The sequence below is a fragment of the Cupressus sempervirens genome, chromosome 10, assembly GCF_028749045.1.
Source record: "Cupressus sempervirens isolate cs-2001-9-10 chromosome 10, ASM2874904v1, whole genome shotgun sequence".
NCBI lineage: Eukaryota > Viridiplantae > Streptophyta > Pinopsida > Cupressales > Cupressaceae > Cupressus > Cupressus sempervirens.
In genome coordinates this window covers 662,985,419-663,057,507 of record NC_143127.1, presented here as the reverse complement: position 1 = coordinate 663,057,507, position 72,089 = coordinate 662,985,419, and the positions used below count along the sequence as shown (strand labels likewise).

Here is a 72,089-nt window from a genome sequence, read left to right as displayed (position 1 = left end):
CCTTTTTGACATGTAGCCCCTGTTGACATTTCAGCCTCAGTGCGCCGAAAAGGGTTCATGGTTGTCAGAGCTAGTGAGAACTTTTGTAGGTTTGTTAGTACTTTTCATTCACATTCTAGATTTCTTGCAATATCATTGGTTGAGTTACTAACAAAGATATGCCTTTATCACCAAGAAGCATCAACCATTGATTTCATTTGAATCAAGGGCTAGCACTTTCCCACAAGAAGGAGATGCTCATGAATTAAATAATGTGGGGAAGTGAAAATGGGACAAGTGGCATAGTCTGACAAGATGGGCCTACCATTCTCAAAGATAATGATGAGATGTCTTCCATGGCAAATGTCAGATGAGTCAGAATGGATGGAGATATTTTATTTGTCACTATAGCCAATGTGGTATTTAAAATGTCTAATTGTATAACCGTTGATCTGTCAAAGATCAAAGGCTAGTGCATGCCCACATTTTGAAGTTGCAAGAAAGATAAATAATGTGGGAAAGCGGTTCTTTGACATGTGGCAAAGTGGGGTCAAGAAATTTTAACTGTATGTTGTGGTGTGACACACTATAAAGTGATCACTGACATGTACTGCCAGATGTGCTACTGAAGAAGTTTGTCTGCCAGATGGAAGTGAAGCCTCATCAACTGTAGATCTTTCAAAGATTGAGGGTTAGTGCAATCCCACATTATGAAGCTGCTAGTCAAATAAGGAATGTGGGTATGCACCTTTGTGACACGTGTCATAGTGGGGCCAAATTATGAAAGAATGTTGAGTTACGCCATGTGGTCTGCCACTTGTGCTTAGTTGGAATTACTTATGCTATGGGCATGAAAACCTCATAAATTAATGTAGTAGTTAGGTGGGTCAGAGCATGGGGGTTGAGTAGGGTCATTTCATTGGTCCAAGTGGATGGTTGACCATAAAGTGCCAAAAAATTTCACACTGTTGATCCTGTCTTGATCAACGAACGATGCTTTCTCGCATAAAGAACTTGAGGGAAGTTTAAACAAAGTCGAAATGTGCCATGTAGACACATGTCCATGGTAACATCACTTTTCTCATCTTTTAAGGTTTACAGATTTCTAGCATGACCACTGTTGATCTTTCAAAGATCGACGACTGGCACAAGCCCATAATTTGAAGATGCTTGTTAGATAAGAAAAGTGGAAATGCACCAGCTTGACATGTGGAAAGAGTGACGTCAAGAACATGCTCACTCATAAGAAGATATGGGACTCGTTGGCATGGAAGTTGTGAGAAGGCACTAACTCATATAAAGGTTTCCTATTGGTCAGAATAGCTGACTAGATTTGTTCAAATGTGAATTATCTGATCGTTGATCTTGTCTTGATCAACGAGCAGTGCTTCCTTGTAATTCTAAGGTGCAAGACATTTAAGAAATGAAAGCAAGTGGTATTGCAACATGTAGCCTTATTTTTAAAGCCATGAAGCTAGTTTCCTTTTAAATCAAAGCTATCTGATCTGGTGAAAATCTATGGCTAGGATTCAAATTTGGTTGCAATTTGGAGGTAATAGTTACTAAGAGTAAATATGATTCAGATTTCATTCATGCGATTTCAATGTATGAAAAGAACTCACGATGTCACCATTAATGAATCACCAAAGCATAGAAAGAACATCAGGGCATACAAAATTCTCAGAGCCAAGGCACAAATTTTTTTGGCTAGCGATCTAGTCAAATTTAGAAGAAATCACATAGTGTAGAAGTGTGAATTCTAGTGGGTAAGTACTCTATGACTCTTTAAGAAATTCAAGTATCTATTGTTATAAAATTTCTAGTGTTTTATTCAAAATGCCTCTCTGAAAAGAATTCACTTGACAAATAGATTATTTGAAAAGTTCTATGCACAATGATTTTCTTGAACAATTCCCCTTATTGGTACATGAAATAACTAAGGGGAGGGAACTCATTCCAAAACTCCATGGGGGGTCTGGAGTTGTTTAAAAAATGGTTTTCAGAGCTAAAACTAGACACTCCTATGAACAATGTATGGGAGTTTGACATTGGTAAATTAATAGTCCCCACAATTTTCTTTGATAGTGATTTATTGATGGATTTGGCAAAGAAATATGATCTGATTACAGGGTGGGTAAAAAACCATGCTGGAGTGAATCTCTTTAGGGTTTTTCAGTGAGGTTTTCAACCTCAATCCTAACCACTCTGTGCATGAAACTATTGATATGGATGACCTTCAAGCAAGGTATGATGTACAAAGGATTTACCTAAGAATAGGGCCATTGTAGGAGCATGCAATTAAAATTGGCACCTTGCCTGTGATTACAGCCAGTACCCTAGAGCCATTGTTGAGAAGGAATTTCAACCTTAGAGCTCAAGCATTATATTTTTCTCTTTGCAACATTTTTGGGATGGATGAAATTGATCAAATCCCAGGCTCTATTGTCCTTATCATGGCTCAAAATTTTCAATTTGGGATGAGCACTATCCTAGATTTTGCTACTTTCCTTGCAAAAGAAATTCACAATGGCCTAGTGGGGATAGCACGGGGAAAAGTGGACAAACCATTCTATTGGTATTCATTGCTCATGCATGTATGCTTGTACAAGGGATTTACCTTTTTCTCCAAGGGTATGGAGTTAGAAATGACTAGGGATGGAGAGAGGAATCTAGTGCAGCTGTGGAGTGTAGATATGACTGTAGAATCTACAGATGCCAGTTATGTGAGATTTGATAGATACTTTGCATCAAATCTTAGGCTACTTTTGAAAGGGGACAACCCTAAAATTCCACAAGCATTTTTAGAATTGGTCAGACCCAAGGACCATGCACAAGGACTATTGGTTAGTCATAACTGGGGGGATATAATCCCTTACAATGTCTCAATAGTAATAAGAGTATATGGCTTTTTGGGAAAGCCTCATGTTCTACCTTTCCATATGCCCTTGAAGATAGGGATAGCTAAGCTCCTATGGCAGATAGGCACTATAGATGACAGGGAATTGTCTAAGAAGGGTACCTTCTTTCCAATTATTACTGTAGTGCATGATTTTATTTTTGTCAGGAAAGGGTGGAAGCATCTTAATTTGTTTTTAGATAGATATAACATGACAGAATCTCATGCCAGATGTATTGATCCTAAAGGATTCTATGACCTCTTAAGAGAGAGGGTGAAAGCTTCTCACATGGTACAACAAGTTTATTATCCATAAGATATAATTAGAAATGTTTTCACTTTGCAAGAACATGAATTGAGGAAAGAAAAATGGATAGTATTCGGTAAAACTTTAGAATTCATTAATGCTTTTGACCCCTAGTATGACCCATTGAAAGATAAGAAATAATGGGGAGCTAAAATGCAAGCATTAATGAATAATTTTTCTATAATAATCCAAACCATGAATGAGAAGAAAGCCATATATGTTGAGACATATCTAGACAAGGCTACAGAGGTACAAAGAAGAATAAGCAGTAGAAATGTGGTAGCTCCTAGCTAGTATACTTTATAGAGAAGAGTAGGTTATGTAATGGTTCAAAGTGTGTAACAGGCACCCCTTCATTAGAGGCCAAGACTAGGAAGTCCATTTGTAGCCAGCTCTCCAAAAAGGCAAAAATTAGAACAGGGATCTTCTTCTTCTCAGGCAGAACAATACTCCCCAAGCCAATCCCCAATCTGGATCAATGATGAAGCATCTTTAAGGGAGAAGCTTTGAAAAATGGGTGGAGAAGGGGATGGAATTGTTACTTCTACAGACTTGGACATTGGAGAGCCACAAAAAACTCCTACACCTTCCTTGGACTTAACCATTATTGATTACCAAGGTAAGGAAATTGATCTAATAGTTGCCCAAGCTTCTGAAAGGTTTATTAATGATGAGAATTTTGTAAAGTCTAGGGATTTTGCTCAATTTTTGTGGAGATTAAACATGGGAAATTATGAGAAAACCTATGAGAGGATAAAAGCAGAATAGCCAGATAAACCTAATTTAGATATTAAGGAAGAGGTGAAATCTAAATTTTTGAATGATTTTGCTCAATTTACTCTTGAAGCTGGGAGGAAAATAGTTAGACAGTCAGGAGTCCTCCTTCTGCCGGAGTGGGATATAGAAAATGGGTTGTTTTTTATTCAGTAAGGAAATAGAGGGATGTTCAACTAAGGACTGCTAAAGAAATACTACAGGCTCATAGAGGAGTCAAATTTAGTGATGACAACCAAGCCCTTGTTATATGGTTTAGGGAAAAAAGGGGCAATACCAGAATGCATGAGATTCCCACTGTAGAGCATACTGGTGCATTGATAGTGTTCAGGGCTAGTGAGATAGGTAGTAAACAAATAATTGGGATGGCATTAGAGATGCTAAAATTTGGTAGCATGGTGTCTAACCAAGAGGAAGATAAATTTTCCCAACTCAATGCTAGGTTTGAAGAAGTTTTGAAAGCATATGAGGAGAGGGGTATGCAAATACAATCATTAGAAAATAAAGTAACTCAAATGGAGAAGATTCTTGGGAAAAGAAAAATAGGAGAGACTAGTAAACCTAGGATTGCATACCCCCCACAGCCACCTGTTGAGCCTTTTAAATCAACAACAATTATTGAGATACCTAATACTCCAGAAAGGCCTTAGTTCTATACTACAGAGGATTTTGAAGAGGAGAAAAAGAAGTTATATGCAATGCATGTAGAACTTAATAATCAATATGAAGAAAAATTGAGGTAAGCTATCATGTATTTAATAGACAGGATAGAATGGCCTACATTTTTTGATCAATTAGCAAGGATTTCAGCTATCAGGGATTAATTGAAGCAAAATGAAGCTATATTTAGACCCATTGTATCGATGTGGATAGAGAGAAATTTACATATCACTGCTATGTGTATATATATTATTCAACTGACATATCATCAGATAGAAGGAATTTTTGATTTACTAAATAAGTTGCAAGGTTTTTATGATAAGCAAGATTCTTTCTAGAGAAGATTAACTATTTGTTTTTCCAAGTATTTTGTGAAAAAAAATTTATTTATTCCCTTGTGCTCTAAAAACAATTGATAAAATAAAGGAAAAGGAAGAATGGAAGAGGGAGCTAGAAGAAGTCTTCTGTGAAAGAATGAATAAGGTTATAAATGAAACAAGCCATTTGTTATGGGCAATGACAAATGAGGAGTTGGTAAAAGTATAGATATTCTATAACTCCATCAGAAAAGATTTTGTTGATATAGAGTCAAATGCAAATTCTTTAGTAACTGTACAAAGAGAAGTTATAAATTTTGGCTGGCTAGAGGACACTACCTATAATAAGTGGAAGAAGAGTTTATGTTTACAGAATGGACAGAAGGAGATGATGAGGTGGAGAATGATGATGAAGAAGAGGGCATAAAAGTAGAAGCCACCTTTGCCACTGATGATAAAGACAAAGAGGATCCTCAGGTGGCAGGAGGTGACTCGTCACTGTCACATTTGATGGCCACCTATCCTGAGGAACCAGAACACTAAAGGAATCCAATCATAGTGTTTTTGTCTCCCCGAAGGGAATAATAGAAATGGACCCACAAAAGGATTTTCAGTGTACCAGTATTTCTTTTATTCACATTTTGTCATTTTTTGATAGGAGTATGTAAATATTTCTTGTAAAGGACACCTGTCAATTTCTCTTAGCCTAAAGATTGTTGCATCTCACACTATATAAGTGAGATTCTAGGGCTAGAGAAAAGATCAATTTTTTTAAAAAAAAAGCTTAAGTGATACTTAGTCTATTTTTGGTCCAATGTTTGGAGCAAGTTTATGATGTATTTTCTTTGTTAGTTCCTGAGAATACATGAATATAGAATGATCTCTATGTTTCTTCCTAAGGCCATTCTGAGTTTACTATAAATGTATACAATTTTTAGAGAAAATGAATAAAAATTATGAGTTGTCCCCATATCAGTTCTTTCTAAATTTTTTCTCCTTTTGATTACTTGGTTATCTTGATGTTGTATGAGTAAAGGCTTGTGCAAATGAATGCAATCTAGTTAGGTTGTATATATGTTCATCACTGCTATTAGTTCAATGGATTAAGTAAAAGCTTTGATGAATTTGATAAGGTTGCTACAGTAGTAAGAAGGATTTTTCAATGTTGAATTCTGATAAGAATTGCTAATAATATTTGTTGCAAGGAAACAAATTAGATCTAAGGATTTGTAGTAGAATCTGAGCCCTAATGGATTAGGCACTGGTTAAATTGATTCAGCTAGAAGAGAAATATGTCATAAATGGTTTTCAAATGCAAAATTATAATCAATTTTACTTTTATTTCCCATAGATCTTCAAAGTTGGCTAGTACTTGTTTGCATGGAATGTTTTAGCTTCAGTTAGCCACTATTGTTGAGAACACATGTAGATCTATAGAAGAATTTTGGCCAGATCTATTATATGGGATGTGTTTATCTAGTTGTCATGAATTATGCATGTATTTGAGGATTTGAGATGAGAATCAGAATGAAACTAAAATAATCCTCATACAATGTTTCCCAGTCTTGAATCATCCCTAGGTATACCCACCCTAGTTTTGCAGAGCCTAAAGAGTAGAAAACCACCCTTGGTTTTGTTGAAGTTGGGTCCAAATGGTTTGCACATATAATTGTTAATAGGAATTGGCTAGTCCTTAGATTGTGTGAGTGATGTCATTTTAGTATTGAGCATTTTGTTGCTTAGTAGTTTTTCAAAACACCAACATCCATGTTGACCTCACACATGGAAGTGTTGCATAAGGAACTATCCTATGTTGAGACATTGATCAAGAAAGATAATCAACTTTCAACTCATGATGGCTTAGTTGACCTTGTTGCCTAGCTAGATATTCAATATCAATCTCTAGAAGTAGCATGCAAAAAGTGGGATGCAATGTTGAAAATTATCATGGAGATCCATAAATCATTTTTGAATAAATACACTATTAGTGTACCACCCAAGACATAAGTGTCAAAAAAGGGTGAAATGAGTATAATGGGGAAATGGGAAATGAGAAAAATACAGTTTTAAGTAAGGGGGAGTAATAATGCAGAAACAAGGGAGAGAAAATCTACTCAGTAGGAGTATCAGATTCAAATACATAAAGGAAACATTTACTTAGGGGGAATAATGGAAAATAAGGTATCGCAGGCAGTTAGTCATAAGTTTTGCAATTTTGAAAATTTTGAAATTTTGTATGAGAGCCAAGTAATGTATACATATTGTCTGAGTTATGCTCATAATAAGGATTGTATATGCATGAAAAAGTGTTTTTACCTCTCATGTCAAAGGGGAAGATTATTAAATCTCATATTGGTTTTGATAAGGTAGTGACAAATGACTTAGTCATTTTCTAATAGTATTATAGTACAATTTAAGTGATCAGAGAAAGCTGATCAATTGATGTGATCCAAGTGATCAAAGCACGTTGAGCATTAGTTTCTAGACAATACATGCTGAGCAATATACCTTAGTTAATGTCGAGCACTAGTACATGTTGAGCATATAGTATGTGTTGAGTCACTCATGAGTCAAGAAGTCTATACATGTCAATTGATTCAAGTGTTGAGTAAATAGTGTATGCCGAGCCATTATCAAGTTGAGTTATAGAATTTAGAATGTACTGATAGTCAAGCATCAAAGCCTTCAGATGTCAAGTGAATAGTTTTGGACATAGTTGTTGTAATGGTACAAAATTCTATGTAAACTATTTTTGGGCCGACATAATGATTTTTTTATGATTCTAAAAGATAAGTATGAAGGTATATTATGCATCCCTATGGAGTACATGAAACCAATCAAATTAAGGGATGAATTAATTGGCAATATGGATCAACCATAGTCATTGATTCCTACCTAACCCATTCCACCTATGTTTATTTAACAATGCAAACCCTAAAGAGTTTGTGTGTGCATAAGGAGATAAATACTAAGTGCAAAGAGAGTATTCATGGTGGCTATGGGGGTTATGACAGTGTTCTGAATTGCAAAATAATTTAGAGAGAATTGAGGAAACTAGATATAGGATAGAAGAGACATATTTGATTAGAGGGATCAAGGATTTATCAGTAAAGAGAAGATTTGACATCTAGAAATAGTGTGCTAACCAAAGGATTAGGGTGCTTAATAATTTTAACAAGTGATGTAGAGAAAATATCCTAACAGAGTAGTCTTAACAAACTTTTGTAAATCTCTTAATTAAGTGCTTTCTTTATTGTAAGTTTAAGTCCTCTAACAAGGCATACTTTTAATAGGGTGTTGAAATCCTTTAACAACTTAAGACCTAATAGTCTTTGTAAGAATCTAATAGGGTAGACCCCTCACAGGGTAGATCATAGTTTATGGTCAAAATCAAGGTATCCATAATAGGAAACACTTTACAATTGCAATAGTGAAGATTTGTGGGTGTCATCCCCACCCTAGTTTTATCTTCTCATTGGAGAGTCTCTGGGTAACCAAATTTATTGTGTCATGTGTTATTTGTTTCAATTTATGGATGCAAATGTGTAGTTAGCTATTTTAGTTTATATGCTAAATTATGGGATGGATGTGTGGTGAATGTTTTATGGTTAAAGTTTTGAACTATTGATTCACTCCCCCCTCCCTTAGAGTTTACTTTCCCATTGCTATTTTCAATAGAGTAGCGACAAGTTTATGTAGTTGAGACCAATGGATCAACTGGAGATTGTGTCAATTCAACTCTCTCACAGAAGTTATGGCACATTATGTTCGATGAAGACTTGTTCAATTAAGAAGAATGTGTTCTACATTGATGTATTTCATTAATGATGTTTTTTAATCCTCATTTGTTGAAGGACCCTAGATTTAGGAAAGTTGGTTTTCCTTAGATGTTATAAATATGTTGTTGGTTCTGAGCCTCAAAAGTAGTAGAGGAGTGATTGTAATTCATAACAACATTTGAAATATAGTTTGCTATTTTTAGTTTGTATTGTTAATGGTTTTATATCAATGAAAATGACGTTGTTTTTTGTCAGTACTTTATCTTGAGTTCATATTCATTCACTCATCCAAGGGTCCCACTTGCTGAATGAACTTAGTTAGTAGGAGTAGTTTTTGTTGCATGTTCTAATGGATAGAACTTTGTTGATTGTGCACTAGTCATTAGTAACAAAACTATTGGTTGTTCCTTTAGAAAAGGAAAACATCATATATTCTTATTTTTAATTAAATTTCTTCAATATAGATTACTTTTCTTAAGTTCTACACTTAAATTTAGTACTTATATTAATGTTAATTCTAGTACTTTCATTCTCATAGAGTAGTAATGACAACTAGGAGAGTTTAAAGCATATACCTTGTAGATACCATTTCAAGTATACGTCTCTGGTTAATAAATTAAATGAGTTCAATGGGGTATTTGGAAACTTGGATACTACTTAGGATGTCCAATCCATGAGTGTAAAGCTCTAGTTTCAAGGCCAATCATTTGACCAATCATTTTTGGGGTCGTTGTTAGGGATGGTGTCAATCTAAACCTATCTTAAAGGTCATTTTTCCCAATGCAATAGGATAGAACTCCTTATTTTATTTACATTTTATGCATATAAGAAGAGGCCATCTTGGGAGATTCCTCCTTCAGAATGACCCCTTGGAAATAGAAGAAATTGTATACCTCAAGCAAGAAGATCCCCAAGTTGAGAAAGAAGAAGAAGACCAACCTATTGAAGAACCACCATTTGAAAATCCATTTGTTGACACCCAAGAAGATTTTCCTTCACCACCATCATCCTAAATCATTTCACTTGAAGGACCTATTTTGTAAACTTGAATATTAGGACAATCATCTAGCTCTTGTAATCTACCAACTAGGACAAGCAATACCACCTCCACCACCTAGGATGGCTCAACCAATTTTTCCCTTTCCTATACCTAACTTGCATGTTAATAATAACTTGAAGAACATTCCTTCTTCTGCATTGCCAAAGTTCTTAGGCCTTATTACTAAAGACCTTGAGACCTTCTTGTTTGAATTTGATATTCTATGTTGGATTTATGATTACACATTTGATTCTCACAAGCTAATGTTGTTTCCTTCCACTCTAAAAGAGGTAGCTTTAAGATGGTTTATGGGGTTGGGTGAAAATATTTTAGCAAATTGGAATGCAATGAAGGACTTGTTTCTTTCTAAATATAAGGAGTATTTTAGAGGTTCTAATATGAAAGGTGATGTAATTTATAAGATGTCACAAAAAGAGGATGAGACATTAGAAGATTATGTATCTAGGTTCATGTTTATCTTACAAAGGAAAACTCAACATTAGTTGAATGAAGAATCACATAAACATTTTGTTCTTAGAGATCTTAATGATGAAAGTATTGAAGCATTGGAACTTATGGAAGGGTGATATCACTCAGATAAGTTGGCAAGATATAAAGACAATATGTCTTAACTACTCAAGAGAAACTATGAAGAAAGGAAGAGGAGTCAAGACTACATATAGTAGAACTAACAGTTCTCGTGTTTCAAGTAGGATATTATAAATAATCTTCCTACACAACTGGACATGATGCAATAAAAATGGAAACATAATGAAGCTGAAGAAATGCTCATTTAGTTTTGTCCACACTATAGAGAAAAGAAGAAGAATTGCAAGTGTAAAATAGTGGCCAATTTGGAATCTCATCCATTTCCAACTAAATTCAAAGTCATACTTGATAATAGGGACATTCTTTATGTTTATCAATGTAGCTATTAGGCCTATAGAAAAGGTATGCCTCAAGACCCTTTGCATAATTCTAGTTATAATAGTAGTCAATGGAAAAACTAATACTTCTCTAATCTTGGACGTCAAGATCCTAATTGAAATAATAGTTGGTCTAGTCAGTCCCAACCTTAGTAGAATAACCAGTGGAAAAAACCCCCATCTAACCAATAATAGAAATCTAATTAAAAATGGTAGCAACCTTATCAAAACTAGAAAAATAACCAATGGCAACAACCTCAACAATCATGGTAGTAGTCTAATCAATGGCAGCCTCAACAAGGTAATTGGAAATAGTCACCTTAGTGGAAACCAACAATCCTAACCAACAAGCCATATTTCCAGTACGTAAGCAATAGGCTATATTGCCTCTTCCTCTTGTATCTAATACAAGTCACCCAAAGCAAACCCACTTGGCTTCTCACTCTTGTCCCAATCCTAATAGTAAGCAACACAATTAGAAATATAAATATTCCATTACTCTTAATGGTATATACTTACATTAGGAATGACTCTTCCTACACTGAAAGGTCTTGTCAATACTGAGGTTACTATCGATGATCCTTTTACTAAAAATGAGGATTTTCCTACTCCATTATCCACTCCTACACCAACTGCGTTGATAAAAAGACTCCACCTTTCCTCAAAGACTTTTTGTTCCTACTATTCCTATTGAGAATTCATCTATAGCAAACCTTCTCAATCAATAAAGGAAAATGAATGTCACAATTCTATTGATGGATGTTATTAAAGAGGTTCAAGCTTATATAAAGGTCATTAGAGAATATTGTGTTAAACAACTTGGTAGGAAGAAAAAGGATCTGAAAATAGTGCATGATATGGGCTAGTTGTCTAATTTAATGTTGGATAAGTTGTAAAATCCCAAATAGTCAGATTCTAGAAATCCAATGGTTATTGTCTTTATAAATGGGGTTCAAGTTTAAAATGCATTGGTTGACTTAGGAGCATCCATTAATGTCATGACAAGGGAATTTTTGTCTCAACTTAATATCATTAGCCTTAGAGAAACACCTATAATCCTTCAACTTGTTGATAGCTCTACTATGAGACTTGATTGAATGGTTGAAGATGTAATGGTTACATTAGATTCTTGGGAGTATATGGTGGAATTTTTCATTCTATCCCCTAAGGAGACCTTGGGTGGCTATCCTATTATCCTAGGAAGACCTTTTATTTCCACTATTAATGGCTTTATAGCCTTTCAGTTTGGAAAGATGACAATTTCCAATAGAGTGAACAAAAAGAAGTTAACTTTGTTAGAAAGTAAAGTCCACCAAGTTAACTTATCCAATAATCCCTTGGATTGCTTACTCAAATGTTCTAAATACTTGGCATATCACTTGCTCAATTCACACTTTATACATCAATCACACACTAAATCAAAATGAAAATAACCATTTTTTATACCATATCCTCAAAATGATTCCTTGAATCAGCCTTGAGGCTTTCTCAATTAATTATAATAGAACCCATTAAGATATTACAAAAGGTTACATCTTTTTATAATTACAAATTACTATCAGCTCACAGTCTTTACAACTTCTCGTGCATACCACCTTAGACCTTGTGCACTTGTTGATGTCATCATAAGGTTGTCTACTATCATTTTTTAACTATGTGTATCAAAATTTTGTCTTAGTAGAGAGATACAAATCAATCATCTAAAACCACTTATTAGGTAATTGTTTGCTAATTTTTTCCTCCCACCAAAATGGAGACATTTGAATTTAAACTCAGCAAATGGTCACATATATTAGAATAATTCAAACATGAGGGCATGCAAAATAATATTTTATGACCTTAGGTTATATCTTTTTCTAAGTAATTTCACATTTTAAACTTTTTGTGGGGCGATGTTTCATCTATCATTTGATGCAGATGGATTGAGGGTTGTCACTGTCAGAAATTGCAACCTTTTTGTCATAGTGACAAAGAGACATGTTGTCACATAGCACCATGGGCCCCTTTTCCTCTAGTCAATATTGTCATGGTCAGCTTTTGTCCATTGTTAGATCAAGATCATCCAAGGGTTGTCATTTTTTTGCATTTTGGAGTTGTGAGATGTTTTAACAATGTGAGAAAGTGAGTGATTGACATGTGGAAAGTGGGTCCTTTTCCTTTTGTGGGCTAAGGGTGAAGTGGACAAGGTGTTAAACAAGTTGGCATAGGGCCATGTTTCTATTGGTTGATGCACTAACACGTTTGGTGTATTTTTTGGAGCCATTAGATGGAGGTGGATCCATGGCCATTGCTTTGTCACCATGTAGAGTTGCCCAATCTTTAACTCATGTGACAAAGTGTTGGGTTGACACATATACAAAGTGGGCCTAGTTAAGGTAGTTAGCAATGCTAGTTAAGTCTATGGTTTCAAAAAACATTGTGGTTAAGTTTTAAGGGTGATGCAGTTAGTTGATTAAAGTGATCAAATATGTGAAGACTTCATAAGATGGAAAAAATAAATAATATTTTTGGTCCACATGGCTTATTTCTATCACCTAACCCAGGTTGACTACTAACCTTGCTGATTTATCAAGCTAGGAAAGAGAAAGATAGGGTCTCTTGCATGATCTGATCTTTCTAGTCAATTCCAACCACCCAAAGTTATTGTTGTGCTAGAAAAAATGTAGGGGCATTCCTTCCACTACTTAATTGTCCATTTTGAGGATTCTAGCATTGATTGGTGTAGTTTCTTTCACTTTAGGGTTTCTTTCATGTCAGGTTTACGTGATTTTCATGCCTCTACAAGTGTACCAAATCAAATCTATTGTTTAGATTGCCTTGATTATTCTCTGAGCACTTAATGATAGTGGTTGTGGAGTAACTTTTAGTTAGAAATATCTCAGTTATGCTTGAACTATAAAACAAAAGTTATAATCTTTTTTTTTGGTCAACTCTTCTCTATTTCTCTGATATTTCTCTACAAGTTCACTGTAAATCCTCTTTGCCTTTGGAACTAATGGCATTCTACCTTATCTCCTTCATCCATTAATGACTATGCAAGATATATTTTCCTCTCTTCAATGTTTTATGGCTATCTAAAATTTGCATGATTATATCTCTTTTAACCTATGAATGATATATAAGTGAACTCTCTTCTCCCTTGTGTTATTCATTTTGGTTGTCTGATCTGCATGAAATTATTGGGATTTAAATATGTCTAAATCTTTATATCTTTGATGCCATAATAGTTCAAACGTGCATGCATGGGAAGAGGTTGGTTTGAACACTCTATTTTGGTGCATCACCTCCTTAGAATAGATTAGTTTAATAATTCTATGCATGTCTGTTCTCATTTTCCTCTCCAAGCATAGTTAGGTGCATCTTGATAGAAAAGGAAGTTCGCCTTCTCTAGAGACTCAACCTCATAGTTCAAGTCCCACAACTTGGAGGTTTTTTCCATGTTTCACAAGGTTTTCCTTAGGTAAAAACTTTGAACAAGGGTACAAGATTTTGTGACAATGGTTTTTGGCACACTTGGTGGGACCATATTCAAAATATTTCAAGTCTATTGGTGACAAAGAAGAATTTCAAGATTAATGTTGAAAAAATAGTGCTGCTCTTAGTATTTTAGGCCGTTAAAAGGCTCATATCTAAGCACTTGGTGATTCTACTCTATTCTACATCTAGTTTCATACCAAAGTTTTTGTGATTCATGCCCAAATTTGAAACAAGGGCATCTTCTAGAGGTAAATTTCAATACCAAGAGCTTTCATTTTCTAATCTAAGAAGAAAGACTAGAATATCTTTATCACCAGTTAGGAGTGCAACATTAACACATACCCCTACAAGATCCATTTCCACTCCTCCTATTGTTATATCTCAACCCATAATACCATCTACTCATATCAATAGATCACTTGCTTATATAGCTAGAGCTCATGATTTTGCCACCTTCAATGGTGGAAGTCCTCTCCTGTTATCCCAAAGACATGAGATACCAGTATCAGCTCTTAAAAGTATACCCGAGTTTATTGGTGAAACTTCTATTTCCCCCTAAGAATATATTCAAGAGGTTACAAATATTTGTAATATACATGGAATATTTGAAGATGATGTAGCATTTAGGCTCTTAGCTTCATCCCTAAAAGGAAAAGCATTGAAATGGTATAGAGGGTTGCCTCACAATTTTATAATAGATTAGGATGGGTTAGGAGTGGCCTTGTGCAAATATTTTGAGGATAAGAGTGACCACCTTTCACTTTTAGAATAGTTGACTACTATAAAAAGAGCCCTCCATGAATACATGATTGATTTTAACTATAGATTTCAAAAGACATGGGATAGAATACCTAATGCAATGAAGCATACCCTTGGCAATGTCTTCTTACATTACCTCAGAGCTTTTAATAGTGATATTGTCACTACAATCCAAACCATGGGAGGAGATACATTACTTGATGCTTATAAAATAGAAATAAGGGTAGATAAAATATTAATACAAGGAGGTAAGTTAGCTCCAAGGCCTCTTATGCCCTTCTTCCCTGATATCCCAAATCACCAAACAACAATAGCCCCTATTCCCACATCTTCCACATCACAACCCCTTGGTCTATCCCCTCAAGCTTCCACATCTTCAAATAGAATGGATTAAATTAAGGAGATGATGCAATCTATGATGTTAAACATAGATAAGATATTGCAAGGTCAAGAGAAGAAGTTAGAAAATAGCTTCTCTATGATGTAGAAAGTGAGCAAAAAAGTGATGACTTTAGAGAGACAACAAGCTCAAGTTAATAAGGGTCCTCAACTATAGTATCTAACTCCAAACAATGGTAGACCTCCAAATTATAATCATGGGAATATTTCATTTGATCAGAGTAGGCAGAATTGTCATGCTTCTACTTCAAATGTAAATCAAAGTAGGGCCTTAGTCCCTCAAAATAATATGGAACAAGATCAAGATTTATCCCTCCTGAAATTACTGCTATTCCTATTGTATGTGTCAAAAGGTTGAATCCTATTTAGCTTTGACCACTCAAGAACCTACAACAAGGAAATCATACAAGGAGAGCCAATCTAAATATGCCTCACATTTGTAATGACAAGGTGATTTCTCCCTCATGAATCATCGAGTGGAGGAACAATGTATTATAAACAAGGATTCCATTGCTCACAACACTAGGAGCAAAAGAAGAGTAATTGAAGATGTTTCTCCTCCTCCTCCTAATTAGGCCTCAACATCATAGGAAATAACTCATGTACAAGCAATAAATGATCAATCCAATGCTCCTCAACAACAAAGATAAAATAGTAGTAGAGGAGATGTGAATGGCCCTCAAGTTATTCCATCTTTACCTCTTACACATGTAGCTCCCAAGGCTTCTAATAAAGCACCTAATGCCTCATTTAGTGTGGTAGAATAGATGAAGAAGAAAAAAATGTGAACATTTCTATGTGGGATGCTAGTGCTTCTATACCTATGCAAAAGAAGTTACTATAATGGGAGTTGGAGAGAATTAAACCAGAGGATCACCCATCAAGAGATGAAAGTGCCACAAGGCTAGTACAACCATCAAGGGAGGTAGAAACAAGTAAAAAGATTAGACCTCCTCCATTTTATGTTTCTTTGATTATAGAGGATAAGCTAGTCCACAGTTGTATGATTGATTCAAGGGATAGTAGTTCAGTGATGCCCAAGTGTGTAGCTAATATTCTAGAAATGAAATTTGAGCCCATTGTTAGGGATGTATTATAGTTGGATGGTGGTACTGTCAAGACTATAAGGATCCTTAGGAATGTTGAAATGGCCCTACATGCATTCCATGGTTGTACTGTAGTCCAAGATATATCAGTTGTTGAGTTCAAGCCACACTTTTCCATTTGTCTTTCAAGAGATTTCATCACCTAAATAGGTGGTTGCATATCCTCTGATTGGTCATATATATTTTTAGAACAAGATATGGAACCAAGGCTTCAATCAGAGTAGAGCCCTTAGCCATCAATCATATTGAGCCCTACACTCCTAATCTTATCAATATGAATTTCCATATCCTAGAGATAGATGAAAATGACATAGTAAATGAGCCTACTACTTCATTGGAAGAGGTTCCTAATTTTCTTTTGGATTAGTGGTCCAATGCTTATTAGTTTGATCCTATTTTAGAAACCCTAGAGATAGGCCTTGGCACTTATTGTATATTAGAGAATGATGCTCTTGTCCTTAACCTTATGAAGAACAAAGAGGATACAAGTAGGATATGGAGCATGCACTTTGATGGAGCAAGGAATAAGAATTGATCATGGGTTGGTGTAATGTTGGTTTCTCCTACATTAGAAAGGCAATACTTCTCATTTAGGCTTCAAATTAGTTGTACTAATAACATAGCAGAATATGAGGTATTAATTTAAGGTCTTCTACTTACTCAAAAAAGAAGAATTTAAGCCTTAAGTGTATATGGAGATAGTGAGTTGATTGTCCATCAAGTGAGAAATCTAAATGTCACCAAGAATGGTTTGTTCAAATCTTATAAACATAGAGTATGGGATTTGCTTAAAGGTTTCAATTCATTTAATATCCAGAGCATCCTTAGGAAAGAGAATAAACATGCTAATAGACTTGTAGTAGTTGGTGTATCTTATGATGTGCCAAAGAGCTGTGAAGATGAGAAGAAGAAGTAGATTAGAGTGGTGGTCATGCCTGCTATCCTTGATAATAATGTTAATTGGCAAGTGTTTGAATCTAATGCACAAATTGTGAGTTTCTTGTAGAGTGAGGGAAAATTCTCAAAGAGAAATTAATCAAGGTTACATGATTAGTATGGGGATTGGATCATCAGTCTTAGTTCCAACAAGTTACCTAAGGGTATCATTACCTTAGACAGTGTCTTCAATCCTGATGACCAAGCAAGAGATAGAGGCATGAATCAATCTACCAGCAAGGATGATCACATTCCAATTGCAGTTGTTGATGGAAAGACCTTAAACATGGGGAAGATATGTTCTAAAAGTAAGCCAAAAAATTTTGTTCATCTATGTCAAAAATTTAATAATGTATTTGCTTGGACATATGATGATTTAAAAGGTTTTGACCCAAGTTTATTTCACCATACCATATATTTAGTTGATAATGTCAAACTTGTTAGGAAAGAGCAGAGACTAGTGAATCCCAAGATTGAGCCATTAATGAGAAAGGAACTATCCAAGTTGATTGAGGCTAGTATAATTTTTCTTATCAAGAACTCATCATGGGTAGCTAACCTTGTCCTTGTTAGAAATAAGAGTGGAGAAATCAGATTGTGTGTAGACTTTAGGGATCTTAACCAAGCCTCCCTTAAGGATCATCATCACCTCCCTTCCATGGAACAAATATTGTCTAAGGATGGTCTGACCATTTATCTAGGGAGAACAAAGGCAATACTTGCTCTCTCTCTTCCTAGTCACAAGAAAGGGCTGAAAATTTTCCTTGGTAGGATAATTTTTGTGAGGAGATTCATTCCTAATTTATCTATCATGATGAAACCTCTTATAGCTATGCTTAAGAATAATATGGTCTTTGCATGGACCAAGGAAGGGAAAGAATTTTTTGAAGAGATCAAGGCAACCATAGCTTTAGCCCCTACTCTCATCAACCCAAATTTTGAAAAGGATTTCATTCTTTATACCTTAGGAGGTGAGTCAACCATTTCTACTATCTTGACTCAATCAACTGATAAGAATGAAGACAATAGCCTTCTTTAGTGAAGAGCTTAAAGAATATGAAGACAAGTAAAATTATGTAGAAAAGAAAGCCCTTGTAGTCATAAGTGCTTCAAAGAAGTTCAGGCACCTTCTATCACACAAAAAGATCCATTTTCTTTCTAGTGCCTCATGCCATTGTGAAGGATTTCCTTTTGAGTAAGGATATTAGTGAGAAAAGAGCAAGTTGGATCACTAAGGTGATGGAGTATGGTGTGGACATCCAGATTACCTTGTTGGTACGAGGGAAAGAATGGTGCAAGAAGATGATCTCATCTCAAGAATCAAATGAAGAAGTTTCCTTAGTATTGAAAAAATAGTAGGAGGTGAAAGATGAGAATCTACAGAATTGGATAGATGGCATGATGATGTTCTTTTCAGGCAATAGATATCCTTAAGGATTAGATAGGTAAAAAAGAAGACAGTTCAAATTGTAGTCCATTCCCTATGCCATTGTTGATGGTGTTCTTTGTAGGATAGAATTTAATAAAGGTTTTTTAAGGTGTATTGGTGTAGATCAAGCAAAGAGAATGATTAAGGAGCTTCATGATGGTCCTGATGGTGGCCACTTTTCAACAAGAACAACTACTATGAAGATAATGATGGTAGGATATTACTAGCCATCCTTGTTCCATGATTGCCATAGGTATGTTAGAAAATGTGAAAAATGTGCTTTCTTTTTAGGTAAGTAGAGGCTTGCCACCCTTCTACTTCATCCTATCCAAGTTGATCAACCTTTTTCTTAATAGGGGTTAGATTTCATAGGTCCTATCAATCTACCTTCTAGCATTGGTCGTAAATGGATTCTAACTACTACAGATTATTTCACCATGTGAATAGAGGCTATTGCATTAGAGGATGCTACTAAGAATTTAGTTGTTGAGTTCCTAGATGGATTCATGACAAGGTTTTGTACTCCTTCCACCATTATTTCAAATAATGCAAAATCATTTGTAGGAGCCCAAATTTATTCATAGGTAACTGATCATAGTATATACTTGAGCACTTCTTCTAATTACTATCCCCAAGGAAATGGATTAGATGAGTCCTCCAAAAAAAATTTGATCAGAATCATAAAAAGGACTATCAAAGATAACCAAAGGTGTTGGCATCAAAAATTAAGAACCATTTGGGATGACAAAATAGCACCTAAAAGGGCTATTAGAAACTTGTCTTTCATGTTGGTGTATGGCAGGGAAGTAAGGCCTCCTATCTTATTAGAGTTTCCATCCCTAAATTATCCCATCAATTAGAACTAATTGAAAATGATACTGTCTGTTAGAATAGCAGAATAGATGGAGCTAGATGAGAAAAGACATCAGGCCATGCAAACCTTGGAATCATACCAACAACAAATGAAGAAGACCTTTGATATAAAAAGGCTAAGTTTAGAATTTTCAGAGAGGGTGATCTTGTGTTACAGTGGTGTTGGAGTTTGAAAATGCTAGAGGGTTTTCAATTACCCCGATGAGAACAAAACATATCTAAGGGAAGCTAACTCCCATTTTTGACATATCTTTTTAGACATTAGGCCAACTATAAGGCTAGACCCTTCTTCTACTTTAGGCTTTGCAAGACCTAGGTGGGTGGACCTCAGATTCAATTGATACCGTACTAGTGCAAAAACATATCCCTAAATCCATTAAGTAGATGAAAACCCCTTATATCTCCTAAATCTTTATGCAGTAACAAAGAAGTGCAGTAGCTAATTACAACTCTATGAAATGCACAAGCTGAGTGAGGGTTAAAATTTGATAGCTCTTCAACATAAAAGGGTCAAACATGTTTGATTAATAATGTTGATTTCAGTAGACCCCTCGTATGCAGTAATAAGACCTAATGATCCTGTAATTGATCAGTGCTTTAACCATTGGGAAAATCCATGAATCACAAACATACATATGAGTATCTGAGACATATATGTATCTTCAGATATCTGATTTATCTATTCAACTTGTAAATAGACATCAATGTTCAATTTAAACCTCATTCTTACATGATATCCCCATCAGTAACCTCACAACGTTGTTGATTTCCTTGAAGCATTTATGTAACCCTTTGAGTCATAGGCAACAATGAAACCACATACAACCTTAAGGGATTGCAACTACAACCTAAGCTCTATGTCAAAGATTATAAAACATTGAAGATTACTGATAAAGAAGACAAGATTCAAGATGAAACTCAACCATCTATTGTTCTTTGTATTAATTTCCTTGAAACTATACATTCATATGTATGAAATGAAAACATAGAAAACACCTAATAGGTCTAAACTATCTGTATTATCCTTCCTAATGTTGTTCATACAAGAGAGAATATGCTAAAAGAAATGGTGTCTTAGTATTGGGAATGCATCAAGAACTAGATCCAAAACCCTAGTATCACAACAATGAGCAAATTTTCTCCAAAGAACTGGAACCATGAATGGTCTAATAGTGAAAAATTGGAACCCTACTAATATTACCCAGAGAAAACTGCCAACAACTACAATGAAAGAAAGATAGAAAGATATAGAAGAAGATGAATTCCTAAATATAATCTATGCCTAACATGTGTCCCATTGGAATTCAATCCCTTGAAACTGAATAACCTCTCTCTTCCTTCTTCTCATTTTGATCTGATTTGGTTTCATCATTACTCTATAACTAATTTAAAAATATCTTCTATTCAATGATGAAAACCCTTTTTCTTGCCAAAATCTAATCTACCTCATGAAAATGCTGGTGAAATTGAGTTTTTACTGAGTGAATCTGATCAGAACTTGACCTTAACTACATTTCCACTTCCTTTTAACCACATTTAGGTGATTACCATGTCAAAAATTAGTTATGAACTTCCTCACCTAAATACAATTGCAAAATAGGAATCTAGAAGCAAACCTCCTGTAGCTTGAATGAGTGGCATTATGTGCAAAAACTAACCTTAGAATCAAAAAATTTAGATTCTCCCAATTTTGACAATATATAATATTGCATATTTAGCCTACCGAAAATGCCTAGAAAGTCAGTTTGAAAATCACTCCCCTAGTAGAAAAACTTCAAGTCTTATAATATTTTTTTATTATCTTTCAAATTTCTCTTTACCCTCTGAATCTAGGGTCAACCTTTGTTTGACTGAGTGCCACATGACACTTTCTAATTGGTCTACCTAATTTGCATCATCTGCCACATCACTATCTACTCTGAGCTTGGTGCCACATGTCGTTTTCTCTCATTCCCAACCAATTTAACCGGCATGCATCTTTGTCTTGCGGGGACGCGCATGCCAGATGCGCATGCCATCTGATCTACCACATGGCAGCATCTTGTGCATCCATCTGAACTTGCTCTTACTTTCTACCAACTAGGACCCATCGCCACATGGCATGATCCCACATACTCACAATATTTAAACCTCAATCATTTTTCTTTTATGGGCATGCGCCCATTGTCGATCTTGCTATGTATTGAAATCTTGTGCCTTGCTACCACATCATCTCCTATGCAACTTCGATTAAAATTTGCATTAAGTGACATCATCATCTAATTGGAATCTTTCAATCTTGCTATGTATTGAAATCTTGTGCCTTGCTACCACATCATCTCCTATGCAACTTCGATTAAAATTTGCATTAAGTGACATCATCATCTAATTGGAATCTTTCAGGTCAGAATGAGGACCCCACCCAAGCTCATGCTTCCAAAAGCCTTTGGCTTAATACACAATGGATTTAATGTATGATAGTATTTAAACCATAAAAGCTCCCATCCATAAGCAATGTGGGATAAATGAAAAGGTCATGTTTTAGCGCAATTTTATCTTTCTTGGTAGCTCGCCGTTTACAGTGGCATCTTTTCTTTTAAAGGCATGATTGTTCTCCATGTTAATCAGTGGCTTCAGTTGATGCGTGATCTCCCTGTCTCAGCGTGGATTCCATTTATTAGTTTTGGCACTGGATCTCTGCCTCAGAAGTGGGTTTTATCTACAATCGATTCCTTGGTCATTGCTTTGGAATCAACTTCTTCTAAAGCCAACCTTTGCTATAGCTCACGCTGGCCTTTTTTGATGCCATGTAGGACTTATTTATTTATTTTTAGGTGTGAGCTTCCTTTTGTAGACGTGGATGTTCTACCTGGTTGATGTGTGAGCTGCTCCACATTTGGCATTGACTGTTCATCATTTACATGCGGCTTCTTTCCATTTTAAATGTGTGAGGTCTGTGTTTCATATACCACATCCCCTACCTTTTGGCGGTGATTTATCCTTTGCATGTGGACTTCTTTATATTGGAAACTTCACTCGACACTACCTTTGTTTCCTTTGCATTGGCATGTGACTCAAGATGGGATGGCTTTCCTCACTATTGGGCGGCCACTCTGTATCACTTTTTCTTTCTTTACCTGTAGCTCCATTTTAATTATGCCTCAAACTTTACAACCTTTCCTCCCCTACTACTTTGAATGCATGGTGCTCCTCTTTTTACTGTGTGAGCAGCTTTAAACTTGGCAGCTTCTTCTTTAGCGCGGGGAGCTCTTTTCTTCGATTCCAACCCATCTCAAATGCAAGTGGAGATGTAAATTGACTTCATTTGGTCATGCAAGAAATGGAAAATTGCCACCAATTTTTTATTGCCTTCCTCACACCAGGGTACCTATCACCCAATTGGTCCTTTAATACTTGAGGTATGGCACAATAATCATTTGTATCCATGATTGTGAGTGCAAAGTCTAGAAATAGTAATATGCCAATAGAAGCAATCATTGTGTTTAATATCAAACAAGATGCCAATTCTTCCCTTGAGAGGGTCTCAAGCTAATTAACTAAAAAGTCCACAAAGTCTAGAATAAATCATTCATAAGGTCCATAATGAACTCCTATTAGAATGTACTGCTTTAGCATAAAGCAAGGAGTTTAATCAAACAAAGGAAGACCAAGGCATTGCATCTCCAAAACGAAGAGTTTCCCAAAAAAAAAAATTAAGAGCACTACAAATTTTACTCGTCTTGGATGATACTGAACAAAATTTGTGCAAGAGAACCCCCAAATGAGGTGCCATATAGATGTACATGGTGAACATCAATATCATTTAAGAACTTTTTAAATGAATCAACCCATCCTTAATGGCTCCATATAGTGTATCATCATCTTTACCGGTCTAATGGAATCAGTCAGACCCCAAAGTGGGTCCGACTAAAAAAAAATTGTGTCTAAATAACTAAATTTTTAGACTGATCCATTGACCTTTTAATATTCACCGAAATTGATTTCAAGAACTAATTGATCATTAGAATCCCATTTTATCATTTTCTGTCAACTGTCAAATTTGCACCAGGAGGTCCTTTGAGTGGCCTTAAAAACTGATCCAAACCTTTAACCGAGCTCTGAAATTTGGCACACTGACTCTCTATTTTTCATGCTTTCACACTATCAAATATCATCTTATGATGAATTTGGGGTCAAAGATATTCGCTATTAAAGTTGACCTCTCAGAACTACCTACAAATAAACATGTCAGAAAACCATAAACTAGGTTCAGATTTGGCTTTGAAAACTGGGCAAACTGACACTAGGGGAGATGAAAACTAGGGCATTGGTTCTCTATCACGAGGAGAATATGGATCCACGATTTGGGCTCATGAAAAATAACAGGACACAAATGGCAATCAGTCAAAGTGAGCTACTTGGATTTTGCAGATTGAAAAAATGGCAGAAAAGTGGTTTTTGCAAATGGAATTGACTTGGAAAAGTGTACAAACAAATTTTTCATGAATTGCAAACTAGCACACTTGAAGTATTTTTGGAGGAAAAAATAGTGGTGTATCTCAAGTTATGATGTCACGAACAAGGGTACCAAACAATCTACAAATGCTGACACTAGTAAAACTTTAGAAATTGCGTTTGGAATCGTGCTTGAAAACTAATCAAATAGATTTGTCAAAAGTTGAAACTTGAAACATAATAAGTCTCTAACATCTACAATGTAATGCAAAAGGAATTTTAACATTTGGGTCAACTAAGTCAAATTTATAACTCGTCAAACAGGGCTTCCTAGAATTCAGAATTAATTGCAAAAGCATGAAAACAGTGATTGACCAACTTTGAGGGATTCAAAACCTAGTCAAACAGATTTGAAATGACTCAAAATATGAAACATAGGTTCTTTGGTATGGATATTAGGTACTCCCAAAGCAAAAAGTCATAAAACATTTTTGGGTGCAAGATATTCACTTGCGAACATGGCCTCCTATCGTTGTTTGACACAGGTGAAAATGCAGATTTGGACACTAGCTCAAAACAGGACTTCACGAAATGGCTCAGAATCTCAAATTTACTTCATGGAACAAGTAGATGCACTAAATGAAAGGTGTTAGAAATATTAAATAGCTTACGGGGCTCAAAGGTACAGCCAGGTACACATGCATTTAAAAGCATTTATGGGGCTTGATTTCTTAACGGTACTCGAAATCGACCATGCAATTTTTAGTCCCAACAAGTGGGATGCAGATAGAGAAAAAATAGGGAGGCACTCCAAATTTAATGCACAATGGATTGGTCCCTATGTGGTTATCAGTTGCAATAAGGCCAATGCTTTCCAGTTGAGCAAGCCTAATGGTGAAATCTTGCCAATTCTAGTCAATGGAATATATCTGAAACTATGCTTCTGATGAAGGTTAAGGGTTTCATGTATATAATTAGGTTATTTTTCTTTCAATTCTTCCTCTTTTTCCAAGAATTTTCAGGCACAAGTTGTCTCTCTGTGAGATAGTCAATTTTTGAAGTATTGGAGTCTTGTAGAGCTTGCAGAGTTTTGGTTCCTATTTTACAATTGCAGAAAGCAATTTTGAGGTCTTTTTGGGTATGTTTTTCTATGATTTTAGGGTCTTGATGGGTGGACCTTCATGATTTCTAAGACTTTTCTTCCCAATGGGTGCATAGGCTACTAGTCTATGCATAGCATGCTTGCATCCCCCTTGAGTCACCAGAATTATTGGCTAATTTCACCCTCATGCCAAAATTGAGACATTTGAATTTAAACTTAGTAGACAGTCACATATATTTGAATAATTCAAACATTAGGGCATGCAAAATAATATTTTATGACCTTAGGTTATATCATTTTCTAATTAATTTCACATTTTAAACTTTTCGCAAACCCATGTTTCATCTACCATCTCATGCAAATGGATCAATGGTTGTTGCTTTATCATTGTCAGAAACTATAGTCTTTTTGTCATAGTAACAAAGTGACATGTTGCCACATAGTGCCATGGGCCTATTTTCCTCTAGTTAGTGTAATCAATGGTGAGCTTTCGTTGGCCATTAGATCAAGATCATCTTAGGGTTGTCACTTTTTTCATTTTGGAGTTGCAAGGTTTTTTAATAATTTGAGAAAGTGAGTTATTGACATGTGGCAGGTGGGTCCTTTTCCTTTTGTGGGCTGAGAGTGAAGTGTACAAGATATTAGACAATCTAGCATGGGCCACGTTTCTATTGGTTGATGCACTGATAGGTTTGGTGTATTTTTTAGAGCCATCAGATGGAGTTGGATCAACGGTTATCACTTTGTCACCTTGTAGAGTTTCCCGATCTTTAACACATGTGACAAAGTGACAGGTTGACACATATACATGGTGGGCCCAGTTAAGGTAGTTAACAACACTAGTTAAGGTTATGGTTAAGTTTTCAGTTTCAAATAACATCGCGATTAAGTTTTAAGGGTTGCACAATTAGTTGATTAAAGAGGTCAAACACATGAATACTTCATGAGGTGGCAAAAAGAAATAACACAATTGGTCTATGTGGCTTATTTCCATCACCTGACCCAAGTTGACTACTGATCTTTCTGATTTTTCAAGCTAGGAAAGAGAAAGATAGGGTTTCTTTCACAATCTTATCTTTTCAGTTGATACCAACCACCCAAAGTTATTTTTGTGCTAGAAATGATGTAGGGGCATTCCTTCCACTATTTGATTATCCATTTTGAGGATTCTAGCATTGATTGGCATCATTTATTTTACTTCAAGGTTTCTTCCATGTCAGGTTTCCATGATTTTCATGCCTTTGTAAGTGTAACAAATCAAATCTATTTTTTATATTGCCTTGATTATTCTCTAAGCACTTAATGGCAGTGGTTGTGGAGTAACTTATAGTCTAAAATATCTCAGTTATGCTTGAACTATAAAATAAAATTTATAATCCTTTGTTCTGGTCAACTCTTCTCTATTTCTCTGATATTTCTCTACAAGTTCATTATAAATCCCCTTTTCCTTTGGACCTAATCACATTCTACCTTATCTCCTTTAGCCATTGATGATTGTGCAAGATCTATTTGCCTCTCTTTGATGTTTTGTGGCTATATGCAATTTGCATGATTGTGTCTCTTTTAACCTATGAATGATATATAAGTGAAATCTCTTCTCCCTTGTGTTATTAATTTTGGTTGTCTGATCTACATGAGATTGATGGATTTAAACAAGTCTAAATCTATATAAATTTGATGTAATAATAGTTCAAGTGTGCATGTATGGGAAAATATTGGTTTGAACACTCTATTTTGGTGCATCAACTCATTAGGATAGATTAGGATAATGATTCTATGCATGCCTTCTCCACTTTTCCTCTCCAAGTGTAGTTAGGTGAAACCTAATAGAAAAGGAAGCTAACCTTCTCTAGAGACTCAACCTCATAGTTCAAGTCCCATAGCTTGGAGGTTGTTTCGATGTTTCACTAGTTTGTCCTTAGGTAAAAACTTTGGACAAGGGTGCAAGCTTTTGTGACAATAATACTCTATCTTCTTACTATCTTCTATAAATCAAGCATATATTTTTCATGTATTCTACTCTATATGTGCACTTAGCCAATTAATTAGAACATAGTGTAGAACACATCCTCAAGTGTACTTGGCCTGGTCATCAATACACAGTCCATACAACTTTATTTACTATCTAGTATTTTGTCAGTTTTCATGGAAACAATGTGTCTTGACATCAATGAAAAACAAAGTCATGAATGCAAAATTTCAATCATGCCAACAATCTCTCCAAGTTTTCTAGCAATTCTTAGGATACTCCTAATAATTTGATGGCAACAAAGATGAAAAATATCTAAGTTCCAATAATAGCAAATCAAACTTTATTTTTTTTGTTGTCTTCTTTTCAAATCCTCTTCATTAATCAAATCTAAAACTCAAACGAATACTTCTTTGTCTATGCTTTCTCATTCTTAGGGTTGGCATCAGTTGTTCACACTTTGACACTTAGGAATAACTCTCATTCTTACATGGATGGAAATCAATTGTTCACAACATCTCCCCATTCAATGTTTTTCCCCATTAACATCAATAATACTTCTCCCCCATATATAGGAGATATCTTTCATATACATACTCTCTCCCCTATTAGAGGATGTTTTTCATGTATAATCTCCCTCATTGACATCAATTACAAAGGCTTCATTATGTTAATCATCTTCTTTAAGTATATAATTAGCTTGAGTATCCAAAGACACTATTCTATACCAACTACCAAGATTCCTTGATGAGTTTGGTCATCCCACATACTCCCCCATATAGGAAGCATCAACATTCAGTCCAGTAACAATAGTGATCTATATCATTGGACTAATGTAATCTCTACATCATCTACTCAGAAGTGGGTAGGGGCATAACCCCAAGCATAAGTTGAATATAATAAAATGTATCTTTCATAAAAGGCTTTGTAAATATATCTACAATCTTATCATGTGTACTTACAGACTCTAATCTTATTTATTACTCTCCAATTTTCTCTCTCAAATCATGATACTTAATAGATATATTCTTAGTCTTAGAATGCAACATTTTATTCTTAGGCATACTCATTCTACTTGTACTATCAATATGTATGATAGCAAGATCTAAAAATTCTATCTCAATATCCTTCAACATCTTCTTCATCCACATGATTTGATTACAATTGTTTTTTATTGCTACATTCTCTACTTTAGTTGTACTAAATGAAATATAATCATGTTTCTTGCTTAACCAAGAAACCAATATTCCTCCAAGGAATAATACTCCACCATTAGTTCTCTTTCTATCATCAATACTACTTACCCAATCCACATTAGTATATGCACACAAAGTGCAATAACTTGATCTATCATACCATAGTCTAAAATTAGATGTACCCTTTAGATATCTAAATATCCTCTTTACTATTGCATAATGAGATTACTTAGGATCATCTTGAAATTTTTCTACTATCCCAACTAAATTTTTCTATATCTAGTATGGTGTGAGTCAAATATTTCAAACCTCCAATCATAGATCTATACTTATTTTTCTCAACTACAGGTGTCTCATCTTTGTTAGATAACTTGTGACCAGTTATCATAAGTGTACCGAAAGGCTTACAAGTTTTCAAGACAAATATTTTCAACAAGTCTTTTAAATACTTATCTTGTGATATGAAAATACCATATCTATTTTGCACAATCTATAAACCCAATAAAAACTTGATCTCACCAATCATACTCATCACAAACTCACTCTTCAGAATTTCATTAGCAAATTTATTACTTGCTTCATCATTACCTCCAAATATTATTTCATCAACAATCCATTTTCAATTTCTCTCAAATTTAAGTTACTATGTCATACCTTTAGTGAATCCCAATTTTGCCAAATATTTTTCAAATCTTGCATACCAGGTTATAGGTGCTTGTTTTATACCATACAATGCTTTCTTTAATCTGCACACCATGTCCTTTTATTTTTTCAAAGGAAATCCTTTAGGCTACTCAATGTAGACTTCTTCAATTTCTCCATTAGGAAATGTTGACTTTGCATCCATCCAATATACTTCAAACCTTTTATTTACTGCATAAGCTAGGAATATTCTTACTACTTCCATTCTGGCAACTGGGGAATATGTATATTCATAGTCTATGCCTTCTTTTTGTGAATATCCTTTGCATACCAAGCTTGCTTTATTCCTCACAACTTCACCTTGTTCATTCATCTAATTTCTAAATACCCATTTTGTTCCAATAGCATTCTTGTCTTTAGGCCTAGGAACTAATTCCCATTTCTCATTCTTCACAATTTGATCCAACTCTTCCTTCATTACTTGAATCCAATGGTCATCCTTGCATGCCTCATCTATGCTCTCTGGTTCAATTTGAGAAATCAAACATAATTCCTCATGTACTATGTATCTTTTCATTACTCCTTTATCTTTTCTTCCAATAATATGTTCAATAGGGTGATTTTTTTCCAAATTCCTATTAGTGTAGGATTTTCTACCTCAACTTTTATATCTTCTCTTGGTTCATGTTTTTGTTCATCTCTTTGTTGAACATCATTCTGAAAATCATTTTTAGTCTCAAAGAAAACTTCAATATTTTCTCTAACAGGCTTAGGATTGTCTTCCTCTTCTTCAGAAATATAATCCAATGCTATTTCTTTAACTCCAAACTTTCATCCAAACGTGAGCCAATTGAGTACACAAACATGAGAACAAATCTTTCCAAAAGTGACTAGTAAAGATAGGATCACGATTACTAACAATAACCTTAGGTGTACCATGTAGCTTTTGGATATTCTCCAAGAAAACATTTGCCACTATACTTGATGTAAAAGGATGTGATAATGCAATTAAATGTGCGTATTTAGTGAGGTGATCAACTACTACCATGATGACATTATGACCTTTAGATTTTCCAAGCCCTATGATGAAGTCCATGGATACCTCTTCCCAATGTTGGCTAGGAATAGATAAAGGTTGCAAGAGACATGGTGTCTTAATTGTTTCCCCCTTATTTCTTTAATAAACCAAACATTCAACCACAAATTTTTGAACATTTCCTTTTAGCCCTTCCCTTAAAAAATCTTGCATGACTTGATGATATGTCTTCAAAATTCTTGAATGACCACTAATTGGGGACTCATGTAGTTCTTTGAGAATCTTGTGTTTAAGAGTGGAATTTTTGCAGAGATACAAGTGCTCTTTATACCAAATAATATCCCCCTTTAAACAAAACTTATCTGAACTACTAGGGTCACTTTTTATCTACATGATGAGATTACTTATTGTAACATCATTTTGCCACTCTTCTTTGAATTCTACCACCCAATTTTCTTGTAATATTGAAAGGGCACACAATAAGGCTTGATCTTTTTCATCTTTCTTGGAAAGCGCATCAGCCACAATATTTTCCTTCCCTTTCTTGTATACAATTTCAAAGTCATATCCTGACATCTTAGTGAGCCATTTTTGTTGTTCTTCTGATGATAGTTTTTGTTCCAAAAAATATTTTGGCTATTATGATCTATCTTAACCTTGAAATGTCAACCCATTAAATAAGGCCTCCATTTTTTAACTGCATGAAGGATTGCTAGCATTTCCTTCTCATAAATACATTTGAGTTAATTTTTACCTATTAATTGATGACTCTCAAAAGAAATTGGTCAACCTTTTTGCATAAGAACTACTCCTATCCCATTTATAGAAGCATCACATTCCACAATGAATTCCTTGGTGAAGTCTAGAGTGGAAAGCATTGGAGTTGTACACATAGCCTTCTTCAATTGCTCAAATGATACATTAGCAGATTTATTCCAATGAAAGAAATCCTTCTTCAATAGAGTGGTAAGGGGTGATGCTATACAACCATAATTCTTCACAAATTTTCTATAGTATCTTGTCAATCCCAAGAAAATCCTTAGCTTCTTAATAGTTTTTGGAATAGGCCATTCCATGATAGCCTTGATTTTGTTAGGGTCCACCTTTACTCCTTCATGTGAAACTATGTGTCCCAAATAGTCCACCTCCTTAAGACCAAAAGCACACTTGGATGGCTTAGCATAGAGTTGATGATCTTCGAGTAATTTTAATGCTTGATCTACATGCTACAAATGTTCTTCCCAAGTCTTGCTATAAATTAATATAGCATCAAAAAACACTAACACAAGCTTTCTCAAGAACTTATTAAAAATAGAATTCATCAAACTTTGGAATGTAGATGGTGCATTGATAAGACTGAATGGCATCACCAAAAATTCATAATGACCCTTGTGGGTTTGAAATGTTGTCTTACAAATATCTTTTTCCTTAATCCAAATTTGGTGATAACCTAATCTAAGATCTAAGTTGGTAAAATACATAGCTCCATTTAATTCATTTAGAAGATCATCGATGACTAGAATAGGAAACTTATCTTTAATGGTGTACTTGTTGAGAACTCTATGATCTGGACACATGCATCAAGTTTCATCCTTCTTATGCACTGTCACAATAGGTGACGAGTAAGCACTTTGGCTATGCTTGATAATTCCTACCTCTAGCATTTCCTCAACATTTTTTTCTATCTCAATTTTTTGTATGTGTGGGTACCTATAAGGCCTAATGTTTGGTGGTTGTCTCCCTGGAACTAGTCTTATGGAATGGCCATGATTCATCTTAGGAGGAAGTCATTTAGGCATATCTCCAAGAATCACTAAGTGACGATCAATTAATGCTTGTAAATTTGGATGCATAAGAGCATTAGATTGAGAGACTTCTAATGAACATAGCCAGGCCACAAATCCATCCACACCTTTCTTAATAAACTTTTGCATTTAAAGAGAGGTTACCATCTGTGGGGATTTTTCCTTCAATCCTCTTAGCTCCACTACCTTTTCTTTTGATTGAAATTGCATGAATAATTCTTGGAAGTTGATCTCAATTATTCTCAATGTAGTAAGCCATTGTACTCCCAAAATAATATCTACTACAACCATGGATATCACATACATTGGGGTATCAAGTTGATAATCTCCCATGGATAATTTGATGCCATGACACTTCCTTGAACAACTAACTATGCCCCAATCTGTAATCAAAACCTAAAACTCTAGGGATGGATATATATATATATATATATATATATATATATATATATATATATATATATATATATATATATATATATATATATATATATATATATAATTTAGAATAGTTGCCAACTTTTTGTTGATGAAATTATGAGTACTACCTAAGTCAATCAACACTATTACTATTTTCCTCTTTAAGAAAATCACTAGCTTGAGAGTTTGTGGTGTACCGAAACCTGAAAGTGCATGACAAGAAATGATTGGTTGAGAATCATGTGATTCCTCACCTGATTCCCTATCCTCCTCTAATATGGGCTCATCCTCTTCTTCCTCACTTGGACCTTCAATATAGAACAATTTCTTTTCACTACATTTATGTCCTCAACTTTATTTTCTATCACAATTGAAACACAACCCTTTTTCTCTTTTCTCCTCAATTTGTTGCGGAGTCAACCTACTAGGTTAAGGAAGAGGTGTTGAATATCTTTTTTCTCTTGTCACATTAGCCCCTTACTTTCTAGGAATCAAGAACTTCTCCTCTACCCTACATGCCAATATAAAAGACTCATTTACTAAGTTGGGACAAAACATGTGTACCTCATGTTGAATGTGATCCTTGAGGCCACCCAAGAATAAATCATTCAAATTCTCCTCTATAATTGTATCCACTCGTAAGGATAGATTTTGGAATTTTGAATATAATCCTTGATTGATCCTATTTGTTGAAGCTTAGCAAGTTAGCTAAGGAATTTTTCTGTCACACTATTTCTATATTGTGCTTAGAGGTCTTCTGTAAAAATTGACCATGATATAGTGAGATAATTTTTCCTTCTATGAGTACAAAGGAAATGATACCAAATGAATTGATTTGGTTCTAGATATAAGGAAGCCATCATGACCTTTTTTCCATTTCAAAGTTGATGTACTTCAAAAAAATCTCCATTTGATTTATCCATGTTTGAGGATCCTTGCCATAAAATGTGCGCATATCCACCTTTGGGAAAAAATTCCTAGATGTTGTAGGATTAATAAAATTTGTGTCATTATTAGTCAACTTGAAGGTTTTACCTTGACTGCTTGAGAGCTCCTTCCTTTTTTCATTCATATAGGTGCTTAACATGCTTCGTATATCTAATATATCTCCTCATAGGTCACGCATATCCCTCTTAACCTCTTCCTTGAACTTACTAATTTCCTCATTGGGATTACTATCCTCTGTTGCTTCCCAATCTTGATTAGAGGATTTCCCCAGTGTGGTATCATTTTTTTTGCCTCTTGTTGAAGGCCCCCACATGATGAAAAAAATATTTTTGAAATAAATCACACAAATAAAATGTAAATTCTCTGATTTATTATTATTATTTTTTATTGTAACTTACTAGGGCCAAGATACCCTTACTCAGAAAAAATTCCAAAAAAAATAGCAAATTTACTACCTTGAGAGAGAATTTTCCTAATTTTGCAATATCTTTCTTATTTTATTTTTAATTTCTCCAAGATTTGAAATTTAGGCTCCTCTACTATGTATTCAAAAACCCAATACAAGTTATACTCCAATTTAGCAGGATGTGAGAGATATGAAGATCTCAATAAATTATGTAGAAATAGTAATTCTACAATAATTTTCTCAAAATTGCTCCAATTCCTCTAAATTTTGGACTATAGTTTCTTTAGTATGGTCTTCAAAAATCATTTAAAAATCTTTGACAAAATCACTAAAATTTGAAATTTATGCTCCTCCCAAAATCACCCCAATGTCAAGAAAACAATCTTGCCTCTATGGTGCCAAGATCATGCTTTGATACCACTTGTAATGAAATAACTTGAAAAATATAAGAAATAATAGGAAATATCATATAAATACTTGATAATAATTGAGAGTAATAGGCCACTTCAAGGGGGCAACCTCCAAATATCTCCAATGAGAACACACTTCACAATATCATGTTGAAATAAGACTCATAAACTCCTATATATACCTAATTACACTTAGGTTGAATAGACAGAACCCTACATAACACCTAGGCTGACCTACCTACCTAAATAATAATTTAATAATGATAACATGATTTAATTAAGGATTAAGATAGCCACAAGTTGACTAGTCATAACCCTATATACACCAATATTAAGGGTGTATCACTTTCACATTTGTACATTCAACAATTGTCTTAGTTCTCTTATTAAAACATCTATAAGCTTTACTTTTCAATGAATGACCAAGGAACATACCTTCATCGCTTCTTGGATCAAAATTTCTAATATCGTCATCTCTCTTTATGTAACATTTACCTCCAAAAATTATAAAATAATTTACTAATGGTGCATGTCCAAACCATATTTCATAAGGCATCTCATTTGTACCTTTTCTGATTTCCATTATGTTCATGGTTTATACTATTGTATTGACTAATTCTCTCCAAAATTTCTTGGATACATCATTCTCAAACATCATTTCTCTTGTTGCCTCTAATACAAAAATGTTCCTTCTTTCTGTAATTTCATTTTGTTAATGTGTCTTGGGTGTTGATGATTGTCTCTTAATTCCATTTTTTTCAAAAGATGTTAAACTCTCTAGAAGTAAAATCTCCACCTCTATCTAATCTCAAACATTTAATATTCACACCAAATTCATTCTCAACTCTATTCTTAAACACCTTAAACTTTTTAAATGCCTCATACTTTTCTTTAAGAAATGTTACCCACATCATTCTAGTGAAATCATCAACAAAAATCATAAAGTACCTTTCTCCATAGAATCATCTTGTTCTGGTAGGACCACTTAAGTCTATGTGAATAATCTCTAATTTCTCTGTTGTAGAGAACTTCTTATTGGGAAAATAAATCTTCTTTTTCTTATCCATAATACATTGTTTGCAAACAAAATTATTAGGCTTCATGATTCTACTTTTAAATCTCTGATTGCAAATGTACTACTAGCCTTCAAAATATTATCAAAATTTATATGACAAAATATTTTATTCCATATCCAAACATTATCCACTTTTGCAACCAAACAATTCATCTTAGTAGGATTTAATTGAAACACATTATCTTTGGATCTTGTGCCTATTGTTGTGGTTTCACAATGCACACCCCATTTTGATCAGAAATGGGGACCCCCTACTTTCTTTTTTGGCTTTTCAGATCCCTAGTCCAGAGTCTAAAAGTTTTTCTAAGGGATTTATCTATGGTTTCTGGTTAGGACTAGGTCCTGACTTGGAAACCTAGTTGTCAAAAATAAAATTTTTAGAGAGAGAAGTCATTTTGTAAAGAAAAGGTTGCACCAACGCACCTCCCCAAGTGCACTAGTGCACCAAAGTGTTTAAGACAAGGAATCACACCCTTGGTAATGTGCAACTACACAACACCAAAGGTGTGTGGGGCTATATAAATTAGGGGGTTCCTCCTCACTTATCCTATTTTCATCCTCGAGCTCCATCGCACTGCACCTCCACACCAATTGAGGTGTGTATCCTCCTGCCTAGCACCTTGCAAAAGACAAAAACATTAATAAAGCACCAAAAAAGGTGTGCATTAGCACACCTACCTGGGTGCATTGGTGCATACCTATTTCTATCTTTAAAAAAAAAACTTGACACCAAACAAAAATGTATTTGGGGTGTGCAATAATGCACCTAATTAGGTGGGCTACTGTGCAACCTCCCTAAAAAAATTTAAAAAATAATTAACAAGTGAAACCTAAGGTGCACATTAATGCACCTAATTAGGTGTTGGTGTGCACCTTAAAATATTTTAAACCCTTGGCACTCAAGTCAAATATGAGGTGTACATTAGTGCACCCCGTGAGGTGTGCTAATGGACATCACATATAATGAAGAAAATACAAGTTAAAAGGTGCATCAGGTGCACCTAGTGCTCCAATTTTTATTTTTACATTCAAGGGGTTTGAGTTAGGGTTTTCAAAGGTTTTTGAATAATCCAATTTTTAGGGTTTTGATCATGTCACCTTTTAGGGATTGAATTTATCATTTTTTCTTCAACTTTGAACTAATGGGCATCATTTTTTATGCAGATTTGATGGTGTCTTCATCAAGCTCTCTTTCAGACAAGATGGTTCCAAAGATGGTGGTATTTAAGTTTTAGGGTGTGCCAAAAAAATCATGATTTCAAGGTGAGTACTCAAAGATCAGGGACACCAAGTTAGGTCACATAGATTTGGGTGCATTCTTGACACTATACAACAAACCAACAAAAAGGTCTCCTATGGTATCCACTTTGATTTGCTCTAGACTAGTAAATACAATAACACATCCAATTTCAGTACAGTCCTCATAATTAATTATGACAATAGCAGAAAGATATGTTCCTGAAGAAAGGGTCATCAAGAGCATAACTAGAGAGATCATCCTAGATCTCTGACCCAACAATATAGAGAAGGTATTCCATCTATTAAGGGTGGACCAATTTATTTGATTGACTTATCACCAAGCTGAGAGATGGTATAGGGAACATGTGGAGGAAGCCTGTAAAATTATACAGTCTTCATACTTGATTGAGAAGACTCCTCCTAGGAAAAAAGTAGGAAAAGTGGATATGACACAAGGGTACATGAAGATATTGGGTACTCGATCATACTCTTGAATAGAGTCATGGGTTTGCCCACTTCTGGACATTTGAACATATGGATAGTGCATTTTATCAAGACCATCAAAATGGAAAAGATGCCACTTGACTAGGCCTCCATTCTTAGGGAGAACATAGGTAAGAATTTGATGGTGGTGAAGAACAACAAAAATTTCTACATGACATCATACTTGGTGTACTTGTTAGCCATAGGGGTGACAAATTACCCTGGGCTTTATAAGAAGGGTAACATGTAGGATGAAAATGCATGGCCTTACATTGTGTATCCTCAGCTAGTAAAGAAGAATATTTTAGAGCAAAGAAAAGAATATAGGATTGTAAATGATGCATTCATATTTGTAATAATCTAGTCTATAAAGGGAAATTATGCAAAGAGGATGTTAGCAGAGGTAGCTACAAAGGTATCATAAGTCGGGGCTTATTATGTTTAGTATCAAACATTTACATATTTGAGGGTAGCTAGTAAAACTCTCAACCTAAATAATCTCCCTAGGTATCCTAGTGAAAAACTTGTTCTCTTGGAGATCTCTCAACAACTCTTGTTTGCATATGAAAAAATTAGAAAGCAACACAAAAATGTTGGATGTGGCCTATGGCTGTAGGGCCTTTTAGGGTGGATCAAAGTCAAGATATTCCATCTTTTGAGTGTGAATGGGATCAGTATCCCTTGGATGAGTATAATTCCCCTTGGCCCTAATTTGATAACATTGGAAGAGTATAATGCTTAGCGGGTAAAACATTTCAGCACGAAGATGTCCTTGAAGGTCACAGGATGAAAGCCATAGATGACTATGATGTCTACATAAGGGACTATTATCAGATGACTTTGTATATAGTAGAGAGTGCCTTGAAGATCAAGATTCCATTAAATATTGTGCAACAAGATACATAAGATCTTCTCGATCCATTACTCAATAGGGATAAGATTGGTGATAGGTCTATAATGAATGTCGAGATTAACAAAGAAGAAAACTTGGACATTAATCATAGGGCATGGCATGTCATTAAATTGACAAATGATTGGATCAAGAGACCTTTCAAACTTGATCCAATTCTTGAAACAATGATCTTCCATGCTCAAGCCTGCCTAGCTAAAGGTCGAGGAGAAAAAGTCACAATGCCTACATTCATGGCTCAGTCACCAGTGAGACTAGAAATGATGCACCAACTTGATAGGCTAGTTGGATATTATAGGGCTTAGAAAGGTAAAGGTAGAGGCAGAAGGAAGAGGAATTCTCCTCAACAAGCCATGTCAAAAGAGGGATAAATTCAAGCCCCTACATAGAATGGAGAAGAAAATGTACAAGGGTCAAAAAATGTTGAATCTACAAAGACCCAAGACAATCCTCAAGTGCCACCAGTTGAGCAAGGACGAGGAGGAGATGAAATCAAAGTACAAGATATACCTTAGCAATAGGTACAAGCCTCCCCCTCCATGCCTAAGAAGAGAAGAAATATTAAGACTCTAATAAAAAGGAGGGAAAAGGTCAATAGGAAAGTGATTCCTTTCATGTCAATCCTTGAACCTATTTTAGAAGAACTAGAAGAAGAGGATGATGAGGATGAAAAGGATAACTTACCTTTGAATAGGAGGACTTGTCTCATGAGAGCTACAGAATTGAAAAGGAGAAGAAGCTCCACCATCACACCTCCATGTATTCCTAGACAATCCATTCAAACTACAACATCAGAAGATGAGATGCAATAATGGATAGATGACCAGGATGTGGAAGGCACTGATATCTTTTAGATTTTAGATTTTGATTTTATGTCAGTGGGTGCTGAATTGGTGGGAGAAAAGATAGTAGACACTCCAACTAATCAACCTCAATAAGAGGATTGGATTCAGTTACCACCTTAGATACAAGGACCTAAAATAATTCCATTGTCACCACATCATGTCACATTTTGTGTGGATAAAGGTTCAATTACTCCCCTTCCTCCAAATAACAAAGAAGAATGTGTACAAGCAAGACAAGAGGAAGAGCTAGAATAAGTATCCACTGAGGAAGTGTTGGAAGAAGGGTAGATAAGTGAACAGCCTTAGTAAGCTTCCAAATACACTAAGGTGAGGGTTGTGGACTCTACAGATACAGAGACTCCCGGTGTAGATCTTTCATAGAAGGAGAGGACCCTAGAAAGGAGTGATAAGGGGATGAGTATAGCTGAGAAAAATCCTTCATCCTCAAAAGGTAAATCCCTTGTACAACATATCCCAAGGTGGCTCAGGAAAGAAGTAATAAGAAATAAAAGGCAGCAATTCACCATTGAGGAGGAGGACATAATGGAATTAATTGAAGTCCTAAGAAAGCCTAAATCACCCCCAAAAGATGCACAGGCATTAGCCTTCATTATGAGTGATCAGAGCTAGGACTTGTTCACTCATGTGGTTATCCCTCCTCCACATTCAAATGTTGAAGAATTTATGCCATGAGATTATTAAATTAGGGAGGTCATGCTTGGGGAGCCTACCTTGAATACCACTAAGCTAATGGTTACAAGAAGAATGAAGGAGGTATTCATGAGCTTGGAGTAGGAGGGGGGAAAATTAATAACACTTAGGTGACAAAATGAAATCCTAAAGGGATATTTAAGTAAATTTGTTAGCCCCTTGGATGCCACAAACCCCAAGGACACTTTGAAGACAACAATTGAGAGAAGAGATAGGGGTGCAGTACAGTTGGACCCATTTTTGAGAGCTTGTCAGCAATGGCGAGAAAGTTTTGAAGAAAAGGGTGTACAAATCATTCAGAGAAATCTAAAGTTGTTACATGTCATGTAGGAGGATGTGGATAGGTTAGTAGCCATTTTGAATCAAGATGTTGGTCTAATGGATGAGATACATACATGGGGCAATGATTTGCAAGCATTACAGGTAATTAAAGGCCAAAAGTATTGGATATTGATGGGTATATATATAGTTGAGGAGTTAGATAAAATTTATGATTGGATTGAAAAGATTGAAGATGGGAATAAAGTAATGGAGAAATTACACGTGGAGATTCACAAGCTCAAGGATCAAGCCCAAGAGAAAATTTTGGAAGCTGAGAAGCATTATAGTGATGTTAGTTTAGAAATTTTTGAGGATGATACACGGGACAAGTTAATACCAGTAGAGGTAGTAGTAGAGAAATTCTAAAGAGATTTTGAGGCTACTAATGATGATGATATTAGGTAAGCATTTAGAATAGAAGAGGCTTTACTGGAATTTGATGTGAAATTAGTAGATTTTGTGGAGACCCGTATTAAAGTTGACAACTACAAGTAGAAGGTGAAAGATAAATATGAACCCTTAAATTTTCTAAATGTGGCTCAAGTCATTGAGATTATTGAGAAATTTAATGGAAAATATCTAAACATAGCTCTAGTATAAAGGAGAACAAAACCCAGAAGCCAGACTTTCAATTTTGACCCTTAGTGAATTTTTACATTTTTTGGAGCCTAAATTTGAGATGCGTTGCTACACAGGTGCACCAAGTGCACTAGTTCATAGGTGTACTTTTTCAATAGTGTCATGGGAGATTTTTAATAATTCAAAGGTGCGCTGATAGTTAACTGCCAGTTCAAAATTTAGAGCTTTCCATGCATCAAAAACACATTTTGAAGGTAGTTTAACTCCTACGGATGCCTAGTGAAGATGGAGCTTCTATTTTGGCCACTTCTAGTCACTTCTACATCATGTAAAGGCTTTCTCTTTCTTATTCTCTCATGTTTTCTTTGTTTTATGACATGTACAGGCTCATGCATCCAATTAATGATATAAAATGGATGGAGTCCTACTTAGCACCAGTTAGATAGTTAGTTTGTAGATAAATAGATTTTTTTTATTAGTTTAGAAGCATATGATTGCATAAATATATCTCTCACTCTCAACACAAATTGAGGAGAAGATTTATTATAAACACAAGAATGTAATATGTAATCAAGGTCATCATTATTTTGCAATAATATATGCTTTTGGTGCTCACATTTGGTGTGTACTGATTCTTGCCTAATTGTGTTATATTTTGTGAATATATGTTCATGGAATGTAATTGAGCCAAAAATTTATTTCATTATTTTTGGTTGTGCGATCTTTTAATTCTAATGTTTGCTACATGTTTACATATTCCACTAATGTATTTAGTTCGAGAAGAGATCATCATATTGTTCCTGCATAACTTTTCATCTCGCATGATCACACTTTTTGTGGCCTTTTGATTTGATGAAAAGTGAAACATCTTATGGTTACTAAATTCCCATCCACAATTGCATTAGTGGAATTAACGAAGCCCTGCTCCTATTTTCATTGGTTACCTATCAGTCTTTTTGAAAGCTTAACTCACAAACATGTTGTTTCCATAGCTTATGTCTATTAAGATTTATTCTCATGTTATTTTCTTAAGTTTCTTGTCACCTTATCTTTGTTATTTTCTTTGCTAACCCCTTCATTAAATTAGGAATTCATATAGTTGCATTGTTATATTGCATTCATCCTAAAGTAGAAAAATGCAAAAATATATATCTTTCTTATGCAAGCAGATCATACATCTTATCTGAATCATTTTAGAACCAACAAAGGCCTCCTCATGAATATTCACATTTATCTTCAACTGAGCGGATTCCAGTAGATCACAAGATCACTTGAAACCTTGGAGTTGACCCTCAGATTAGCTTTTCAAGAGAGGAGTTTGAAATAATTCTTGTCATTAAGCATTGTGCAAAATGATGGCTCAACACCTATCCCAATCAACTTTCCATATTTCTCTTTGATAGTGCATTTCTTCTTTGTAAATTGCAGCTAATGGCCTTTATAAACCAACTATCCAACACTCAGTAAGTTATGCTTTATCCCATCAACAAAATAAACATCATCAATATTATTCTTTCTTTCAAGAGTAATAGATCATATTCTTATGATGTGACAAGTTGCATTGTTACCCACACTAACAATTCCTCCATCATGATTTCTAAACTTAACAAAATTATTCTTATCTCTAGTCATATGATGAAAGCGTCCACTGTTTATAATCTAATTAGATTTATTTCCAACTTGCAAAACTATAAATTTTTCCTCTCTAATTTCCCTTTTAGAAGTCTATTATTTTATAGCCATAAATCCTAACTCATCATCACTTTCACTCCAAATGGAACACTCCACCAGGGAACCCAAAAGAAATTAACCTAAAGTTTCACCAAGTTTATAAAACATTTTTTTGAAAGGTAATAAACAACAAGAGATAACATAGTAGAAGCAATAACTCACATACATACCATCATCCATAAATAGATTACATCTCTTAAGGGTTCCATAATGTTGAATCACACGTATAAATTTATTAATATTAAATCTAACATACAACCAAAATCTACATCATGAAATTATCACAAGTATGAATCCAATTAAATAATATACAATTACAAAGGATGTCATTTGGAATAACCAGAATGCATGATCATCTATTGTACAAGTCATAGGGTATGAAAAGCTAAAATAATATACATCATGAATAAATACATCATCTCATAAGATCTCTGATAATCAAGTACAATACAACAAAATATCACCATCCAACATAAACACAAGATCAGAATGAAAGAAACAACTGCACAAGTAAATCCAACAATGGCATCCAGTTGTCAGATCTCAATGGTATAAGAAACACAACCACTCGACCTGATGGAACCTAAATGGCCCACTTCCACCATGTTGAGGAGATAGTCTCAAGTCCCAAATGGATAACAAATCCAATAGTCATAACCAACATCTAGGTCAAGGAAAACTTGATAGCAATCTATCTCAAAGGTGCCAAGACACAAGTAACATAACATCTAATCCTAGAAGAAACAAAGAAACATAGGAAATATACTATGCAAGTGGGCAAGTGTCATCACGTGAGCCAACTGTAAAGTTATGTTGGCAACCTCTCTGGACTTTGTCCCCCTAGTGTCTCTATGTGGCATCAATATCCTTTTGTACAAAGAAGGCATACTAATGAGGCAAGGTCGCAACCAATCATCCTTTATACTCCCATCCTAGCCTGTACTAACACTCAAGGCATGGGCGAGGAAAAACACCGACTCTTATTAATTCATTTTATTCTCATTTAATGAAATGTTATTACTTATTAAAACAACTTGCAATGGGTTACCCAAGCAACCTCTTTAGGTCTCTGATCTCCATTCAAGCCACTTCCCAACATACAAATAGATTACTAACTCTAAGCTCTTGAAAAGTATAACTCATAAAATTACAATTTTCACCTCGGTCCTCTATAAGCAACTAGAAAGAACCTATAGATAAAACACAATATTTACCTCAATCCTTTACAAGAAACCAGAAAGCACCTAAAGACCAATCACAATAATCACCTTAGTCTTCTACAACCAACTGGAAAACACCAAAAGATAACCAATCAAAAACACAAAGGTTATAACAAGAAAGTCACAATAATCACCTCAGTTCTATACAAGTAACTAGAAATAATTAACAAAAAATTGATCAAACTCATCATAGAAAACATGTGACTACATCACAATGGTTGAGTATAAAAGATCATTTACATAACATCATCACAGAAAAAAAAATCCCCAAGCCTCTAGTAAACATCCTGATTGGTCAATGTACTAAGTCAAACCTAAACCCCAACATGAAATACAACATACATCTCATCAAAATTTAACAACTATTTTCATAGCTTATTTGGTTTTCAAAACAAAAAGGTTTGATATACAAGTAGGGTTTCAGTTTTTATTTCTAAAGTGTCATAATTACTAAGGTTTTTGAACTATCAAAAATAATTAAATTTCCCTAGTATTAGAAATCATTTTCATATAAAATTGAACTATCAAGCAAAACTCGAGTTTGTAAAAAAAAGTCACTTTCCTAATTGACAATTATCAAATTTACTTTCCAATATATTTTAATAATAAAATTCTTCAATTTAAATATTATTAGAATTTCAACAATAATCAATATATTATTAAGGATAATATTTATTATTATTAATAAAATAATTTAGATTAAATTATTAATAAAGCAATTTCGTATCTATTAATAATAATAATATTATTATTAATATTTATATTTATAACATTAAATAATTAATAATAAAAATATTTAATAACAAAATAGTTAATAATTATTAATATTTAGTAAATATGTAAACAAACTATATTAAAATTTGCATATATTAAAAATACTAATAAAAATTTAAAAACTTTAAAATAAAAAAAAACTCACCTCATATATATTTAAAATCTCATAGGCTTTGTTGTCACGGTAACCTCCTAACGTAGTACCTATTGATGCCGCAATAGAACTATTGTGCATAGTCCCCACAAAGGGTCGTTGGTCATGAGAAATAAGGGAAGGTGAGGTGGGGGTGGTGGCCTGCCTCCCATTTACTATATTTTTTTAAAATTTTATTTTAATATAAAAAAAAAAAAAACAAAAGATGATGCCCTCCCAAATAATTAATATTGTCATTTATATATATTTATATATAATTATCAGAGTAATTATCAATTAATATGGTAATTATATTATTATATATTTTTAAAATAATTCCCATAATAGATCAGATAAGAAAACAAATAGAAACTATTGATTGTAAGATTTAATTTATGATATTCCTTTTCAAACCCCATCCTGAATCCAAACAATAAAACAAGGGTTTCCATTATTAAATCTGTTCACAGACACTTTCAAAATGATGAACAATAAATTCACAAAAAAGGGTTTCAACCCAAATTAAATTCAGAATATAGATCCACAACAAACATGGAGAAGACAGAACAATTTTAAAAAAAAGAACTACTACCAAAACTCACAAGATCCTACATGGATCTGATGATAAATGATCAAAAGCTTAAAGCTTGTAAGCAAATTCCCTTTCTTTTGAAAACCCTCTTGCTCCAAAATTGGCTCCTCCAAACCTATGTGTGGAGAAATAAGCTCTAATTTTTTAATAAAGAGATTTCTCCAATTAGGGTTTTCATTTTGTAATCACACAAAACCTTTTTCTTATTATTTTATTTTATTTTATTTTAATTTCATGTGTAGCCTTTTGCATTTTAATTAAAATTAGTCTTATTAGATTAATTCTATCTCTTATTAAAAGATAAGACATCTTTAATAAGATATTTATTAATTTAACTAATAATAATACTTAGAGTTTACTATAAAAATAAAACTCCTAAATAAATTATTATTAAATTAAATAATTATAATCATACAAAAATTAGAACTTTAATTAAATCTTTTAAATTTAATTATTTTATCTCATTTAATTTCTCAATTAATTAAATATAATTAAATAATATTTTTTCTTTATAATTTTTTTATTAAATTAAATTATTTAATATTATTTTTATTTGATTTAATTATAACTAAAAATCACAATAGACCCACAAAGCTAAATAAGAAACCCATCAAAAGGACAAAGTACTAAATCAAGCTCTATGGTCAAAATCATGAATTCATGTCACTTGATGAATTCAAAAGGGTAAAACTCGTATACTTGTCCTACATTCTAGGATGATTGGCTTAAGGTAAGGATTTGGACTCAAGAATTATGTCCCCTCTTTTACCACTGAGATACTGTGATAGGGCACGTTCATCCTAGTAATTCAAGGAGGCCGATGCCTGGTACCTGCAATTTGCATAAAATTTAAGCATGTGCATACACATATAATCTAAACTAAATACGAAATGATAGGAAGTAGTGCATCATGTAGATCATCACTAGCAGGTGACTACAACTCCCTCCCTCAACTACATCAAAAATGTCAAACATAAAGTAAAACATACAAGTACACCATACACATGCAAGTATGGGCTAAGTAACCATAGAAACTACATATAAATCATCCATCTAACTATCATCATGAAATAATTGATCACTATATGAACATACATATATCATCATCGAATAATAACCATGAACACATAAAATTACTGAGTATTAAGTAGCTCATCAAATATACCAACTGAATATGAAATAACATCTAATCAAATCGAGTAACCAAGTAGTACTAATCACAAACGTAATCATAAAACTAGCGTAAAAGAGTTTGGCAATATTACATGAAAAGTCAACTAGGGGTAGGCATTACACTGAACTCTCTCCTTAGATTCATCATATTTATTTTCATAGAAACAATCTTTAGGTCTCCTAGGCTTGAAATTCCTTCTATACTTTTTCCCTCTTCTAGGAAACTTGGAAGAAAAATGACCAAATTCATTGCAAGTCCAACATTTTAAAAAATTATTACCATCTAGTTCTCTTCTCACAAGCAGGGTTGTTCCTTCTTCAATTTTCGTATCTTTTTCAGATCTGGATCTATTTCTTCTAGCATAGTCTCCATTTGTGCTTACACTTCTTCATAAACAAGGACGAACACTTAATGCACTAAAAAAAAATCCACTCTAGTAAATTCTCCATATTATCTCAAACTTGAATATGTTGCTTCCAATCTTCCAAGTAAAGTTTCCTTGGTGAACTTCTCAATGCAGGGTATCAAAAGTTCAATCATTTGTGCTACTTATTTGAAGGGTGGTGTTAAGGTTTTTAGAATCTTCCATACAATCTCATCTTCCTCTTTAGGTCCTTCACAAGACTTAATTCCTACAAAATCCTTAGATATTCTACCAACATAGCTTCTCACATATTCATCTTCCATCATTTTAGCATCTTCAAACAAACATATCCAATTATGTAGTCTAATTCTTTTAGCATGTTTAGCTCGTTCAAAAGTATTCCAAATTTATGAGATGTTTCTAAAGATCTTACTTAGTTGTATTCATTTTCAAGAAGAGCTAATAATAATGCTTCTCTAGCTCACATATTGTACATAATAGATCTCTTTCAACATCAATGCATTCCTCAAGCTTTCTTTCTTCAACAACCTTTTTGCCATTCTTTATCAAAAGTCAATATCCTAGACCCATACATAGAAAATGAGTCTTCATCTTCTCCTTCCAGCTATCATAGTTAGCTCCATCAAATTTAGGACTTTCTTTTTAGAAATAACTCGCCATTGATCTCCCAAAGTTGTTATGTTTTTTCTTCAAAGACCTAAGGCTCTGATCTCAATTGTTAGAAAGTAAAGTCTAGCAACATAACTAAGGTGGGGGGGTATCCAATTATTAAAATACGTATCAACCTTATTAACCTTTAACAATGTGAACAATATAATCACCAACCATAAGAAGATACTCATACAAAATAACACTAGATATGTTAACTAGGGAAACCCTTGATCAGAGGGAAAACCCCAGTGGGGATGGTACCCAAAAAATAATTTACTAATATAAAAGTTCCTTCTTAGAGGATGGACTCTATTAGGATTCAATGAAATGTATTCAGTACTTAACAGTCCATGTTAGGAAACTTTGAATCCATGTTAGGAGATTCCAACCTTGTTAGGAATTGTGCCAACCCTGTTAGGATTTTTAGAAGGCAGATGGATCCACTGTCCAAACAACTTCAGGGGCAAGACCATTGAACTCACTATCCAAATGATCTTTGTATTATTCCTTGTAGAATAATATAAATGCATATCTTCTTCTCTATCATTTTACTGGACTCCTCCTCTTTTGATCTCAATACAAGATCGCCAACTTTGCATCCAATAATCCTTTGAATTTCTTCATATTTACTAAATACTTCACATATCACTTGCTGAATTCACATTCCATACATCAATCGCACACTTTTTCAAAAGGAAAATAACCTTCCTTTATACCATATCCTCAAAATAATTCCTTAAATTGGAAGTGAGGAACTCCTAATTAATTATAATAGGACCTCATTAAGATATTACAAAAGATTACATCTTTTTGTAATTACAAATTATTGTCTTCTTGCATTCTTTACAAATTCTCACATGTGTGACCTTAGACCTTATGCACTCGCTAACATCATCATCAGGTTGTCTAATGTCACTGTCTAACTATGTGTATCATGATTTTGTCTCAACAATGAGATACAAATCAATCACCAGAAACTACTTATCGAGTACTCTATATGCTTACTATCTTCTAGAATTTGAGCATAGCTTTTTCATGTCTTCTACTCTTTGTATGTTGACTTAGCCACTTCATCAAGACATAGTATAGAACACATCCTTAACTACACTTGATTTGCTAATCAATACACAGTCTGTATGAAATTGTTCTTTATCTGCTACTCTACCAGTTTTCATAGAAATAATGTTATGTTGACATCAATGACAAACATGGTCATGAATGCAACATGTCAATCATGGTCACAATCTCTCTAAGTGTTCTAGCAATGCTTAAGATACTCCCTCAAATGAATACCATTAGCATTCATGCTAACAAACTTTGTATTCCCCTGCTCAACCAATCCTATGGGATGACAAATCTGTATGGCCTTACTTAGGAGAAAATGAATTGGAAGTTAACTTAGTCAACTCATGGTAGTAAGCAGGAATTCATTTATGGTATCACAAGAGGATGATGATATCATTACAACTATTTTGGTAAATGAGATTGGTGTTGACTCTTCCCCATATCAAGCTAGACATTGTTCCTTATAGAAAATCCTTCAACCTCCAAATGCACCTCACTATTTTGAGACATATCAGTGCCTTCATACATTACTACTTCACGAGATTCACTCACTCACTTTTTCTAAAATATCCATGTTAAACAAGTTATCAAAAATAGAAGCAGCCCAGGAAAAGAGTTGAATGTAAGCAAAAGCCTCTCTACAAACTAAGAAAAAATTCTTCTCAAGATGCTATAGGAAAAATAGAAATCATTTGCATGGGACTATATTGACATGAAAGGGCTTAATCATAAGCTTTGTACTCACAAAATTTATATTAGTCCTAAGTACAAACTAGTTAGGCAACTCTAGAGAAGGTTTAACCCAGTCTTAAGAGATATAGTCAAAATAGAACTACAAAAAATGTTAAATGTAGGGTTTATTTATCCAATTTCTCATAGTCAGTGGATTTCTCCTTTGGTTATAGGGTAATCACACAATAATGGGTTCCACTTTTTGACCAATTTTGACACTAAAATCAATATTTTTGAAACAAACCTCACGTTCGAGTGACTATATCTTTAAAACTATGAATAATTTCAAGATGACATAAACTAGTGATTTGTAGTACTCTATTCCTTCTCTGTAATCATATTTTTTAATTTTTTTAAAAAAAATTATGTCAATTTATTTCTTCTCCTCTGAAAAGTGGTACATGTTAAAATTCAATATTTTTAAAGAGTGACAGTCTATTTGACACACATAACTATTTTTTTAGAAAAGATAATGAGGTAGTTCTTTCGGTGTTGGATTTGTAACATCAATATCTAGAGGTTGCATTTGGTTTGATTCAATTTGGTTGAATATTGTATAGTTTATGAAGTTTTGAAGTGACACCAATTGTAATTCAGACATACGTTCATTTTGACACAGATAACTTGAACTCAATTTATCATAAATCTAATTTTTTTTGTTGAATAGAAATCTCTCTCAATAACCTATTTCCTAGATATTTTTCAAAAAAAAATTGACCTAATTTACTAATTTTCCCAAACTGTCAAAGTCAATTGATTTTCAATCGGTAATGAACCTATAATGAGTTAAACTCATATTTGAAGTCTTCGTGAATATAATATGTATTACAATTATATTCATTGGAAAGCTTGCTCTAAGTAGCAGAAATTGGTATTTTTTATTTTATAGTAGGAGATCAATTATTTTCAATTTTGGGTGTCAAAGGAGCCAATTTTGAATTTTTTTAGAAAAGAGGGTCAAAGATTTGTAATTTGACATGTTCGCTGCGGACATAGTGTTCACTGTGAACATGTTTTATATATTTGTTGTGAACATGTGTTCATAGTGAACATGCACACCTAAGTTTTCTGACAGCCAGAAATTGAATTTAATATGTTCTCCCGAACATATCACATTGTTTATGTTCGCGCGAACATTCAAAAAATGTTAACATCACCATCAGACAGGTTAGTTTTAAAATACTACGAAGCCATATTGCAAAGCCATACCAGGTGGCATGAGGCAAGGGATAAATTATTTTTTATGATTTTATAATGGGAAACAAGAAAGGAAGGAAAAATAAATATGCAAGGAAGAGGATCTAACGAAGAAAAACAAAGAAATCTTTAGAAGATTATTGCACGTTATCATCGAATTAAACAAAGAATGTAATTTTATATATTATTATTTTTTTGTGGTCTTAAATTTAATTATGTTTCAATTTTATTTTTTATCTAACTTGATTTATTTATAAATGTGATGCAGACAATCAACAAGGTGAAGGAAATGTTGAAGAAGGCTCAACAAAAGTAGAAGAAGTGCATATGGGAGAAAGGTCAGGAACACTCCCTACAAAATTTGAAAAAATGAATGTTGAAGAAGGTTCAAGATCACTCCCTACAAAGGCTCAAATAACAGAAGTTAGAGAAACAATTAGAATCTTTTGCTATAGAATCTCAAAAAATGAATGTTGGAGAAGGCTCAAGATCGCTCCCTATAGAAATTCCAGTAACAAAAGTTAGAGAAGGGTCGAGATCAGGTGTAGGAACTGGTAAGGACAAACTCCTAAATATTGCTCAATCTATAAAGAATATTGTTTCTTATAAAATTTAGATCATTTACTTAAAATGTATGTGGATAAATTGAGAAGACTTGCAGCTATTGTTCAGCCCTTAAGTTTGTCTAAGAAAAGGTCAATGAATAAGAAGATAAGACAAATTATGACTAAATTTGATAACACTGAAACATTTGAATAAGCTCAATTGCTTTCACTTTTTCTTACACAAAAGAAGTTGCAAGAGGTATTGAAATTGTTAGGTGTAGAAACAACATCAAAGAAGAGAAGATTTTCTAACATGCAAACTAATGTGATTGAAAATGTTAAACAAGGTTTGAGAAACATAGGAAAACACTCTCGAACTAAAGATAGGTCCATGGAAAGAAAAGTGATGTTGATGTCTATTGTAAATAAGAATATGACTCAAAATAGACAAATATCTTCAATTTCTTCTAAAATGGGTTTTAGTAGGAAAACAATGAAAGAATATGTTAAGAGAAGATTAATTTTGGATGACAGTACTATGGAGGACAATTGGGCAATCATGTGTAGAGCACCTTGTTCTGATAGGATTGAAGAGTTATCAAAAAATTCAGTCATATCATTTTGGATTGATAACACTCGTCCTTCATCAAATAGTAGAGATCTTATCAAGCATAGGATTACATCTGGTCAATATGAACATCATACAAAACATCAGTTGGACAAAACATAGCATGAGTTATATGTGTCATTTTGTAGTGAACATCCTAATGTAAAATTTGGGTAAACATTGTTTGAAAAATTGAAGCCATACTTTGTGAGGGCAAACAAAGTGTTTGAAACATGTTTTTGTCATCATCATATTGAGTTTGATCTCCACTATCAGCTATTTCAAAAATTTGTAGAAGACACATATGGTTTTCATGTTGCTCCTCCTAGTAGGAGAAGTGAGTTTATAGCATCCATTCTATGTGACGAAATAGATGATCTAGCTGGTCAAATAAATTGCATCAAAGGATTATGTGAAACATTTGGTGAATTGGCTCTATTTCCTTTGAAATTTGAAAATATTGATGTAAGAAAAAAATTGAATTGCAAAAATTACAAGTATGTAAAGAATGAAACAAAGTTGGGAAAAGAGACAAAAAGGTTGGAATATGTTGAAGAGGAGTAACCTATTCTAACATTTATGGACAGATTTAAGAATTTGATTCAACCTTATATTCATCACACATTTTTTGCAAAGTGGCAAGCACAACAGTTTCAAACTTTGAGAGATAATTTCCCACTTGGAATGATTGTATCAGTTGTTGATTTTACAAAGAACTATTCCTTTGTTCATCAGAAAGCAATTCAATCAGATTATTTCTTTTCTAAGAAGGTCACTATTATGGTACATGTTTGTTATAGACATGCATAGTTAGATTTGGATGGTGTTCAGAGTATAGTTCAAGCACGAGTAATTAAAAATGAATATAATTTTTATATAAGTGATGATAAAGAACATGACATTCACTATGTAAAACATTGCTTCAATATGTTCTTTTCTTATTTGAAAGAAAGAGACATAAATGTTGATAAACATTATGTTTGGTATGATGGATGTGCCACACAATTCAAATCATCTAGACGACTTTATGCATTATGTAGATATCATTGCAATGAGAATATAAAACATATATGGAATTTCTTTGAGAGTGGCCATGGAAAAGGTGAAAATGATGGTGTTGGAGCTTGCGTCAAATGTGCTTTGTGAAAGTATCAAATGAATAATCAAGGAGTTTGTGTAAATGATGCACATGATATTGTTGAATGGTGTAAGATGCATTTTGCACTAGACAAGGTCGGGACATCATCAACAACGAGTCGATAGGTATCATATAGAGTCTTTTGGGAGATAACAGGTATGGATGTATACATCTATTTAAATTTTATGAAACTAAGTTATAAAATTTTATTGTTAAGTTTTATCTTTCAATTTGTTGAAGTTTAAATTTACTTTTCCCATATTTTCAATTTAATGAACTTTTAGGTGTTAATAGAAAAAACAAGCATGGTTGCAAGAGGATAGAAAAGACATGTTCCTTACATTCAGTGACGAGTACAGATAATTGCAATTGAACATTGAAGACAAGAGAATACTCATGTTTTTGTGACAGTTGCATTGATGAAGACTATCAAGAATGCATCAATCAAATACATGGATATACAAGTGCATGGATTTCAGTACCACTTGATATTATCGATACATTTGATAAAGATGATGAAATTTTTGATGATATTCCATTGATTTCTGATGATTATAATCATATCTCTAGATTGGTAAAAGTGGTAAAGTATCATAAAAATTAATCTCAACTTGTCAGTTAATTTCAATTTGTTATTTAATAATCAATTTGAACTATCCTATATATACTATACACATGTATGTATACTTTTTATGTAGGAGATGTCTTTGTAGTGATTGTTGAGCCTGGAAATCATGAAGGTGTCAAATATTATTTATTTTGATGTACTGCAGAGAGGACAAAGTTATATGATCCCGAAGAAAGTGATGGAATGTTGTTCCCCATAGGTATTATACATACATGTGTGCACATACATAAATGAATAAATATATATATCTAGGTAACTTTATATCTATCAAATTTTAAAATATTTAAATTTTAACATATTTGAAGCAAGACAAAATAGTCCAACATGGAATACACTTTGTTGATTATCAACCTGACAACAAGGTTTTACAATACAGCCACCTGGTCATTGCTACTGGGCTTTGTCTACATCCAGTCAAACTTAAGTGTGTACGTCACAAGTGGAGACTAGACAATGAAGATCATGAGAAGATATTACATGTTATAAGTGTACATCATGGTTGAACTGACCTTTGAGATTTATTTTATAATAATTTGAATTAATTTAAAGTTGTTAGTTTACTATACAGGGTCATAACTCTTAGTTTATTAGTTTATTAATGTTTTTTTAAATGTACATACATTTTAATAATATTAATTACCATGAATCATATTGGGATCCATTCTCTTGGAAATAAGGTTAATATATTGTTCTATGAACTATCTTATCTTATTGCCTTGTGTTCTTGGATTTATTCATGACTACATTTGGTTCAAATTAGATTGACTAATGCATGTGTTTGGAATAAAAACCTTTATCATAGTTGAGATATTTATACTTGATTGGATCTTGAGGTTCTTGTACTCTTGGTATGTGACCACTTGAGTTCTTCTAGTATTGTGGCGGTAGCTTAACCTTTGAGCCCTTTTGACCTTGTTTCTATTATCAATTGTTGTATTTTCCTCTTTTTTTTTGAAACTTTTTTTATTGAGTTGATATCACATTTGAATTATGGACATATGGAATTTAAGACCTTGTCTTTAGCATAATAGAGTTATTTTTATTGATAGGATCTAAGTGATGCATACTCTAGGTTGAGAACTATGCTTCATAATATTTTAATGACTTTTGAGTCTTTCATATCTTTATTATTATATTATTATTTTTATTTGTGCCTTTTTTTGATAATAAGATGAGCCTAGTTGGCATTTGGATAATGGAGTGGAGTATCCCTCTAGGCTAGTCTAGAATAGATATGGGTCATCATGATAAGTTAGAAATCTAAATTAAGTATAAAAAAAAATCCGGTAAAATTTTGTAATAAGAATTAATATGACTACCTGGTAATCTAAGGACATTGATTGAATGTAAGTAAATGTATGCAAAATTGAGGACATTGATCAAAGGTATTGGTCCTAGTCATGTAGTAACTTTGATTGAAGGCATGGTATCTATCTCTTTCTATAAGTTGATTGAAGATATGTAATGATTCTAATAATTTTCAAATGTTGATCATTGAATTAATGCTACATGGGACTCCACATTCTTGTCATGAAACTCTATTCTTGATTCCCTACACCAAACCATTTATAGTACTAAGTAGTAACCCTAGTGTACTATGATTTTATTGCATTGGTATTACATTATGGGTGTTTGTCAAGTCTTGAGTATTCTCCATATGTTATTGACTATTTGCATTGATTTCATTAATTGGCATGTGTGTATACCTATATTCCCTTGTGTGATTTATTCTTTATTTAGGTTGTGAAAATATCTCTACAAGCATGTTAGGGTGAGCATGTGGGTTCCACGTGGACAGGTGACACGACCAACAAATATAAGGGACCAATGCATAGATGATGAACTTTATTAAGAGAATTTGTGTGAAATGGATTGTTATTTCTTCCCTTTCTCTCTCCTCCTCTCTCTTTTCTAATTATATACTCATATTGTAATTCTAATTACCAAATTATGTTTATATAATGTTTATAGATGTAATTAAGTGTAATTCACCTTGATTTAGTTTATTTGGTACTCCTTGGTATAGATATAGGTTATACATTGCTATCAGTACTTAGATTTATGTATTTTGCCTCAAACTAGATAGAACTACACATATGGTTATTTCCCCATGCATACATCTAATCTTTCTATGCATATAACCCTTATCTATATGCATATGTCCTTTTATTATGTGCATTCCAACTAGTGAACTACTCTAATCTTGCACATTTGGAATAGAATGCACTTGGTTAGGGTTTGTGTATTAATGAATGTTACATTTGATCTCCCTACATTCTCAAGAGTATTTTCATGTGTTTAATTTCACCTTTAACATGTTAATTAATTTTACCTTTTACATTTTAATATTAATTAACATGGTGAAATTAAACACATGAAATACATTATTTGATTATTTTATAATGATCATAATAAAATCTAAAATCTAAAGTTTAAATATGTTCACAATAAAGTTTTATAATGATCATGTAATAAAATCTAAAGTTTAAAATCTATAATCTAATTGATGAAGAATGTTCTACTAAAAAAATTTAAAAATACACATACATATACGTCTCAAGAATAAACATCTACATCTAATATAGACTAGATACTGAAATGCATACATATACAAACTGTAAGTCTCAAATAAAAATGTATACATGTAACAAAATATAAAAAGTCATATTGAAATGCCCCGTCAAAGGATCCAAAGAATTAACCTAAAGTTTTGCTAAGTTTGCCAAAAAAAAAATTATTTTATTTTTTTAATCATGAAAGATAAACCATTCACATCAAACACATAGTAGCGGAAACAATAACATTATTCAACTGAAATCATAAATAGACATAATAGGTTACATTCTTCATGGATCCCTTAACATTGAATAACATCTAAATCAACTAGTATTAATGATTCCATCTAATACTACATCCACATGATATAATACTGAAAAGTCCAACGTTCTTAAATTACATCTCTGATTGCTTGATCATCCATTGTACATGCCACAGGGTATGAAAGGCTTAAAAAAATTTACATGTGTGAAAATGAAGTACATCATCCTATTCTAATCCATGATGCAAGTGCAATAAGGTAAATGAAACCAAATTTCGTATATGATACATCATCATAGAAGATATAAACATCCATCGTAACAGATAACCATAGATCACAAACATAACTAACTAAGTGCACGGTTCCTCCCAATTGTAAATAGCATCATTAGACCATCATGGATCTTAGCCATCCCTCTATGCATAACATCCCAAATCACTGAAGAGATCATCGGTATTAACATAGTAGGAATGTCACTCCTAAATCATACTACATCATATGCAAAAAGTAATCTAACATGCAAAGTAAAGCATAAGATAACATCATCTAACATATGCAAATCATCAATGTAAGGATACATGTCCACCATCATAATCCATAAAGATAGATGCCAACAAAGAATGCATCAGCCACGGTGTCTCAAACAGATCTCAAATGATAGGAGTGGAAAAAGCACTACCACCCGACCGTGTGGTACCTAAATGGTCCACTCCCACTACGCTAAGGAGATAATCTCAAGTCCCAAATAGGCTATCAAATCACATAGCATAAATACTCTCTAAGTCCAAGAATCCTAAAAGTATACTAACTCAAAGGTTTCAATCACAAAATGACATCTAATCCTAGAGGCACACAAAGACATGTAGGAAACCTACTATGCAAGCGGGAAAGTGTCATCACACAGATCACGCTAGAGTTACCCTGGCAGTCTCTTAATAGACCCTGGCCCCCTAGTGATCCTTGTGCAGCCACTAGTATCCTCTCCTATAGATGAGGCATACTACGAAATGCAAGTTCGCAACTAAGCATTCTCTCTACTCCCATCCTAGTCTGTACTAGCACTCAAGGCATGGGCGAGAACATACAATTATCTTATTAAGTTCATTTAATCCCCATTTAGTGTAAATATTTTCACTTATTAATACAACTTACAATGAGTTACCCTGGCAGCCACTTAGGGCCCTGGCCCCCATTGCAAGCCACTTCCCAACACCTCAAGTAGATAACCTTCCCTAAGCTCATGGAATCATAAATCAAAAAATCACCACAGTCCTATACAAGTGATTGGAAAGAAATACCAAAAGATAATCCATAATAAAAGCATCAAATCTCCATGAGCACATGAAAAGCATCCATAGATAATCATGACCACAACATATCTCTATTGGAAACTGAAGGTATCACTGATAATCAAAAGTATTCATTGGTTCTCAATAACCAAAATATATCTCAAAATCATACGGATCAAAAACTCAAAAATGGTTGAGTCAAAACATGTCACAACATGACATCATCAAGAAATAAATCAACACTTCAGTCCCATCATGGTGACTGGAAAATAATCCAAGGATAACTGATCGATGACTCAAAAATGGTTAAGTCAAGTGTCTCAGATACATATAACTCAGCTTCACTCAAGAAAACTGATGAGCAATAACAATCAGTAAATACAAACATCTCATAGAGCATGTCATCACATTACCATGGTTGGGTTTATAAAGAATCGAGATCAAAAAACAACATCATGACAACACAATCATAACCCTCGAGCCTCTGGTAGACGTCCTATAACTAGTCAACACTAGTCAACCCAAAAACCCAAAACAATAAGTATAGAGAAAACACAATGCAAGCACATGTTTTTGGTTTGCTAAAATCACATAGTTGAATTGAGTATGGAGGTTTTAGTTTCTGTTTGCAAGTATACTTCAAGTATATAAGATTAATCATTTGACCTACAAGTCAACCCGTTTGTTCCCTCGGTAACACTATCCTTCCATTATTTAAAATTACATTCTAAGAATAACTAAAGGATAAATATTTACTCATTACACTAATATTCATTGTCCCTTAATTAATATTATTTTCTTTATTAATTAATCTTAATCAATTAATAATGAACATAGGTATGACTCTTTGTCATTCTAATAATACTTAATTAAAACTCAACTAAATATTACTAAAATTTAGGTCTTTAAATCATCACTAATAACCATTAAAAAATCTAAAGTCATTATTCAAGTCATTAGAATAAGACTTATCAACTTCGATGTAGATACTTTACAACTTTGTTAAAAGAATCATATCAATTAAAACTCTATTACATAACTTATTTATTAATTAAATTTAGTTAACTCTAATTAATTAATTTAATTAATAATTGCATATCCATATCAACGACCCAATGAATATCAGTTGATTAATAACTATCTATAATTTATAAGTTAAAAGTCAACTATAATCCAATTCTCCAATATTAATAGTTCAATAATGACTTGTTATTATTTAATAACAAGTTATATTGGAAATATTATTAATAAATCTATAATGACCACATTCGTCATTCTTTTCAATGAATACTAATATTTCCTTAACAAATTCATATTATCGATAATCATTTTTAAAAATATCCTCGCATTCTATTAAACATCACCGTATAAATATTCTTAATTGGTTTCTAATATTTAATTATAACTACCTCTTTATAAAATCTTATTAAAAAATTTCATACAATTAATAATTATAAGTTAATAATTATTAATTATTAATTATATATAATATTTAATATTTTAAAGAAATTATTTATTAATAATATTTATGAAAATCGAATTATTAAAAATCGATTTCAAAAATATCATATATCATAAACAATTTTTATAAAACACGTAACATAATAAAAAAAATTAAAAACAAATGCAAACTCTTATTATTAATACTATTGACGTGGTCGCAGGGCCTACGGCGATAGCGGTACAGAGTACCGCCTATCATCATAGTACCTACAACGTAGGTACTCAGCACTCATTGTCGATGAGGCACGAGCTTCGCCCTCCCAAAATTTTATTCAATGCAAAAAAAATTTATAACATTTTTTTAATAAGCGCTTCTCAAAAGCGATTCACATTTTTAAATAACGTTTTTAAATAACATTTTTTTTTTATTAAATGTTTTCATGCAATTCGAAATCATATTTATATAAATCTCTACTGTGTTTTTAAACAAGTATATACATATATATATGTGTGTGTGTGTGTGTGTGTGTGTATATATATACATATATACATATATGTATATACATATATGTATATCTGTATATACATATATACATATATATATGTATATATATATGTGTATATACATATATGTATATATATATATATATATGTATATATATATATATATACATGCAATTTATCAAGTATTATTGCATATATACATATATGTATGTATGTATGTATGTATGCAGATTTCACATGTATATATAAAAAGGGAACGTATGTCTAATTTTACACAAGAAGGGCTTTCCATTTCGATGAATTAAGAATTTCTCCTAAAAGGCAATTGTTCTCTAAATTTACCCATTATTTATTCTTTTTAAAAAGAATTGTCCAAACACATCTAAAAACCCTAACCCCATAGTTTCCTCAGATCTACACATATAAGGTTCTTTCAAATAGAATTTGAAATACCCATAAAAAAATACATACAACCAAGATATTCAACACATGAAATCCTCAGAAAGCATTCAGAAGACACGAAGAGGACAGGAAGTGCAAGAAGCAGAAATAACATAGGTGAAATCACAAGTGTCTACCTAGACACTGATGCTAAAACATTTCTCCTCAGAGTCCGCAGAGCAAGCTCCTTCCTTCTCCAACGTTCTTGGGTCCTCCAAACATGCTCCAAACACTCTCCCTAAGCTTCTAAGAGTGACTGAATATAAAAAACTCTCAGGAAGCATCTAGAATGTCTCTAGAAACAACCAGAAGGTGTTGACAACTAAGCCTGAGTCTTTTGTAACCTTCTAGATGAGTCATAAGGTTGTAGACACCATGTGCTTAATTTGTATGTTGACAACACGTACATTATTAGAGTACAAACTCTTGTGTTGTCTACATGACAACTCCCAAGAATTTACAAACTCCTAAGTGAATAAATATTAAAATAAAGCACATTAATTTATTTAATATTCACTTTACTCTTTTCAATTTAATTTTTTAATTTTTTAAATCTCATGCACTCACTTTAATAATTCTACTTGTTTTATCTTAATATATTTATATTTTAATCACATGCACACATCATGCAATCTAGAATCTTTTAATAATTTTAATATCTTTTCCACTTTTAAATTCATTTTCGAAACTTAATTGCTAAAATATTTATTAACTTAAATAAATATTATCACATTCTAACTTTTAAAATTATAACTTTTATCTTCAAATTTAATTATTTTATTTAATTAATTTCTTAATTAATTAAATTAAATAAATATTAAAATACCATATTAATTTTCCATTAAATTAAACCATTAATTAAATCTTTTAATTAGGCTTAATTAATAGAAAATACACCAAAATAAAATACGAAAAACCCACTATAGCAGAACACATACAAAATCAAACCAAAAGGGTTAATATCATGAATTATGTCATCTGATGCATTCAGAGCGTACTCAACTTAAATACTTGTCCTAATTTCCAATTAGGACAAATGGCTTAAAGGGTTGGGATTTGGACTTGAGAATTTATCTCCCCTCTCTTACCATTGAGATAATGCGATAGGGTATGCTCATCCTGACAATTCAGGGAAGTCGATACCCAGTACCTACAACCTACATCAAATCCACACATGTACATACACAATATATACTTAAGCTAAATAGGCAATGGCAGGAAGTGGTGCATCGTGTAGATCCTGACTAGCAGGTGACTACAACTCCCTCCCTTAACCACATCAGAAATGCCATACAGAAAGAAAATAAACACGCACACCATACACATGCAAGTATGGGGTAAGTATCCATAAGAAAACACACAAAATAAACCATCTATCTAATCATCATCAATAACTAAAATCACTTGAATAATCATCATGCATACATGAACTATAAAGTACCAAGTAATCTCATCATATAATAAACTGAATCTGAAACGATATTTGATAATCTCAAAATAATGTTACTAATAATCATCAACATAAAACTAGCCCTAAAAGAGTTCGACAATGATAACAAAAACATGACCTAGGGGCAGGCACTACACATATACATGTGACCATCCAACTACTAAAGTACTAAATAATCAAATAAATAGTGAAACATGTATGTATGCCATTGAGGTACTAAAATACATGTGTATGTAAGTCTCTAGAATATATACAAAGTCTTTAATATATAAATGCATGCATCTAATATATAAATCTACTACTGCTAGAGGGACCCCTCAAGACGCATATGAATAGAATGACCCTCTAGTTGAGTCTCATGTACATCATGTGGCTAAGGCGCATCAATCGAGCCCTATAAATACACACACACACACACACACACACACACACACACACACACACACACACACACACACACACACACACACGTACATACATGTTCAAATTAAATATGAGTGCATATATATCTAGTTTGAAACATAAATAACTTTACAAACTATTTAAAACTTATACCTGAGCTCTACTAGGTGCCTCAATAGAATCATCTCTCTGATGTACATGCCCTAACCCAACACTAGATGTAATCATATGCTCGACGACCTATGCCTACATGATTTATTATAGTTATTAAATTAAATATCTATTTGAGCTTAATTTTTTAATTTCATATATTTAAATTTAAAACTAAATTGTGTGTGTGTGTGTGTGTGTGTGTGTGTGTGTGTGTGTGTGTGTGTGTGTGTGTGTGTGTGTGTGTGTGTGTGTGTCTACCTAGGCTTCCAGAGGTGGAGGATGATCTGAAGCAGACTCCATCGTATCATCTATTGATGCACCTCTACTGCCTAAAACATCAGTGCATCCTAATACTCTAGTATCATCTTCTAAAACTCTGACATGTACTGAACCACCCTCAGCACCACAATCTCCAACTGCTAGTAATGAGTGAAGTTCTCCACTATTAGTAATGAGTAAAGTGGATTGTGCAACTGGCTAGGTAATGGTGTAGAATAAGTGCTAGCTCTGAATAACATGTCCATGTATGATGATAATCCCATGCTCAAACTAGTATCAATCTTAGAAAGCCCTCATAACTGCTCACCAAAATCATCAAGACCCTTAGCTGTGATCCTAAGATCTCCAACTCATATGCTCGATCCATCTGTAGAGTGTTGTGAGCCTGGTGCAGAATGCTGTGAGCTATGCATAGGTGTATCGATTGTCATTGGTGTGGTCTATGCCTATGGAACTATGGGGCTCTGGTGGTGTCTAATGGCATCCATCAGTAAGTGAACTAGCATCCCCTATGTGTTAGCAATATAATCGATATTGTGCAATAGATCCTCAAAAAAATACAGTGCTAAATCCATATGCATACGTTGTCCTAAAAGAGAATGAACATCACCTAGTACTAGTAATCTAGTAGCTCTATATGTGTCATCAGAGGAGGTGTCTGACGTGCTACTAGATGCCTTTGAAGATGGTCAACCTTGATGACTCCATCGACTGTGAATATAATGACCAAGAGAATCAAATGTGATCCTAGCAATCGCAAATGCAATGTGTCCAAAACTGTCAATTGCTCCCCTCTAGGAAGTAATGACAACTCTATCTACAATAGGTTCATGTGTTGGAGTCACTAGAGGTAGTCTCTATCCAATGAACTGTCTCACATATGGAGGTGGTAGATGTTGTGCACTACAATACTAGTCACGATCTCTCATTTGACCATGCTCCTATTTGCAATAATCTAGAATGTCTAAGTAGTTGACATTGAGCCCTATGCAAAACTCAACATACAACTATTGTGCAAAATAAATAGGTATCTAGTTGTTATTAGGATAAGGACCATGTGCGGCTAAAAATGAGGATAGTTCATGCTAGCAATAATAGGATCTCTGCATCATGTGACTCGGTAGCCTCTCACCCTACCCTATACACCCTCATATGATGGTTTGATGATGTCTTTGGGGGCCACCCTCTTAACATCATCAAAAGATGCATCTCTTGAAATCTTATCCCTAAGCTCCCTAGATATGGAAGCTAATATGTCAAGGGTAAATCAATGGTGAGCTCTAAATCTAGCAGTCAAATCTTGTAAACTCCTACATATAGTAGCACATATGTCTCTGTATAGACCATCACCAGAGGATAATATAGACTACTATAATCTAGCAACCTCCTACTCTGAAAATGTAAATAATGCATTGATATCAATGCCTAGAGGTGATGCAGGAGGACCTCTAATAGGATCTACAGGTGCAAGACCTCCAACAGGAGGTACAGGTGTAGGACCTCCAATAGGAGCTACATCAAGAGCCACATCAGGACCTACACCACTTGGAGCTGCAACATGAGCCCCATGACAAGTCCTATGACAAGGCACAATAGGGACCCCACCACAAGCCACATCACAAGCCTGACCATGAGCAACACGATGAACTACATGAGGAGCCAGAACAAGAACTGCATCAGGTGCTGCAATAGGTACCTCATCAAGTGTCGTAATAGGAACCACGGCAGGAGCCCCAATAGGATGATAAGAAATTTGATCATGTGAAGTCATATCTGTACAACATTTGATGGAGCTACTTTATATAAAATTTGTAAATTGTACATAATACATATGTTATAACATGTATACATGTATGTCTAAGTTTAGTACAAACAATTTTTTATTTAAATTAAAAGATATATGTAATCACGTACATCACATGTCTATATAATCTATAACACATGTACATATAAATAAAATTTATATGATCACATACATATATGAGAGTTAGAGTTAGATTTAAAGGGAACTTGAGTTTTCAGAACTTTAGTCCAATTAAAGATTAGTACCTAGGTTTGACTTAAAGGGTTTGAAATGAGTTAGATTAGGGTTTGATTAGGATTTCATTTAGATTAAAAAGGGCTTGAGTTTTCAGTTATGGATTACATTAGAGTTTGAGTTAAAGAAATTAGGGTTAAATGAGTTTTCAATTACTTGAAATCTTACATGTTAGAGTTTGAGTTAGATTAAAGGGTGGCATTTCTAGATAGATAAGGGTTTAAGTTTTTAGGTAGGATTGTAACATTAGATCTAGTTTGAGAACTTAGATTACAATTTTAGTTTGAACTTAGGATATATTTATTTATTAGGCTTTGAAAATGATTTAGAAATACAATTTAAGGCTCACAACTAAAAAAGTGTAGAACTGACATAAAGTAAAGTTATCAAATATATATATATATATATATATATATATATATATATATATATATATATATATATATATATATATATATATATATATATATATATATATATATATATATATATATATATATATATATATATATATATATATATATATATATATATATATATATATATATATATATATATATATATATATATATATATATATATATATATATATATATATATATATATATATATAAAATTATACTTTGTTTTTGTCTATAATATAGATCCTTGAATATAAGTTATTTGAATAAGTTGGCACGTGCATCGCATATACATGTCTTACAAGTTCATACTGGAGCACTCGGGTTTCTAGTGGAAGCCAGGGAACGAATTGTGAACATAATTTAAATATATGTGTATATAGATAACTTAATAATAAAAAAATTGTAATACTATTAATATTTAAATTAATAAGAGAGTTTTTTATCATTCTTATTGAACTGAGATTAACTTTGTAGGAAGAGTGGGTCAATATTGAAATAATGCTAGAAGAATCATAGGCCTTAGCCTAGGTAAGATCCTAATTTTCCTTACAATTCCATCATCAACATATAGGGGGAATGAAAGTGAAATTTAAGGAAGGACGGTAAATGTCTTTTGAAGAATCCTAGGCTAAGAACAAAACAAAGAAATAGTATTGTGAAACTTGTTCTATATAAAAACATAGTTTTGAAACACTCCTTATGGATGTCTTCCCAAACTAGTCTATATCAAATTCTTTAAGAATTTCTCTATAATTAACCAAATAAGTTAAAACCAATCACAATGGAAGGAGAACTTATGTGAATATCAATTCATGATCACAAGTTAAGGAAATAAATGCATACCAATCTACACAAACACAATTAACAACAAGAAAATAGTGAAATCATTATTGATAAACACCCAATCTTCTTCAATTTGTGACAAAAACTTGAAGTTACATCATCCAATTGATCCAAAGGCTTAAAATAGGCCTTCATCAACTTTTCTAACCATAATTTGAACCAACTAGCCATTGGAACTTAACTAATGAGTATTTTGCAAAATTTGTCAAAGTTGCACTTAGACAACTTTGCAACATAATGATAACATTGTGCAATTCAAACCAATTTTGTAAGCAACTTTACCTCCTAATAAACTCAAACCTTTACATATCCATCAAAAATGACTTCCTAACATACTATAACCCTTCTAAGCATGGTTTGACCATGGTTGACCACCATTAATCAATTAGGCATAATGAGGACATTACAAGAATTTGATCTTAACCAACTTACAAATCTTGGCAAAATGCCTTATTACAAATCAAAGAAGAAAAAAAATGATTGATCCTTGATCAACCAAGGTGTAGGGAATGTTCTCATGCACCATACTCTCTAAGAGAAATAAAACTCAAGACTCTTTAGCTGCTAGTTTGCAAAGAGGTATTGCACTTGAGTATAGTTTCTTCATTCATCCAAACTACCCTTGATTCTAGAATACCTATCCATTTCACCAATTATTCCTTGTAGGTACCCCTATTGGTTTCTTGATGACTTTGGTATCAATAATGATCTCCAATTGAACTAGCTTGATGGGTGGAAAGGCCTTGACCCATTCCACATCATCTTCTACTTTCCATAGCTGATCTTTTCCATCTAAACCCTATGGTGGCATGTAAGGGGATAATTTTGAAACATTGAAGATGTGGAAAATTTTCAATCCTATGGACAATTCAATTTCATAGGCATTAGGCCCAAATTTATGAATTATCTTGCAAGGCCATATCTTCTTCATGAACAACTTAATGAGTTTTCCTTTAGGTAACTTTTCTTTCTTGATGAATACCATGACAAAATATCCTTCTTTGAATTAGGCTTCTCTTCTTATTTTATCAAATATATTATTGTACTTCAAGGTGTTCTCCTCCAAATTTATCTTCACCTACTCATGTACTTCCTTGATGGATTTAGAAAAATCCTCACTTTGGGCACTTCTCTTTTCAACTCCATATAAATCTCTAAGTTCCAAGATTCCCCAAGGATTATAGAAATGGACTAAGATTTAAAAGGGATCTTCCATGAACTCCTATTCATAGAGTCATTGAAAGAAAACTCTTCTTGATTGATAACCAAGTACAAGGCCATGTTATGTTCCTTGGTTAAGAATATCAACAAATTTCCTAAGGATCTATTAACCACCTCTATCTGACCATCCATTTGAGGATGGTAGGAAGATGAAAAGGATAATAATGTGCCAAGTTTTATCCATAATGTGCACCCAAAAATGGCCAATAAACTTAGAGTCAATGTTGGTGACAATGGATAAGTGTAAACCATGTATCTTGACAACCTCCTTGAAGAACAATCCTACTACATGAGATGCATCGTTAGTACATTTACAAGGCACAAAGTGGACCATCTTTCTAAACCTATCCACTTTGACAAAAATAGTGTCAAATCTCCTAGGAGGCCTTGGAAGGGAAAGTAAAAAATCCATGCTCACACTTTCCAAAGGTCAGGAAGGTATGTGTAGTGATTAATAAATTCATGCATCACAAGATACTCCTTTATCTCATTGATAGTTATGACAACCTGCTACAAATATTTTGACATCCACCTACAACTTAGGCTAGTATTAGTGCCTTTTGACCTATTTCAAGGTCTTATCTAGTCAAAAATATCCTCCTAGATCTCCATTGTGCTTCTCCCTAATAATTTGTCCCTTGTAGAATATTTGGGAATACATAATTGATTCCCTTTGAAGAAAATCCCATCCTATAACACATAATCAAAATATTCTACATGAAAAGAGTTGGCAATTTTTTTACAAACTTGATATGCATTTTGGAAATTAGGATCATCCTTATATATCTCCCTAAGTGATTGTAGCCCCACACTCTACAAATTGATCTCCTATACAGTAAGCATCCTCTTACTTAGTGCATCTACAACCTTATTTTTCACCTCTTTCTTATGCCTTATTGAGAAGATATATGCTTGCAAGTGCTCAACCCACCTAAGTTATCTCTAATTGAGTTTCTTCTAACCATTTAGGAAGCTTAGGGAGTGGTTATCCATATACACTACATATTCTCTAGTAATATGGAGCATCTTCTCTTCTTAAGGGCTTCTAACATAGCATAAAGCTCTAGATCATAGGCTGAGTACCTCTATTTTATATCACTCAACTTTTTAGAGAAGAAAGCATTGTTGACCCTTATAGCTAAGGACTTTCCTATGGAATACTTACGTGTATCACATTCTACAATAAAACAATTATAAAAACTAGGACAAACTAAAGTGGGAAACTTTGTAACCTTTCTCTTCAACAATTGAAAACTTTTATCTATTTATATAGTCCAAGAGAATCTTCATTTGATTCTCCCCTTTATAGTGTTCAATATAGGAGCAACAATGTGGATTAAATCTTTGATATATAATGATCAAATTAGACATAATCAAATATCCACATCAAAAATATGATCTTATTAGCTAAGTTCTAACCAAAACAATTATAAAGTATGGAAAATGAAAGTCCTTGAACATTGAAAATACTTGATACCAAAAGATATCAAAGTTATATTTGACACATCAAGAGTATTGAAAGAATTGCAACTTGCGTATGTGTAAGAGTTTCACATCAATCTTTAAGAATCTTTATATAGGTGATGATAATTTATTGATATAAAAAGAGTGATCACTTGGAAACATATGTAATGCCCCGCTCGGGAACCCAAGAGAAATAAACCTAACATGTTACAATGTTTACTGAACTATTTTTTTTTTTTGAAGTTTAAACAACATCAAGATAACATTAATGCGGAAGCAATATGAACATACACAACAAATACACATTTGCAATTACAGATATAGTTTCAATTCCTCAAAGGTTCCTTTACGTTGAGTCACATTTAATAATCTTAAATTAATTAGTTTAAGTTTCAAGTACAATGTCTCAAGATCATAAAGGAATAACAGATACATAGTCGCATAAGCAAATGCATAAGTATAAACAATACAATGAAAGAACATCCAATCAATAACATCCACTGCACATGTCGCAGCGTATGTGAAAATAGATACTGTACAACAGAATACATGATAACATATATACTTCATCTGAAAAGAAGTCTCTGAGATAAGAAGTAAGAATGATAAAGGTACATCTTCTACAACGAACATCCAACAGCTGGCAATGTGAAGGGGAACCCAAATGGTAAGAAGGCACTACCTCCCGACCGCGTGATTACCTAGTCAGGCTTCCACTCCCACCGTGCAGGGAAGATAATGAACGATCCACAAACGGCTATCAAACATAAAACACTCCTAGGCATGGAATACCTACTAGCCAAAACTATCTCAAAGGTAACACATACTACTCAAGAAGATAAAATAAACCAGAAAGAAAGAACACTCAATCCAATACTGACATCACATAACCAAACATCATATACAAACCAAGTATAAACCAAATACCAATATCACAAGATAAAGTCAACAAAAGATAATCCTCCTCAAGTCAAAAACCACATGTCAAAAGTACAACATAATGAAACACCAATCATCATCAATGAAAGTAAGTAACCACAATAAACACATCCAACAATAGATACACCACCAACAATAAGTACACCACATCCAACAATAAGTACACCACCAGAGATACATAAAAACTACAGAGGAGACTTAGGCTACATACTAGGGAGTGTCATCACATGGCTACTTGAGTTACCCTAGACTGATCTCTAAATAGACCCCGGACCCTCAAGCGTTGAGTTACCCTGGACTGGTTACTCTGAACCCCGGACCCTCAACATCACACATGTGGAAATTAGAAAGCCCTCTCAAGAAGACGAGGCACTCATCTCATTCCCATCCTTAGTCTATACAAGCACTAAAGGCATGGGTAGATCAAATATCTCTAACTTATCTTTTTAGTGTATTTTTTTCCCCCCCATAAATTGTAGTTACTAGATTATCACTTATTACATAACTTGCATTAGGTTACCCTAGTACTGACCACTTTGGGTCCCGGACCCCTATGCAAGCCACTCCCAAGTCATGTACCTAGACAACCTCTCCTAAGCACATAAAAACATAGTTGTGTCCCATACCACAACACCCATAAAGATCAAACTTGGTTCCTTAACAAGCAACTTGATAACAAGATGGATCAAACTAAATCCAAATATACATAAATGCTCACAAAACAAATCTCATAAGTATAAACTCCAATTTGAATCACAAGAATCATCATAACATCTAGCCACATAATAGTATCCAAGAAATCTCACAAAACCTCTGGTGTACATCCTAGACTGGTCGACATCTAAACAACACCAAAATCCAAAAAGAAATATAGACAGTACATAGAAAACATCATAGTCTCACAGTTGGATTTGATTGATAATATATTGTTGAATTAATGTAAGGTTTCAATTTTCGTTTTCAATATAAGTTTCAATTTGCATTTCAATGTATGTTCAAGTGTATATGATTCTCAGTATTACTCATACAATACACCCATGTATTTGTTTTAATTAAGGTTTTAAATTTCCGGTTTAATACATGTTTTCAAGTAAGTAAGTTTTCTAGTTAACCTTCATAATTAACCCTTGCAATTAAACTCATTCTGGTTCATATAATAACATATCAAGACTTAGAAGTAATACTAATCATTTATTAAATTATTCGATTACTAAATAGAAATATTTCCCAATTCCATTAATAATTCAAATGGTTAAATAGTAAATATTATTAACCATACCACTGCTATCGTAGCCTGCGTCAGTAGCGTACGGTGCCGGCAAGGGTTATAAAAAATTTCTTTTTTTTTTAAAATTTTTTTTTTTAATTAATTATTATTATTATTATTATTATTTTAATTTCTTTTTTTTTTAAATTAATTTTTTTTTTTTTAAATTTATTTTATTTTATTATTATTATTATTATTATTATTATTTTTATTTTTTTATTTATTTTTTTAATTTTTTTTTATAACTAAGTCAAATTTCAATAATTTTGTTTATTAGAAGAACAACCCTTCTAATAAATTTAGATAAATTATTATATATGAAAATTTTAAGAATTGTATTATAATTCTATATTCTTTATTTTATAATATTTTTCTCAACGAACTTCATAACAATATTATTTTAATATATACATATTTTAATAACATTTACGATATTAAACTGATAGGAAAAATAAATTGAACCCTTCGAATTTTCAATCCTAAGATTTTCATTTCCAAAAACAAACCCCTTCCAAATTTAAATTTCTTAATTCCATTTTAATTCAAAACCCAAATTTCAATTTAATACTAAATTTCTTTCAGAAGTAAAACAAGGTTTTCTAAATAGTTTTTTTTTTATCCCGATTCCCAGAAGAAATCAAATCGCAAAAGATTCAGAAGAAAGGTAGCAAGATTCATTCAATAAAATTTGAGAAAGCAATTTCCAACAAGCACGAAGAAGACAAAGATCCAAAAGTGTTTCTAGAATGGTTCACAAACCCTACCTTGATCTGATGCTAACAATCTGGTGAAACCCTTGCTAATTCGAACCCTTCCAAGCTTCCAAAGATTTCTTTGCTCCCCTTTCCAAAAGTGTGTTCCCTGAAAACCTGTGTGTGCAATAATGACCCAAAACCCTCTAATATAGAATCTAATTACCTTTTAGGTCTTCTGTCCCCACAACTCAAAAATAATAATTACTTTATTTAATTAATTCATTCATGCACAATTAATTTCCCTTTTAATTAAAATTATTATTTTATTATTCCTTTCATGCACGTTAAGTGAATTGTTAAATTACTTTATTTAACTTTCCACTTTACTTTAATAAATTTATAACTTTTTAAATCTCATGTGCACATTATTAAAATATCTTTATTCAAGTTCACATTTTTTTTTTTAATTAATTTTATTTCTAACTCATGCATAATTCATGCGAACTATAATCTTTATGATAATTAAATATCTTTTCACTTTTAATTTCATTTTTAGAAACTTAATTGATAAAATATTTATTAACTTAAATAACAATAATATTTAGCATTTATTTTAAAATGCACTCTAAATATATTATTATTAAATTAAATAAATATAATCACGTTCTAAATTTAAACTTTAACTTTTATCTCCAATATTTAATTCTCTCTTATTTAATTAATTCATTCATGCACAATTAATTTTCTTTTTAATTAAGATATTCTTTTATTAATCCTTCATGCACTTTAAGTGAATTGTTAAATTACTTTATTTAACTTTCCACTTTGACTTTGCTTTTAAAGTTAATTTATAATTTTAATCTCATGTGTACTTTATTAATATACCTTTATTCAAGTTCACATGTTTTTATCTTTTAAATTAATCTCTTATATTTAAAACTCATTCATGCAAACTTAAATCTTTTCCATAAATTAATATCTTTTTTTTTTTTTCCTTTTTAATATATTTTTGAATGTTTTAATTTGATAAATATTTATTAACTTAAATAACAATAATATTTAGCATTTATTTAAAAATGAACTCTAAATATATTATTATTAAATTAATAGATATTATTACGTTCTAAATTTAATCTTAAAACTTTTATCTTCAATTTAATTCTTTATATTTAATTAATTTCTCAATTAATTAAATATAATTAAATATTCATAATATCATAATAATTTTTCATTAAATTAAATTATTAATTTAATCTATTAATTAGACTTAATTAATAGAAAATACATCAAACACTCACAAAACAACATACACACAAAAATACTCACGGGTTTTAAAAAGGGTAGACAGTCTGTTACGAGTCCTCCTTGCAGGACAAGTATTATAGGCTTATGGCTAGGATTGGACCTGATCATTATCTTCCCATTCTCACCATTTGAGTATTTGTAATAGGGCGCGCTCATCTTGGCAATTCAGGGAAGTCGATGCCCGGTACCTGCATCCTGCATAAAAGACGAGCATGTACATGTACATAATATATCTAAACTAAACAGACAATGGCGGGGAGTGGTTCATCGTGTAGATCCCGACTAGCAGGTGACTACGACTCCCTCCCTTAACCACATCAAACACGTCAGACAGAAAGATAAAATAAACACACACACACCATACACATGCAAGTA

The 72,089-nt window shown here is 33.1% G+C and overlaps 1 pseudogene; it reads right to left on the bottom strand.

The window, feature by feature from the left end:
* Positions 1-22,889: 22,889 nt before the first annotated feature.
* LOC149535580 (uncharacterized) lies at positions 22,890-58,602 on the bottom strand (annotated as a pseudogene).
* Positions 58,603-72,089: the final 13,487 nt, after the last annotated feature.